The sequence below is a fragment of the Caretta caretta genome, chromosome 8 (genome assembly GCF_965140235.1).
Source record: "Caretta caretta isolate rCarCar2 chromosome 8, rCarCar1.hap1, whole genome shotgun sequence".
NCBI classification, from domain to species: domain Eukaryota; kingdom Metazoa; phylum Chordata; order Testudines; family Cheloniidae; genus Caretta; species Caretta caretta.
The window spans coordinates 40781182-40853270 of record NC_134213.1 but is presented as its reverse complement, the minus strand read 5'-3'; the positions used below and the strand labels follow the sequence as shown (position 1 = coordinate 40853270).

At 46.3% G+C, this 72089-nt stretch overlaps 2 long non-coding RNA genes across 2 annotated transcripts in view; both read right to left on the bottom strand.

The window, feature by feature from the left end:
* The window catches only part of LOC142072984 (uncharacterized), a 21914-nt gene extending 1470 nt beyond the window's left edge, over positions 1 to 20444 (bottom strand). The window contains exons 1-2 of the long non-coding RNA XR_012669623.1: positions 18107 to 20444; positions 1 to 1856 (exon numbers count right to left, since the gene is read on the bottom strand). The exon at positions 1 to 1856 is cut by the window's left edge and continues 1470 nt beyond it. This is a non-coding gene — a long non-coding RNA (uncharacterized LOC142072984). The remainder of the gene's footprint in view (positions 1857 to 18106) is intronic.
* Positions 20445 to 23806: 3362 nt separating this feature from the next.
* LOC142072983 (uncharacterized) lies at positions 23807 to 50813 on the bottom strand. The gene is made up of 2 exons (XR_012669622.1): positions 50615 to 50813; positions 23807 to 25844 (listed from the first exon to the last, which is right to left on the bottom strand). It is a non-coding gene; the product is annotated as an uncharacterized LOC142072983 (long non-coding RNA).
* Between the last annotated feature and the right edge of the window lie 21276 nt (positions 50814 to 72089).

Here is a 72089-nt window from a genome sequence, read left to right as displayed (position 1 = left end):
GCCTGAACAACCTGATTGCCTTCTATGATGAGGTAACGGGCTCTGTACATATGGGGAAAGCGGTGGATGTGATATATCTTGACTTTAACAAAGCTTTTGATACGGTCTCCCACAGTAAACTTGCCAGCAAGTTAAAGAAGTATGGATTAGATGAATGGACTATAAGATAGATAGAAAGCTGGCTAGATTGTCAGGCTCAATGGGTAGTGATCAACGGCTCAATATCTAGTTTGCAGCTGGTATCAAGTGGAGTGCCCCAGGGGTCGGTCCTGGGGCCGGTTTAGTTCAACATCTTTATTAATGATCTGTATGATGGGATTAATTGCACCCTCAGCAAGTTCTCAGATGACACTAAGCTGTGGGGAGAGGTAGATATGCTGGAGGGTAGGGACAGGGTCCAAAGTGACCCAGACAGATTGGAGGATTGGGCCAAAAGAAATCTGATGAGGTTCAACAAAGATAAGTGCAGTCCTGCACTTAGGAAGGAAGAATCCCATGCACCGCTACAGGCTGGGGACTGACTGGCTAAGCAGCAGTTCTGCAGAAAAGGACCTGGGGATTACAGTGGATGAGAAGCTGGATATGAGTCAGCAGTGTGCCCTTGTTGCCAAGAAGGCCAAACGGCATATTGGGCTGTATTAGTGGAAGCATTGCCAGCAGATTGAGGGAAGTGATTATTCCCCTCTATTTGACACTGGTGAGGCCACACCTGGAGTATTGTGTCCAGTTTTGGTCCCCCGCTACAGAAGGGATGTGGACAAATTGGAGAGCATCCCACGGAGGGCAACAAAAATGGTTAGGGGACTGGAACACATGACTTATGAGGAGAGACTGGGGGAACTGAGGTTATTTAGTCTTTGAAGAGAAGAGTGAGGGGGGATTTTATAGCAGCCTTCAACTACCTGAAGGGGGGGGTTCCAAAGAGGATGGAGCTAGGCTGTTCTCAGTGGTGGTAGATGACAGAACAAGAAGCAATGGCCTCAAGAAATCTCCTTCCTTAGAGGTTTTTAAGATCAGGCTTGACAAAGCCCTGGCTGGGATGATTTAGTTGGGGATTGGTCCTGCTTTGAGTAGGGGGTTGGATTAGATGACCTTGTGATGGGTCTGGCACCACAGGGCCCCTTTGTGGCAGAGGTGGGTGGGGTGTCGGTACCGCGCCACTCTCAAGTTCCCATGTCTGCCCCTTCAAGGGTTTCCTGATGTGGCCTAATGGCTGGTCTCCCCACACTCATCCCTTGGTTGGGGTAGAGGGCCCTAACAACCCGAGTCCATATAATATGCTCGGGTATCCGAGCAGTGTGGCCCAATGGTCAGAGACCATATAACTCGCCCCGAGTCTCAGAGTAGTGTGGCCCAATGGCCAGATTCCATGCAGCTTGCTCCAGGTCTCAGGGCAGTGTGCCCCAACGGCCAGAGTCCATATAACTCACTCCACGTGTCAGGGGGGCTAGTAAGGGGACCCGGGCCCACCCTCTCCACCAGGTCCTGCTAGTAGCAGGATTTCCCTTGCCCCAGCTCGGTGGGGATCTGCCCGCAACACACCGAGCATCCTTGCAGCTTCAACACTGTTTGTCTCTAGAGTTCTCCTGGGGCACTTCTTACCAGAACCGCTGGCTTCTCCACTTCAGGGGGTCCTCTGGCCTGCTCTCCTCCCATGGCGTCCTCCGTCTGGGCTTCAGGGTGCATCCTGGCTTGGCTGGCCACTGGATCTGGGAGTACAGGCAGTCTCTTCTCAGGAGCTGGTGGCTCACCTCCGTCCCCTCCGGTGATCAGCCCCGACTGAGCAGCTCTGCAGGCTTTTATACCTGTTCTCCAGTTGGAGTATGCCCAGCAGAGCTTTCAGGGCATGGCTTCCTCTGCAAGGAGGGAAGGGTTAACCGCTGCGGTACCAGTGCAGGGCCACTCTGCCCTATCACACACCCTCTCCCTTAAAACAACTGCTGGGGCCGGCTGCCCTCGGTACGTTTCCTTCCCCGACCCAGGAAAAGAAGTCTGCATTCCCATGGGCCTTCCCCAGCCGGTGTGACACATGGAGGGAATAGGGTTGGAGGGACAGATACCACAGTATAATCCGGGTGTTCATTTCCTTCATGCTATTGATCCATCTGAGGGGTGCATGATCTGTCACCAAGGAGCTCCCAGCCTTACCTCTGAGGCATCGGTCTGGAGAACAAAGGGCTTGAGAAGTCGGGCTGTATCAGTATTGGCTCCCGGGTCAGCCGTTCCCACAGGGCACCAAAGGACTTCTCACAGTCCTCTGACCACTGGACCTTCCTTGGCTGGGAGCTTCTCGTCAAGTCTGTGAGGGGGGCATTGAGCGTGGCAAAGTTAGGTACAAACTGTCGGTAGTATCCGGCCAGCCCTAAGAACTGCCATACTTGTCTTTTTGTCATAGGCATAGGGTAGTTCCTCAAGGCTTCCACCTTATGTACCAAAGGGCGGAGTCTCCCTTGGCCCACCGTATAGCGTAGGTAGGTTACTTCTCGTTGGCTCAAGTGGCATTTGGCCGGATTCATGGTGAGACCTGCCTTGCCCAGGGCTCATAGCACATCCACGAGGTGTTGGAGGTGTTCCTCCCAGCTAGCACTGTAAATGATGATGTCGTCGATGTATGTTGTGGCGTAGGAACTGTGGGGGCTCAGCACTTGATTCATGAGCAGCTGGAAAGTGGCCAAGGCCCTGTGTAACCCAAAAGGCATCGTTGTGAATTGGTAGAGGCAGAATGATGTGGGAAAAGCTGTCTTTTCACTGGAGGTGGGGGTCAGAGGGATCTGCCAATATCCCTTGGTCAGGTCTAGGGTGGAGATGAATTCTGCCTTACCTAATCATTCCAGCAGCTCATCCAGCCGGGGCATGGAATAGGTATCAAAATGAGAGATTGTGTTTACCTTGCAGAATTCAATGGAGAACCTGACTGTCCCGTCCAGCTTGGGGACTAGTACTATTGGGCTCCGCCATTCACTTCTTGACTCTTCGACCACTCCTAGGGCCAACATCATCTTGAGCTCCTTCCACACGGTCTCCCACATCTTCTTGGGGAGCGGGCGCAGGTTCTCCCTCACTTTGTCGAGGGGGATGGTGGCGATATGATGGCTGGTCAATGTGGTCTTCCCTGGCTGGGTTGACAGGACTGTGGGGAAGGCCGATATCAACTGTTGTACCTGTTCCTGTTGTAGTGGGTCGAGCTCTGGGACTATGGCTGCTGCCCTTAGTTCCATGGGTTCCCCGGCCAATGGTCCCAATTCAGGTTCTTCGCGGTCTCTCCAGGCCTTGAGGAGGTTCACATGGTAGATCTGCGTGTTCCTCCTTCGTCCCGACAGCCAAACTTCATAGTCGATAGACCCTATTCATCTGGTCACCTCGAAGGGGCCCTGCCACTTTGCCAACAGCTTGGATTCAGAGGAAGGTAGCAACGAGAGGATGCAGACCCCCTGCTCAAAACTTCTCATCTTGGCTCCTTTATTATACTGAGCATCCTGGCTACATTGGGCCTTCACCAGGTTCTCTCGTGCCAAGGCTCCCAATGTGTGTAGCCATTCCCGTAGTTGGAGGATATATTGAACGAATCCCCTGACCCAGGTCTCCTGCTCTTTCAGGAGATCTAGGGTCTCCCCAGGGTCTTCTCCCATAGAGGAGTTCGAAAGGGGAGAATCCTGTGGATGCCTATGGTACCTCTCTCACAGCAAAGAGGAGAGCTGGGCGCAGCTTATCTCAGTGCCGAGGGTTGTCGTCCAGAAACTTTCTTAGCATAGCTTTCAGAGTGCCATTAAATCTCTCTACCAACCCATCTGTCTGAGGGTGGTAGACGGAGGTCTTAAGCGCATGGATATTCAGCAGACGGCATAATTCCACCATCAACCTAGTGGTTACGTTAGTGCCTTGGTCTGTCAGTATCTCCTGAGGCAGGCCAACCTGAGCAAGGATCTGTAGGAGCTCGTTGGCAATGATCGGGGCCGTGGTGGTCCGTAATGGTACCACCTCTGGGTACCATGTTGCATAGTCAACCACGACCAGGATGTACTTGTGGCGTGAGCTGCTCTTTTCCAAGGGCCCCAGCAAGTCCAGGCCAATCCGCTCAAAAGGCGTTCCCATCACAGGCAGGGGCACAAGGGGGGCTTTCAGTACCCCCTTCGGGCTGGCCTTCTGGCACTTGGGACAAGAGCTGCAGTACTCCCGCACCTCCTGGTGAATGCCCGGCCAGAAGAACCTCTGGGCCACCTATTGTAGCGTTTTCTCCCTCCCCAGATGCCCAGCCCAAGGTACGGAGTGGGCCAAGTGGAGCAAGTTCTGCCGGAACCACCTTGGGACCAACAGTTGGCACAGTTTTTCCTTCGTCTGGGGTTCCTGGACCACCTGATAGAGTAGGTCGGTATGGATCTCAAAGCGGGGGCCTTGCTGCCGGTGTCTGGGTGGGTCTTCCTCCTCCAGGACACCCTTTGCTTGCTCCCAGGCCCGGCTGAAGGTGGTGTCCCCCCTTTGTGCTTCTAGGAAATCAGCACTGATATCCAGCCATCCCTGGCTCTCCCCCCACCCAGGTCTCAGCCAGGGCCCAGCCTCCTTCGTGCAGCTCAGAATTCTCCGAGGGCCCCTCCAGAGGGGTGCCTGGCATGGCTTGGCCTAGTAATCCTGGCCTTTTTCATTAGGAGGGTGGTGAAGCACTGGAATTGTTTACCTAGGGAGGTGGTGGAATCTCCATCCTTAGAGGTTTTTGAGGCCTGGCTTGAGAAAGCCCTGGCTGGGATGATTTAGTTGGTGTTGGTCCTGCTTTAAGGAGGGGATTGGAATAGATGACCTCCAGAGGTCTCTTCCAACCCTAATATTTTATTATTCTATTCTAGGATTCTACTGAAACATGTTGTGAGGTTGAAAACACCCACAAGTAGCCTTTCAGGTACAACAGTAAAAAGGCCAAACAATGTTAATGGCTTACTGAGGAAATGCACACAAGCACAAGGATCACTCCAGGAACATGTGCAATAGAAACCTCTCAGAGATAGCAGTATACAATAGGAACTGTTTGACACAGGTCACAGAAAAAGAGCTTTCCAACAAATGGGAAGAAGATATAAAAGAGGGAAATGACATCATGATGGTCCCTCACTTGCCCTACAACAAAACACCTGGAAATACCTGAGGAACAAAGACTGAACTGGGGGAAGTGCTGGACCCAGGCTAAAGACATTTTTTAGCCTGTGAATGGAACACCTGGGGATTCCAAGCTGTAAGAATCTGCAACCTGCTCATATCATCTCTTAGGGTGAGAATCTGCTATTCATATCCAATCTATGTAGTATATTAAGCTTAGTTTGCATTTTGTGTTTATTTGCTAGGTATCTGCTTTGATCTGTTAGCTATCAGTTATAATCACTTAAAACCTATCTTTTGTAGTTAATAAACTTATTTTTGCTTTATCTAAACTAGTGTGTGGGAATCATAATTCAGAGGCAAAGACCGTTGCATATTCCTTGCTACATTGAGGGAGAGGGCGAATTTTATGAGCTTATGCTGTACAGTTCCCTGTGTAGCACAAGATGGTATAATTTCGGGTTTATTCTCCAGATGGTGTGCATGCCTGAGGAGTTGGTTGCTGCCCTAGCTGTAGCCTTCCCATGCAGGGGTGGGTCAGAGTGCCTGCATGTAACTGCAGCCGGGTGTTTCCCTACCTGTATATATGCTGGTGAAAGCGCAGGCTGGAGCCTGGAGGGCTTTGCAATTTGTCACAGCAGTACAGTGTAAGAGGGAACCCAGGCTGGTGGATCAGGGATCTCAGTGGTACCCCAATTCCAAATTGTACCCTGGGGTGAACCTGTCACAGCTATCACCCTGAATGTTGTATTAGGGACACAGTATAACAGTCCCACCCCTGGCCTGACAACCTCTGGACTGTTGAGGAGGATGAAAGTCTCAGGGAAGAACATCAAGCTCGAGTGGAGGGAAACAATCCCATAATTGGGACCATCCTTCCAGACGAGGTAGTGGTAGCCTCTCACACTGAGGATACCCCTCTGGGGGAGGAAACCCCAGTTACTAAAAAGAGACAGGTGATAGTAATGTGGGATTCAATTATTAGAAATAGAGACAGCTGGGTTTGTGATGACTGGGAGAATTGCATGAAGAATTGCTTATGGGTGCAAAGGTTGCAGATCTCATGACACAGCTAAACGGACTTATATGTGCAGTGCTGTGGAGGAGCCAGTGGTCGTGGTACATGTAGGAATCAAGGACAGAGGGAAAGGTGCTGAAGGCCAAATTTAGGCTGCTAATCAGAGTTTAAAGTTCAGGACCTCCTTGGTAGCATTCTCTGAAATACTTCTAGTTCCACGCACAGGGCTAGTTAGACAGGCAGAACTGCAGGGTCCCAGTGAATGGAAGAGATGATGGTGTTCAGAGGAGGGTTTTAGTTTATTAGGAACCTTTTGCGAAAGGAAGAGGCTATTCAGGAAAGATGGGTTCCACCTAAACTGAAATGGCACCAAATTGTTGGCATGTAAAATTTAAAAAGTCACAGAGGAGTTTTTAAACTAAAGGCTGGAGGAAAGCCGACAGGTGTGGAGGAGCACATGATTCAGGTGCAGACATTCATTAGGGATGAATTTATTAAAGGGAGAACTCTATATCCTAATAAAGAGGATAGGAAAGAAGTTGGTAAAGTCCAGGTTGGTAAAGTCTAGTGAGAACAGCAATACAGAAAAGAGTCCTATTTAAATATAACACATGAAGGCAATCAACTGAATACTGACAAAATGTACAAGAGCGTATATACAAATGCTAGAAGTATAAATAGTAAAATGTGTGAATTAGAGTGCCTAGCATTGTGAACATATTGACATAATAAGCACCACAGAAACTTGGTGGAATGTGGATAATCAATGGGACACAGTACTACCAAGGTGAACAATATATCAGTGACACAGTGGGTTGTGCTGGTGGGGAGTGGCACTATGTATGGAAGAAAACATTGAGTTAAATAAAAGTAAAAATCTTAAATGAATCAAATGGTACCATAGAATCTCTATGGATAGAAAATCCATTCTTGAATGATAAGAATAGAACAGTAGGAATATACTACCAATCACCTGACCAGGATGATGCTAGTGATCCTGAAATGCTCAGAGAGATTACAGAGGCCACAAAGGCAGAAAACTCAGTAAAAAGCTATGTCATAAATATAAAAGGAAGAGTAAACACCTTAAAATCCCTCCTGGCCAGAGGAAAAACCCTTTCACCTGTAAAGGGTTAAGAAGCTAGGATAACCTCGCTGGCACCTGACCAAAATGACCAGTGAGGAGACAAGATACTTTCAAAAGTTGTGGGAAGGGAGAAACAAAGCTTCTCTCTCAGTCTGTGTGATGCTTTTGCCGGGGACAGAACAGGAATGGAGTCTTAGAACTTAGTAAGTAATCTAGCTAGATATGCGTTAGATTCTGATTTCTTTAAATGGCTGAGAGAATAAGCTGTGCTGAATGGAATGGATATTCCTGTTTTTGTGTCTTTTTGTAATTTAAGGTTTTGCCTAGAGGGATTCTCTATGGTTTGAATCTAATTACCCTGTAAGGTATTTACCATCCTGATTTTACAGAGGTGATTCTTTTTACTTTTTCTTCTATTAAAATTCTTCTTTTAAGAAACTGAATGCTTTTTCATTGTTCTTAAGATCCAAGGGTTTGGGTCCGTGGTCACCTATGCAAATTGGTGAGGATTTTTAATCAAACCTTCCCCAGAAAGGGGGGGGGTAATGTTTGGGAGGATTTTTGGGGGGAAAGACGTTTCCAAACGGACTCTTTCCTAATAATAATAATACCGGTTAGACGTTTGGTGGTGGGAGTGAAAGTCCAAGGGCAAAAGGTAAAACAGTTTGTACCTTGGGGAAGTTTTAACCTAAGCTGGTAAAAGTAAGCTTAGGAGGTGTTCATGCAGGTCCCCACATCTGTACCCTAGAGTTCAGAGTGGGGAAGGAACCTTGACAAGCTATCTTCATATTGACTGGGAACATGTCACCTCAGGAAGGGGTGCAGAGATAAAAATTCAAGCCACTATTAATGACTGTTTCTTGGAGCACCTTGTCCTGGAACCCCCAAGGCGAGAAACAATTCTTGATTTGGTCCTAAGTGGAGCAAAAGATCTGGTCCAGGAGGTAAATATAGCTGAACTACTCAGTTATAGTGAGCATAATGTAATTGAATTTATATCTTTGTAGAGGGGGAAACGCCAAAGAAACCCACCACCCTAGCATTTAACTTCAAAAAGGCAAATTACACAAAAACGAGGAAGCTAATAAAACAGAAATTAAAAGCATCAGTCACAAGGGTGATATGCCTGTAAACTGCTTGGAGACTATTCAAAAATACCAGAATAGAAGCTCAAACTAAATATATACCCCAAATAAAAAAAAAAGTAAGAGGACAAAAAAATCTGCCATGGCTAAAAAGCAGAGTAAAAGTGGTTATTAGAAGCAAAAACACATCCTTTAAAAATTGGAAGTCAAATCATACTGAGGAATATAGAAAGGAGCATAATTCTGGCAAGTGTAAAAGTATAAGACGTCATGCCAAGAAAAAAATTGAAGAGCAGCTAGCTAAAGACACAAAAACTAACAGCAATTTTTTTTGAAGTACATCAGAACCTGGAAGCCTGCCAAACAGTCAGTGGGGCCACCAGACAATCAAGGTGCTAAGTACTCAAGGAAGACAGGGCCAATGCAGAGAAGCTAAATGAATTCTTTGCATTGGTCTTCACAGCAGAGACTGTGGGGAGATCTCACCTAAGCCATTCTTTTTAGGTGACAAATCTGAGGAACTGTCTCAGACTGAGGTGTCAATAGAGGAGGTTTTGGAACAAATTGATAAATTAAACAATAATAAGTCACCAGGCCCAGATGGTATTCACCCAAGAGTGTCAAAAGGACTCAGATATGAAATTGCAGAACTTCTAACTGTAATATGTAACTTGTGGTCTAAACCAGCCTCTGTACCAGATGACTGAGGATAGCAAATGTAAAACGCATTTTTTTAAAAAGGCTCCAGAGGCGATCCTGGCAATTACAGGCCGGTAAGCCTAACTTTAGTACCGAGCAAACTGGTAGAAACTACAGTAAAGAACAAAATCAGCAGAACACAATTTGTTGGGGATTATCAGAACACAACACTGGGGATTGGTCCTGGGGATTCTGGGGATTGGTCCTGCTTTGAGCAGGGGGTTGGACTAGATGACCTCCTGAGGTCCCTTCCAACCCTGATATTCTATGATTCTATGAACACAGCTTTTGTAAAGGGAAATCATGTCTCACCAATCTATTAGAATTCTTTGAGGGGATCAACAAACATGTGGACAAGGGTGATCCAGTGGATATAGTTTTGTACTTGGACTTTCAGAAAGCCTTTGCAAAATCCCTCTCCAAAGGCTCTTAAGCAAAGTAAGCAGTCACGGGATAAGAGGGAAGGTCCTTTCATGGATCAGTAATTGGTTAAAAGACAGGAAACAAAGGAATAAATGGTCAGTTTTCACAGTGGTGAAAGGTGGATAGTGGCGTCCCGCAAGGATCTGTATTGGGATCTGTGCTATTCAATGTATTCATAAATTATCTGGAAAAGGGGGTAAACAGTGAGGTGGCAAAATTTGTGGGTGACACAACATTACTGAAGATAGTTAAGTACAAAGCAGACTATGAAGAGATACAAAAGGATCTCCCAAAACTGGGTGATGGGGGAAAAATGGCAGATGAAATTCAATGTTGAGAAATACAAAGTAATGCACATTGGAAAACATAATCCCAACTTTACCTCCAAAATGATGGGGTCTGAATTAGCTGTCACCACTCAAGAAAGAGATCTTGGAGTCTTTGTGGATAGTTCTCTGAAAACATCCACTCAATGTGCAGTGGCAGTCAAAAAAACTAACAGAAAATTAGGAACCATTAGGAAAGGGATAGATAATCAGACAGTAAATCTCATAATGCTGCTATATAAATCCATGATATGTTCACATCTTGAATACTGTGTGCAGTTCTGGTCATCCCACCTCAAAAAAGATGCATTAGAATTGGAAAAGGTGCAGAGAAGGGCAACAAAAATGATTAGGGGGATGGAAGAACTTCCATATGAGGAACTATTAAAAAGACTGGGACTGTTTAGCTTAGAAAAGAGACGACTAAGGGGCTATAGAATAGAGTTCAATAAAATCATCAGTTATGTGGAGAAAGTGTATAAGGAAGTGTTATTCATCTCTTCACATAACAAGAACTCAGGGTTACCTCCTGAAATGAATAGGCAGCAGGTTTAAAACATACATAAGGAAGTACTGCTTCACACAGCACACAGTCAAGCTGGAACTCCTTGCCAGGTGATGTTGTGAAGGGCAAAAGTAAAACCGGGTTCACAAAAAAATTAGATAAGCTCCTGGAGGATAGGTCCATCAATGCGTATTAGCCAAGATGCTCAGGGATGCAACCCCATGCTCTGGGTGTCCCTAATCCTCCAACTTCTAGAAGTTGGGACTGGACAACAGAGGATGAATCATTTGATGACTGCCCTGTTCTGAAGCCCCTGGCATTGGCCAGAATCGTAAGACAGGATACTGGGATAAAAGGACCATTACTCTGGCCCAGTATGCCCATTTTTATGTTCTTCCCAGTTCCTCAGTGGAGGATGATATCCCCAGAGGAGTGTGGTACTCTCCAGCATATCACATTTATCATCCTCAGAGAACACAGGTGAAGCAAAGATCCCCGATAACTTTGAGCACATCAGTTTCCTTGCTCCAGGCTCCAGTTGGCCCATTGGAAGGTCTTGATGAGCCAGTTCCACTTCTCTCAAGGACCTTGTTACCACAGGATGCAAACGGGAGAGAAAGGACGCTCCCGATAGTGGCGAATTGACCCTGTTCCGATTCAATGGGGACAGTGCAAGCTTATGGGACCTGGGGCATCAAGACAAAGGGGTGTGTGTAGTCTGAGGAGAGGCGGATTTTCAGTTTATGCTACAGCAGGCTAAATGAATGAGGAGAGGTGTGCTGCCTGCAAGCTTATTACAGCCAGAAGCACCCATCTGTTTCAGGAGCTCCCAGCTTGCTCTTTTCCTCCTGTAATTGTGAAATCTGTTTCTTTCACCTGCAGTCCCTTTGGGATGGAGCAGTGAGGATAGTGAGAGCTTATCATAGAGCAATGTGTTCATTGCAGTCAGACCACCTACAAGCGCCTGCACTGCTCCACAGAAGCCTGCCCTGATCCAGGACTCTGCTCCACGGCAGTTCAGAACACTAATAGCTCAGGGACCTGCTACCAAAAATAAATGGGATCCCATTGGGCATTTCAAGACAGACCTTGCAGGTCACGAGCTGCCCAAAGGGACCTTGGAATGAAAGCAGGGAGTGAGGCTTCTGTAGATGAGAGAGCTCTGGCCCTCGGTCTCTCACAGGAAGCAAGAAGTACTGTGCAGTGCACGAGCAGGAGAGAAGCACACCGTGAGAGCAGCAGATAAACACTGTATCAGCCCCATGGAAACCAGCTAAACCAGCTGTAGACAGAGAGGGTCAGATATATTTAGCCAGAGAGATTACAAGATTGCTGAGAAAAGGGGCTAACAGAGTGAGGAGGGGATTAGTGAAGATAAGAACCCAGCGAGAAAGCGAGAGGCATGCACGTGTGCGCACACACACACACACACGGCCTGCCACATCACACTCCCTCTCCCCTTGTCGTGGAGGTCCGGGAAGATGTGCACTCTGCTCTGCTGTTGGCAGCAGCTGATTAAAGCTCCCACAATGCCCAGTCTTGCTCAGCTTCATGTAGTTCTTAGTTCATCTCCTACACTGCTGCATACTCTCTGGGAAGGGAATGTTTACAATAACACATCCACGCTAGATACAGAGACTTCCTTAGGTGAGGCATGGGTTTCACTTTGTGGTCAGAACCCCTGAACAGCAGCTTCCAGCCTTTTCCAGACCTGGAGGCATTATAGTGACAGATATGTGGCAGGAGGGGTGGCCCCCTGCCCAGTGCAGGGAGCCCAGCTACTCTGCAGTGAGCACATTCACTCCTGAGTGTTGTTAGATGTCCAGCTGCATGTGTGTGTTCTCCCTGTGTGCTGCCCCAGCTCTGCGCAGAGAGCTGGCACAGCAGACCTTGAGTGAACCACCCAATGACCACAAGATCCATTAAGGTACAAAGGCACCAGGCCAGGTTTATTGTCGATGGAGCATGGTACTAGTATCCCGCAGACTCTACCAGACCACTAATACATGTGTGCCCATAACAATGGACACAGCTTAGTGAATGGCTGGACTTTCCATTCCCCCCTCAGCTGGACCACTCTCTCAGAGATACCTCTTTATACCCTGATACAAACAAGTTACGTACTGCCCCTCTGACATAGTTAGCCACTGCCCCCTGATGCGGCTAGTTATCACCCCTCGCCTTGTACATGTTGGTTCGATCAAAACATCTCAATTCATCACACTGTCATCCCGACCTTATCTTTTAGGAGGGGTCAGTGTGTTCCTGTTATCTGTGGGGAATGTTTTTGTACCATCCTTGATATCGGGGTGTTCTGGTACCACTCTTCTGGAATGTGTTGGCGTGAGTGCTCTGTGCCTAGTGCTTCGTAGGAATGTGTGTGTCTGCAATACCCACCCCACTCTTGCTGGGTTCTGTGAGCCTGCAAGCAGGCAGAGCCTGGTGTTTGCTCACCGCCTGACTTTTGCTAACTTTGCTTTATATCAGCAAAGCCTGCCCACTGCTTTAGCTCAGGCCTCATGCCCAGCCGCTGATACAAGGGCTTATATCTCAGGCTCTCTTTCTACTACACTCAGGTGCTGCTGCCATCTCTGCCAAGCACTTGGGTTGGCAGCTAGTCAGCACTAGGAAGGCTCCTGCACCCCTTTAGCCAAGCCCCGGGCTGGAGTTCATTTTCTTACCTGCCATGACCCTTGTTCTGGTCCTTTGGGGTCCCACATAAAGTTTTGTGAATTTGGAGAGAGATTCTGCCCAACATAGAGCCTGAACTGGCCTGGGGCCTGTCTCATGAAGTCTATCCCTTGGGCCACATACACTGAGCAGCTGGACAGATTTGGCCTTTCATGAGCACATATATGAGCCCTGTTGGAACACAGTGACTGAAAGGAAGCAGAACTTTAGTCGGTGCACCCCCTGCACTCCATATAGATGGATTACACGAGCTATGCACCAGGCCATGGTGGAACACGCAGTCATTACACAAGCTGAAAAGGAGTATTTGTGGCACCTTAGAGACTAACCAATTTATTTGAGCAGACGCTTTCGTGAGCTACAACTCACTTCATCGGATGTATACTGTGGAAAGTGTAGAAGATCTTTTTATACACACACAGCATGAAAAAATACCTCCCCCCACCCCACTCTCCTGCTGGCAATAGCTTATCTAAAGTGATCACTCTCCTTACAATGTGTATGATAATCAAGGTGGGCCATTTCCAGCACAAATCCAGGGTTTAACAAGAACGTCTCCAGTGAGAAACTGTTGAATTGGAATTCATTTGCAAATTGGGTACAATTAACTTAGGCTTGAATAGAGACTGGGAGTGGCTAAGTTAATTGTATCCAATTTGCAAATGAATTCCAATTCAACAGTTTCTCACTGGAGTCTGGATTTGAAGTTTTTTTGTTGTAATATCGCAACTTTCATGTCTGTAATCACGTGACCAGAGAGATTGAAGTGTTCTCCGACTGGTTTATGAATGTTATAATTCTTGACATCTGATTTGTGTCCATTTATTCTTTTACGTAAAGACTGTCCAGTTTGACCAATGTACATGGCAGAGGGGCATTGCTGGCACATGATGGCATATATCACATTGGTGGATGTGCAGGTGAACAAGCCTCTGATAGTGTGGCTGATGTTATTAGGCCCTGTGATGGTGTCCCCTGAATAGATATGTGGGCACAGTTGGCAACGGGCTTTGTTGCAAAGATAGGTTCCTGGGTTAGTGGTTCTGTTGTGTGGTGTGTGGTTGCTGGTGAGTATTTGCTTCAGGTTGGGGGGCTGTCTGTAGGCAAGGACTGGCCTGCCTCCCAAAATTTGTGAGAGTGTTGGGTCATCCTTCAGGATAGGTTGTAGATCCCTAATAATGCGTTGGAGGGGTTTTAGTTGGGGGCTGAAGGTGACGGTTAGTGGCGTTCTTTTATTTTCTTTGTTAGGCCTGTCCTGTAGTAGGTGACTTCTGGGAACTCTTCTGGCTCTATCAATCTGTTTCTTCACTTCCGCAGGTGGGTATTGTAGTTGTAAGAAAGCTTGATAGAGATCTTGTAGGTGTTTATCTCTGTCTGAGGGGTTGGAGGAAATGCGGTTGTATCGCAGAGTTTGGCTGTAGACAATGGATCGTGTGGTGTGGTCAGGGTGAAAGCTGGAGGCATGTAGGTAGGAATAGTGGTCAGTAGGTTTCCAGTATATGGTGGTGTTTATGTGACCATCGTTTATTAGCACTGTAGTGTCCAGGAAGTGGATTTCTTGTGTGGACTGGACCAGGCTGAGGTTGATGGTGGGATGGAAATTGTTGATGGTGGGATGGAAATAATAACATCAGCCACAATATCAGAGGCTCATTCACCTGCACATCCACCAATGTGATATCATGTGACATCATGTGCCAGCAATGCCCCTCTGCCATGTACATTGGTCAAACTGGACAGTCTCTACGTAAAAGAATAAATGGGCACAAATCAGATGTCAAGAATTATAACATTCATAAACCAGTCGGAGAACACTTCAATCTCTCTGGTCACACGATTACAGACATGAAAAGTTGCGATATTACAACAAAAAAACTTCAAATCCAGACTCCAGTGAGAAACTGTTGAATTGGAATTCATTTGCAAATTGGATACAATTAACTTAGGCTTGAATAGAGACTGGGAGTGGCTAAATCATTATGCAAGGTAACCTATTTCCCTTGTTTTTCCTACCCCCCCGCCCCAGACGTTCTTGTTAAACCCTGGATTTGTGCTGGAAATGGCCCACCTTGATTATCATACACATTGTAAGGAGAGTGATCACTTTAGATAAGCTATTACCAGCAGGAGAGTGGGGTGGGGGGAGGTATTTTTTCATGCTTTGTGTGTATAAAAATATCTTCTACACTTTCCACAGTATGCATCCGATGAAGTGAGCTGTAGCTCACGAAAGCTTATGCTCAAATAAATTGGTTAGTCTCTAAGGTGCCACAAGTACTCCTTTTCTTTTTGCGAATACAGACTAACACGGCTGTTACTCTGAAACCTGTCATTACACAAGCTGTGCACCAGGCCATAGGGGAACAATGCACATTTACATCAACTGGTCTTTGAAGATGTATTTTCTCTTTATTTTTCCCCTTGCTGGATGTTTTCTGTGGGCAGAATGACACACTGGGAGCCTGCTAAATGACTAGCCTATCTCTCAGGGGAAGAAGCCTCTGTCTTCATTTAATTTTATGGCAAACATCACTAACAGCCTCATCAAGACCTAAGAGGACTTTGTTCATTTGCAGCCCACAGTAGCACTGAACTAGCCTTGAAGCGATTACCCTGTGCGTATGGCTAGGGAACCCTGATATAATTGCTAAACCAGCTAGATCCTAGTGGGCAGTCAGTGTCCTGCATCAGTGTAAGTTCACTGCTTTCCAGATCACAGCAGAAAGCAGTTCCTGGAGGTCAAACCTTCCCTGGGCAAAAGATGAAGTGCTACATCCTGATGATGAGGAATGAAATTGCCAGGTACCATCTCTGTCAAGATCCCTCTGAAATGAATTCTTGAGAAGGAATCAGCCAGATATACAAAGAGGATTTACTGTACACCTAGGATTTGCCTTTCAGAGCCATGTGCTGGGGCAATGCAGGCCAACCTTAATGAAAGGTCAAACCAAATCCTGGTGGTTTCAGCAGTTCGTACCTGAGCCCAGCCAGGCACTCTCTGCCCTGTTTACACTGGACCAGATGGACTGGGAACAATGGACCAAATTAATTCCTGGTGTAACTCCACTGGCTTCACTAGCGCTACAGCAGGTCTGCTCCACTCACTGCAATGGAACTCCAGCCTGCAGAAGAGACAGCTTGCTCCCACTAGACCTGCCCAGGGCACAGACAGCAGCTCCTGGGCGTGGAAGGGCTCTTGGTCATGCTGGGGACAGGGGCAGGCAGCTGCTTGCCTACAGCAATAGGATTGGTTATGAGCCCTGGTTCAGTTAGCCTGGAATAGGCTAAAATGTGATTGGGCTCAGGGACCAACATCTCTCCCCCATGCCCCAGAGAGAGCATTTACTGCGGGGCCCCCTTCTGACCACCCAGAGTTGGGCTCTGAACCAAGGATTTCGTCCTCTCATCCTGTTGAGTCTGATCCAGGCTCTGAGCTCTCTTCCTTCCCACACTCCAGGGTCCCCTTTGTACAGTGAGCATGGAGTTGGGGGGCCTGGATGGGTGTACAGCACAGTCTTGGAAACAAGGAAGGGAACAGCCCTTTAATGAGTAGCTGCCTGTATTAAGTGTAGGCATCAGCAGAGGGCGCCAGAGAGTTTCCTCTCAATTGTATTGCAAATTGGCTTTTCCATTTGTCACTGAAATTAACAGGGTCCTGCCCATTGACACAAAGAACAGTTATCTGACAGACAGCTGGACAATCAGACAGACACAGAGAAATGCCAGAGTTGAGTGTTGGCCTCATTTTGCTTAACCAGTTATAGAACAGCCATCTTCCTCTCCTTGGTCCCGAGAGCCCCAAATACCTCCAAGTGATTCCCACTATGCGTGAGCACTCCTCGCCTGCCAGCTGCCCCTTGACTGCCCTCCACACGGCCTCTGAGTGGCCCCCTTGCCCTATCGCAGTGGGTCCTCTCCCCTATAATAGATGGGTGGCGCATACGGGTGCTGACGTTTATTTCCTGCTCTGTGACGGAATGCCATCATGGGCACCTGGGCCCAGACAGGGGCTGGGATCCAGGGGGCCAGGGCTGCAAGGTGATACAGACATCCTGCTCTCTCCCGGTGGTCTGGCTCTCAGCAAGTGCTGGCTGTCTCCTGCTCTGTGCCAGGCTTCATTGTGGGTTGGGCTGGCTCCATTCAGCCAAGGAGCATGAGAGGCCTGGCAAGAAGCTGGCCTTCATGGGATGCAAGCGCTGCCCAGTGGGAAGGGTAGAGCAAAGGGCAGAGCACCAGGGTTTACTGAACCATAAGTGAGGTTCTTGCTTCATACACTTGGGCCTTCGGAAACAAAGAGATTCCCAGGAAAATCCCTCAAGTGACTTAGCTCTGCCCCACAGCAATGCTACTGCCCCATCTCCTGCTGAAATATGCTCCCCAGGAGCTTTGTTACATGATGGGGCTGGCACCTACTTATTGCTCTGTGGTGCTGATGCCTCATCACCGTATTAACCTTTAATGTGAGTGCTCGAATCACACTGTCTGGGCCTGGGCGGTTGGTAGACAAGAGGCCAGAACTGTACCTTATGCCCCAGGGTAATGCCTGGCCATGGACTCCCAGATTTGACACTGTGTGGTGCTGAGTGCCTCTTAAGAGGAGTGGGAGCAATGGTTGCTCTCTTCAGATCTCCATGCACACACCCAGTGGGTAGGGCAGGACTCTGCCAGGCCTTGCATAACACAGCTATAGGGCAAGGAAGGAGGGGCTCACCAACCCTGCCCAGCAGCTCACATAAAGGCCAGGCAGAACTGCAGTCTCTGCCCTGCTAATTCCTCCCCGAAAGGTGCAAGGTACCCCACAGGGGGCAGAGAAGCACCAAGAGCAGGGGGGTGCCCTGACTGCACCCCTTGAAAGATGTAGCAGTGCACGCCATCTCCTAGGCAGAAAGTCTCCGGTGGCCCCCTCCTCACCACACCTCCTGCACTCCCTTCACATAGTGCTCTCCCATATACACCCACCCTCAGCATCACTCCCACCATTCAATCCATCCCCCACATGATGTCCCTCCCAAGACACTCCCATACACCCAGCACACACAATCAGAGCCCTCTCTACCCCTGTGCCCACCACTCACTGAACAAACAGACCCCCCCACACACATTCCGTGTACCCATTGCACATACACAGCTGGGAACAGTCAATCGCTTCTCCCCCGCCGTCATACTGCGCACAGCATCTGAGCTTACCGAGTCACTGCCATGTGCTCCCTATCAGCCCTTCAGTTCCTGTCTCTTGGAGCCCTTGATTCACAGCCTCGCTCCATTCAGAAGGCACTGGGTTGGCTTTAAACAATCTTGGAATCACTTCTTCTGGAACATCCAGTTTTGCCTGAGTCCCCTTAAGCAAAGCTGCAGGTCTGACCCCAGAGACAGACCTAGTACACTTCAACCGGGGGCAGTAATCACTCTAACCCTTGAGTAGGCTGCATTAACTTTCTCTCTTAAAAGCAGGAGCTTTTCATGCAGTAGATGCGAGAGGGATCATCCAATCCCACCATTTCACACCTGTCATTGCCAGCTGTTCTTCATCTGGCTCCAGCTCACATGCTCCAAATGTACGGTTGTGCAGCGTACCCGAAATGACAGGCCCGCAGCCCTGGTGAGTCTGGACATTTCAGCCTCTCTGCCACCCCACTACATCATGGGCCAGTAGGGCTATGCATATACTGGGCCACTGCAGGAAGCCCGCTCGCTTTCTCAATACCTGTTTGAGGGCTGGGAGGATGGGGACCACTGCATAGTCTCCAGTATTGCTGCTGCTAGTGATGCTAGCAAGTCAGAGCCACTGAGGCAGGGTGCCTGGGGAAGAAGCAGCCTAGTCACCAGATGGGTCCCCCTGGTACTGGGACTTCATCAACCTGCATGTCTGCAGTGAAAGCCTGATCTCCCAGCAGGATCAAACTGTGGATCTGTCTACTGATGAGGCTGGCTGGCTATTCCAAGGCATGTGACAACTTGAAACAGGCTGCTTGCTGGTACTATAGGTCTGTGGCAGCAGAGGAGACTTTGCATGCCTTTACCCTCCTTTCAGGATGGATCCCAAAGCCCAGGGCTCTCACCCAGGACCATTGTTCACTGGGGGCTGCACTCACTAACTTGACACACAGCTCCCTGCTTGCTGCAGTGCACTGATTCTCCATGTGGCCCCACGCTGACATGTGAAAGCCCCACCTTTGGAGTGGCTATCCCTTCAGAGAGCTTGTTCCTGCACATTGGCTGCACTCTCACAAACCTCAGCAGAAAAGACCTTTTTCTTAGGAGAATATAAGTCTCTTTATGTTTTAGTGAGAACATTAAACTCTGTTTCACCTGTTTTGACGGGGGCCATAAGGTCTCTTAACAGAGCAAATATGTACGGTTCAATTACTGTGAGACAAGCAGCTCTTTCCCTGCCTGATTCTGCATTAGCCTGGTCTTGAGATTCCCTTAACTGTTCCTCATAAAATCTGAAATTGTCTGTAGCTTCATCAGCGGGTGAGCCACATAATCCAGCTGCACTGCAGGGACAGCTGCTGTCGCTCTTTTCCTTTTGCTGTGCACAGACATGCTGCATTCAATGATCTTTCCTAAAATTCTCTGGGTCTCAACATTGTTACCTGACCATCATGTTTGGAGTAAGTGTTAAGGTTCTGTCTATACTATACTTCTCCTTCTCTTAGGAGGAGATGGATTGTTTCCTCTAACTCACCCTCAGCCCAAACATAAAACTCCCTCAACGGTCGGTGTGTCGCTCACTGCAGAAGTCAGGGTCAGTTCCCCGGGCAGCATCCTAGGATAGCTCTCCAGCTATGCTGACTCGACTGTTGCTAGCTCCAGTATGACTAGTGGGCAGCACTGTGATGTAACAGTCAATGCAAGCTAGACCTCCAGTGTTTTCCCACAAGCCCCCAGCAAACTCCCCGGGTGGTCAAGCCTGCAGCCTACTTAGTCTTCATTTGTAAGCAGTGTCACCTATCAGGTCACATCAGCCTACGCAGTATGCAGGTCCCCAGTCACCAGCTGCTTCCCATTTCCACAGCACTCTCAGTATCTAATCCAGGGCCCCACTGTCTGATAATGGCCTCTGAGTGGCAAATTGCTGTCTACTGACTGCAAATCCACTGGGTTCAAAGGGAAAGTATACCCAGCACAGCACTTTCAAGAGAATTCACCTGCAGAAGCAAGAAAGTTTATTCCAGGCCAGGGAACCCAGTTCAGAGCCACTCCCCAGAAACTCCATTCACACCAATTTCAACAAGTATACTGGGGCAGAGTCTCTGCCCTACTCTGCTCCCTTTGATCCCCACAGGTGGCACAGAGGGCCTGGAGACAGACCCTGTCATAAATATAAAGAAAAGGGTATTAGGTTATCTTTTGTTTTAGCTTCTGTACCCCTTACAGGTAAAACAATTCAGTACAGCTGCCAAGGAGGGATTTTATGCTACCCTTCTCCTTATATTTATGACAGACTTTAAACCCCTACCTGGGATTCCTCCTTGGGGAAAACCTTTTGGAGCTGGGCCTGCCCTGCCCCACACCTGCAAAGTCATTTCACATGTGCGGTTTGAGTGAAAAGCAGGAGTTACACTGTCCCAAGCCAGAATGGGACCCAGTGTAAGTGACTCACAACTAATGAGGCAGTGGCAGGGTAGATCCGGGCCCTGGCTCTGGCATGCTTGCTTATGCAGCTGACCTGGCATCTCACACAACTGCTGTTACATTTATAATTCAACTCTAGATTCTCAAATGCGATTCCAGATTAACCCACTGTGAAGTGATGGCAGAGGGCTAGATCCACAACTGGGCTCTGCTGAGTCACCATGGGAGTCTAGATCCATTCATGAACCTAATGGCTCCCAAGTGCCAAGTGAGTCATGTGTGAGAGTCTCTTGGGAGTTTTCACTGTGTGTGGCCCTGGGGGACAGCAGGAAAGTTAGTACAAACAGCAAAGAAGTGGAGCAAAGAAAGGCCTTGGTAGATTCAAGAAGTCCCTCAGAGCTCTTAGAACGGCACAGTGCCCTCCCATGCTGGGTTAGAATCACCATCCCAGAGACTCATGGACAGAAGGACAAAATCCTAGTGTGCAACATCTCACAGTGCTCCCATGATGACACATGCACCTCTCCTAGTCACTGACCATGAACACCACCAGGGAGCACAGGCAGGAGCCAGGTGCTCATCCCTTAAAGGCTTGTTGGGATGAGGAGAAGAGGAGCATTGTCACTGGCTCTAGTGCCAGTGGATTTGGACCCATTTCTGCCTAGGCTCCCCGCTAGGCCTCACCTGGATCAGCAAACACATTAAATGCAGCCTGCTGAGGTGTTAAAACATGTTAGCTGAGCAAGCCTCTGCCCTGAAAACGGGTCTGAGAGCAAGTGACCATGTGACCAGGAAGCCATTGAGGTCTAGACATTACTGACATGCTCTCAGGGTTGTTCCGATCCCCAACCCTCAGCCCATCTGGATACTTTTATTTGTGTGGTTTATTCACAGGGGCTGCAGATTTTGGTGATGGCCATGAGGGTGAGTGGATCCTAACTGTCATGTGACCAAGATGTTAGCCATTTGAAGCTTTGGCCAAAGTCACATGATTGGGTGCAGAAAATGAAATTAATTCTCTCCCCAGGCTCCTGTGGGCAAGCCCTGCTCACAGCAGGATAAGCAGCCAAGGAAGCTGCGGGACTCGGCTGCACCTAGCACTTGTTGTTAAGGATGAATTCTTTTAAAAGAAGTTTATGCAGCAGGGGGAAGTTGTAAGGACATGGGAGAGGTTTCTTCACCGCTGCCAAAGGTTGCTCAGGAACTTCCTCAGCAGCAGCAGCAGAGACAGAGACAACCAAGAATAGGGATGATATTGTTTCCGTTATTATGGAGACACCAGGCGTGGCTCCAAACATTACATCAGTTAGGGCCGAGCTGATTTTTGCACATAACATAACACAGCAATTCAGCCTCTGGGGGAATGTCTACAGCAGAAACTACAGCAGCACAGTTGCAGTGTAGACACTACAGTGACGGAAGGAGTCTGAGAGGTGGTAGTGAGGTCAAGAGAAGAATTCTTCCATCGACCTAGCGGTGTCTGCACCAGGGCTTAGGTCCATTAATGACATCCTACAGGGTGTAAAATTTTTCACAGCCTGTCAAGGTTCCTTCCCCACTCTGAACTCTAGGGTACAGATGTGGGGACCTGCATGAAAAACTCCTAAGCTTATTTTTACCAGCTTAGGTTAAAACTTCCCCAAGGTACAAACTATTTTCCTTTTTCCCTTGGACTTTATTGCTGCCACCACCAAGCATCTAACAGATATATAACTGGGAAAGAGCCCGCTTGGAAACATCTTTCCCCCCAAAATCCTCCTCAAACCCTACACCCCCTTTCCTGGGGAAGGCTTGATAAAAATCCTCACCAATTTGCATAGGTGAACACAGACCCAAACCCTTGGATCTTAAGACCAATGAAAAAGCAATCAGGTTCTTAAAAGAAGAATTTTAATAGAAGTAAAAGAATCACCTCTGTAAAATCAGGATGGTAAACACCTTACAGGGTAATTAGATTCAAAACATAGAGAATCCCTCTAGGCAAAACCTTAAGTTACAAAAAGATACAAAAACAGGAATATCCATTCCATTCAGCACAGCTTATTCTCCCAGCCATTTAAACAAAGAATCTAATGCATATCTAGCTAGATTACTTACTAAGTTCTAAGACTCCATTCCTTTCTGTTCCCGGCAAAATGCATCACACACACAGACAGAGAGAGAGATATTTTGTTTCTCCCTCCCTCCCACTTTTGAAAGTATCTTGTCTCCTCATTGGTCATTTTGGTCAGGTGCCAGCGAGGTTATCCTAGCTTCTTAACCCTTTACAGGTGACAGGGTTTTTCCTCTGGCCAGGAGGGATTTTAAAGGCGTTTACCCTTCCCTTTATATTTACGACACAGCCCCAAGCAGTGTAGTTAAGCCGACCTCACTTTGTAGTGTAAAGAAGCCCTGTATTGTGTATGAAGAATATGGCATGTCCTCCTCACACTTATAGCACTTACTCTTTGAGTAGAGAGGGCATTTTCTGAGAATGTACAAGTAGACCCACCTGAATCCATAGCTCCAAATAATTTGCATGTAGGAGTTTTAATAGAATTGGCTGAGGAGTTCTGCTAACTAGTGATATTAGGTTTTAATAAGACTAGGAGAAGTGGGGCTGTTCCAGAGGACGGGAAGAAAGGCAGTGTTGTGTTGACATTATTGATGGTGGGGTTGTACCTATGATGTGCTAGGCACCTCCCAAACCCAACTACAGGCAGAGACCCTGCCCCAAGAGATAGGTAGTGGACGATTATTCTGTTTTAGGGTCAGTTGATTACAGTTCTGTAAGCAGGCAGGCAGGCCCACTGAGATGTCAAGCAGCTCCACCAGGGACATGCTTGTAGGCCGCAATGGCTGGTGCTGAACACTGAGTGCCAAGCTGTCTGCATGAGCATGTGTTGGTGCTTACAGCGGAGCGGAAAGCTGTGAGCAGCACTGCTGACTGGAAAAGGAATGAAAGGACATGCCAGAGAAAGCCACTCTCCAAGGCATGCTCCCTCTCCCACACTGAGACAGTGCTCAAGGTGGATGCTGCAGCTCTTTGCTGTCACTGCCTGATTGTGGCCTGAGAATGATCCTGGCATTGTGCTCATGTTCTCGGGTCAGCTCCCATTACAAGCACCAAGTGTTCCTCTTCAGACAGAGAAACAGCCAGTGTTTCTCAAGGCTCAGCCTGCCTCCTGGGAGCACCCAGGATGCAGCACCAAACTTGCAGCACCAGGGCCCTAGAGGCAACAGGGTGCGCTCTGTGTGTGCCAGAGCTCATTGTTGTATCTTGGGGGCAGCAGTTTTAAGAAGAAATCACTTGAGACACAGAGAGCTGTAAACCTTGAAAAGCAGCCATTTATTGCCACACACTGAACTAACCAGCAACCAGCCAAAACTGGCTGGACTATCCCCTAATAATCTAACTCAGTTGCCATAGCAACAAGATTTTATTACTATAACAACCAAATACACAACATATTCCTCCCCCCTTAATGAGAACATCCCCTAAATAAAACAAACACTAAACTAGAGAAGGAGGGTAGACTGCCTCCGTTCCCGGCTAAACCCTGGGGATTATTTTGCCCCATAACCCTGGGCTCGCCCTAGCTAAAGATCCCACCTTTGAGGAGGCCTTCTGTCTCTAGGTGGATTACAGCAGACTTCTGGTGTTGGTGCACCTGAAAGTACCTTGGGCACAGGCCTGACAGTGGGCTCAGGGTTTGTAGTGCGAACGGGTGAGGATGTGGTATCAGCTTGTTCAGGGAAAGGGTGTATCTCCACTGCAGGCAGTTATGGAGGCAGAAAGTCAGGAACAGGTGACTCTTGATTCGGTGTCTCACTGGAAGTGGTGAAGTCAGGAAACTCAACTGAAGATGTGTCCTGGGGGACTGGTATGACCTGGCAACAGCTGATCTACATGTTGCCGCCAAGTGAGATCCTCGGCAGTCCAGACAATGTAAGAAACAGGTCTGGTCTGAGCGATGACAGTGGTGAGAACCCGTTTAGCTCCAGAAGCATAATGCTGAGCCAAAATTGGCTGTCCTGGGCAAAAGGTTTGGACTTTTGCTCTGGGTGCATGCCTGATGACTTGATCTTGCTGCTGACTTTGCACAATTTGTCGGGGTTCAGAAGATTTCAGCAGTTCAAAGCAAGTGTGCCGCTGTCGTTCCATCATTAGAAAGACTGGGAATGCCTTGGTCGTAGCATGAGATGTGTTTCTGTAGGATAGTAAGAAGGTGTCCAGACGCTTTGGAATGATAGCCATTTGAAGCTTTGGCCAAAGTCACATGATTGGGTGCAGAAAATGAAATTCACTCTCTCCCCAAGGCCTTTCAAAGCTTGTTTCATTGTCTGCACAAATCTTTCAGCTAATCCATTTGTGGATGGATGATATGGTACTGAACTGATGTGGTGTATCCCATTAGCCTTCATAAAATTTCCAAACTCCTGAGAGATGAACTGTGGTTCTTTGTCACTCACAAGTTGCTCTGGCAGACTGAAACTACTAAAGAGTCCATGAAGTTTTTGGATTGTACTCGGTTTTTCCAGCCATTCCCCTGGGTGTAGGTGTGCCCACTGGGGTGCATTCCTCACACCCTGACATGACATACAAGCTCTTGCCTTCTCTTCAATAGCACTGTCCAATCCCAGCCACCAAAAATAGCTTAGTGCAATTTCCTTCATGTGCAGTATTCCACAGTGACCGGAATGTAGCTGTTCTAACAGTGATCTCAGTGGTGGTGGGATAATGTCACATCTTCCCCATAACAACCAACCAGAATGGACCAATAACTCCGTTCTCCTGGACATGTAGGTAACAAGGTTGGGTGAGACCGAGAGGTTCATCGAAATGTTCCATGCATCACCAGGTCCATAACTTGGGACAATACTGGGTCAACGTGAGTTGCCTTCTTTACCTGAGTGGTGGTGATGGGTGTGTTCTCTACCTGTTCAAAGTAAAAAATGTCCTTCTGGGCAATATCTTGACATTTGACTGGCAAAGGCAGCCTTGAGAGACCATCTGCATTGCTGTGCAGAGTGGATTTCCGATACTGGGTTTCATGTGTGTGTGTGGAAAGCAACAATACCCATCATTGCATATGACTAGCAGCTAATGGGGGAATGCCTGTGTCTGGTCCAAAAATTGAAGTCAGAGGTTGATGGTCTGTGAGAAGTGTAAACTTTTGTCCGGACAGATACTGATGAAACTTTGAAGTCCGAAAAGGATTCCCAATGCCTCACGTTCGATTTGGGCATAGTTAGTTTCTGCTTTGCTTAGGGTGCATGAAGCAAAAGCAATAAGTATCTCTTCTCCTGAAGGCATAAAGTATGACACAACTGCTCCCACTCCATAAAGGGAGGCATCACAGGCCAACTGTAGAGGTAAAGATGGATCAAAGTGCGTCAGAACTCCTGAATTTAGCAATGCACCTTTAGCTTTGTTAAATGCAACATCACAGGCTTCAGTACACTTCCAGACCTTGTTCTGCCCCAGGAGTTCGTGAAGTGGTTTTAACAGTGTGGCTAACTACGAGATGAACTTTCCTTAATAGTTCAATAATCCTAGAAATGAGTGAAGCTGGCTAACATTTTGAAGAGGTGGAGCCTCCACAATAGCCTTAACTTTTGCAAGGGCCTCACGAAGACCTGTAGAATCAATGATGTTGTGACGTTGCATCCCATAATGCTTTATGGAAATATGCTTATGAATGTAAATATTACATAACTGGAATATGTTTTATGCTAAATATGTTATGAAACATCTCTGTAAAGGTATGATCTAATGAATATATTCATCCTATGCATGTGTCATTTTTGTATTCAAAGTTATGAATATTGGCTGTGTACTTGTTTGATTTTAAGTAGCCTTAGTAAGGCATTTGGTCAGCTTCTTTAGAAAGGAATTTGCAAGTTAAGTGCCCAATCAAGAAACACTTAAGCTAACAATGAACGTTGAGACGCCAATCCACATCTGAACTTTCCTGGGAATGTGGCCTGGCTTGTAAGGACTGAGGCATGCATGGACATGTGACTTGCCCATGTGACTCCAAAACTCCATCTTGTAGAGGGGATTCTGCACAGGGGGAGGGAGGGGTCTCCACCCACAAGAGAAAGTCTATTTAAGCCCTGGGAGACCCCTCCATTTTGTCTTCAGCTGGCTCAAGAGGTAGCCTCTCCACCCCAAACGATACCTGAAAGAAACTGGAACAAAAGGACAGTAACCATGGGGGCAGGGCCGGTCCACAACATTTTGGCACCTGAGGTGGGGAGCTCAAATAACGCCTCCATGCCCCCTCGCTTGGGCCAAAACTTTGAAAGGTCTCAGTTCTGCCTTCTTCCTGATCTACTCCTCTCATGGTACTGCTCTGCTACCTACCCAAATAAAGGAGAACCAACAACTTAAAATGCCTTGTTCAAAAATTTTAAGTAACACTTAACTTTCAAACTCCTGACCAGCAAATGTAACTTTTCTTGTCTGCATAGTAAACACTGGCATTTGTATCTGTTTGAATAATCAAAGTGGTGCTTTCTGTGCCCTCTTGGTTGCAAAGATTTGAACTGCTTCCTGCTGAAGGTCCACAGTCTGAGCAAGCTCATGCTCCATTGAGAGGTTGCAAGGCCGACCAGCCTCTCCTGTGTCATTGTGGATCATACATGTGTTTATTAGCTTCAGCTTGGACAAGCTGCGTTCTCCACTGGCAACTGTTAAAGGAAGTGTTAGAAGTATGTGCAGAACAACGAAAGCATTTGGAAAGAGGGTGGTCATCTTATTCGTGCACATATATTCCAGAACAGCCTTTGGAATTGATCCTGCTGAAATGTATCTTGAAAAGGCTTTCAGTTCATCACCTAGAATCATAGAATATCAGGGTTGGAAGGGACCCCTGAAGGTCATCTAGTCCAACCCCCTGCTTGAAGCAGGACCAATTCCCAGTTAAATCATCCCAGCCAGGGCTTTGTCAAGCCTGACCTTAAAAACCTTTAAGGAAGGAGATTCTACCACCTCCCTAGGTAACGCATTCCAGTGTTTCACCACCCTCTTAGTGAAAAAGTTTTTCCTAATATCCAATCTAAACCTCCCCCACTGCAACTTGAGACCATTACTCCTTGTTCTGTCATCTGCTACCATTGAGAACAGTCTAGAGCCATCCTCTTTGAAACCCCCTTTCAGGTAGTTGAAAGCAGCTATCAAATCCCCCCTCATTCTTCTCTTCTGCAGGCTAAACCATCCCAGTTCCCTCAGCCTCTCCTCATAAGTCATGTGTTCTAGACCCCTAATCATTTTTGTTGCCCTTCGCTGGACTCTCTCCAATTTATCCACATCCTTCTTGTAGTGTGGGGCCCAAAACTGGACACAGTACTCCAGATGAGGCCTCACCAATGTCGAATAGAGGGGAACGATCACGTCCCTCGATCTGCTCGCTATGCCCCTACTTATACATCCCAAAATGCCATTGGCCTTCTTGGCAACAAGGGCACACTGCTGACTCATATCCAGCTTCTCGTCCACTGTCACCCCTAAGTCCTTTTCCGCAGAACTGCTGCCTAGCCATTCGGTCCCGAGTCTGTAGCGGTGCATTGGGTTCTTCCGTCCTAAGTGCAGGACCCTGCACTTATCCTTATTGAACCTCATCAGATTTCTTTTGGCCCAATCCTCCAATTTGTCTAGGTCCTTCTGTATCCTATCCCTCCCCTCCAGCATATCTACCACTCCTCCCAGTTTAGTATCATCCGCAAATTTGCTGAGAGTGCAATCCACACCATCCTCCAGATCATTTATGAAGATATTGAACAAAACCGGCCCCAGGACCGACCCTTGGGGCACTCCACTTGATACCGGCTGCCAACTAGACATGGAGCCATTGATCACTACCCGTTGAGCCCGACAATCTAGCCAGCTTTCTACCCACCTTATAGTGCATTCTTCCAGCCCATACTTCCTTAACTTGCTGACAAGAATACTGTGGGAGACCGTGTCAAAAGCTTTGCTAAAGTCAAGAAACAATACATCCACTGCTTTCCCTTTATCCACAGAACCAGTAATCTCATCATAAAAGGCGATTAGATTAGTCAGGCATGACCCTCCCTTGGTGAATCCATGCTGGCTGTTCCTGATCACTTTCCTCTCATGCAAGTGCTTCAGGATTGATTCTTTGAGGACCTGCTCCATGATTTTTCCAGGGACTGAGGTGAGGCTGACTGGCCTGTGGTTCCCAGGATCCTCCTTCTTCCCTTTTTTAAAGATTGGCACTACATTAGCCTTTTTCCAGTCATCCGGGACTTCCCCGGTTCGCCACGAGTTTTCAAAGATAATGGCCAATGGCTCTGCAATCACAGCCGCCAATTCCTTCAGCACTCTCGGATACAACTCGTCCGGCCCCATGGACTTGTGCACGTCCAGCTTTTCTAAATAGTCCCTAACCACCTCTATCTCCACAGAGGGCTGGCCATCTCTTCCCCATTTTGTGAGGCCCAGCGCAGCAGTCTGGGAGCTGACCTTGTTAGTGAAGACAGAGGCAAAAAAAGCATTGAGTACATTAGCTTTTTCCACATCCTCTGTCACTAGGTTGCCTCCCTCATTCAGTAAGGGGCCCACACTTTCCTTGGCTTTCTTCTTGTTGCCAACATACCTGACGAAACCCTTCTTGTTACTCTTAACATCTCTCGCTAGCTGCATCTCCAGGTGCTATTTGGCCCTCCTGATATCATTCCTACATGCCCAAGCAATATTTTTATACTCTTCCCTGGTCATATGTCCAACCTTCCACTTCTTGTAAGCTTCTTTTTTATGTTTAAGATCCGCTAGGATTTCACCATTAAGCCAAGCTGGTCGCCTGCCATATTTACTATTCTTTTGACTCATTGGGATGGTTTGTCCCTGTAACCTCAACAGGGATTCCTTGAAATACAGCCAGCTCTCCTGGACTCCTTTCCCCTTCAAGTTAGTCCCCCAGGGGATCCTGGCCATCTGTTCCCTGAGGGAGTCGAAGTCTGCTTTCCTGAAGTCCAGGGTCCGTATCCTGCTGCTTACCTTTCTTCCCTGCGTCAGGATCCTGAACTCAACCAACTCATGGTCACTGCCTCCCAGATTCCCATCCACTTTTGCTTCCCCCACTAATTCTACCCGGTTTGTGAGCAGCAGGTCAAGAAAAGCACCCTCCCTAGTTGGCTCCTCTAGCACTTGCACCAGGAAATTGTCCCCTACGCTTTCCAAAAACTTCCTGGATTGTCTATGCACCGCTGTATTGCTCTCCCAGCAGATATCAGGAAAATTAAAGTCACCCATGAGAATCAGGGCATGCGATCTAGTAGCTTCCGTGAGCTGCCGGAAGAAAGCCTCATCTACCTCATCCCCCGGTCCGGTGATCTATAGCAGACTCCCACCACTACATCACTCTTGTTGCACACACTTCTGAACTTAATCCAGAGACACTCAGGTTTTTCTACAGTTTCGTACCGGAGCTCTGAGCAGTCATACTGCTCCCTTACATACAGTGCTACTCCCCCACCTTTTCTGCCCTGCCTGTCCTTCCTGAACAGTTTATAACCATCCATGACAGTACTCCAGTCATGTGAGTTATCCCACCAAGTCTGTTATTCCGATCACGTCATAGTTCCTTGACATCACCAGGACCTCCAGTTCTCCCTGCTTGTTTCCAAGGCTTTGTGCCTTTGTATATAAGCACTTGAGATAACCTGTTGATCGCCCCTCATTCCCAGTATGAGGCAGGAGCCCTCCCCTCACAGACATTCCTGCCTGTGCTTCCTCCCTAAATCACTCACATCAATATCGCGCATGTCATCATACCAGTCCCACAGGACACTGTCTCTAGTGCCCTGCATTGCTGGTGTAGGTCTTCTTCAGGTATAGTGAAGAGTTTTGGAATATCCTACAACATCCCAAATATACTGCTGTGTTCCTTGAGCTGCATAAAACGTTCAACTGAATGTATTGCACAATCTAGCACCTGGTTAAAGAATTCATCTTTGAATTGTTGTTTGGGGTCTCTTATGGGATTATCCTGTGCCTCGTAATCAAAATGTCTTCTTCGGTGACTCTTGTATTCTTAAATGGGTGGGAAAAGAGCTTCAGTGTGAAGTTCCTCTGCCAACTTCTGTGCACTATTCAGAAAGTTTTGAAATCCCTCATCTAACCAGTAAGACTGTAGGTATGACTTTGCTTTGTCCAGTTGTTCCATTGCTCCAGAAATATCAAGGTCAACACCTTAGAGTCTCTTGCTTACAACATTACAAACAGTATGTCATGCCAAAACTTCAAATTTCTGTGTGGCTTAGTGTTATGTATGTTTCTGGTGATTCCATTTCCCTCTGCCACTGTTCTCCCACAAACAGTTTCTGTCATAGCATTACCCTCCATAATGGAAACTATGGCATCATCCATCTTCCCAATTTGGTGTTTGATAGGCTTTATCACCTCCACTTGACTTTCCCATCATGTGGCACTCGGTGGTTTCAGTGGCAGAGAGGATGTTCCCAGATGTTGCTTCAAAATTTGCCATTGATGGGTTGATGCACAGAAAAGTACATAGATGCTTTGAAATACATTAAAAAATTCAGCAGCCTCACTAGAAGCTGATGCTGCATCACTGACCACCAAGTTCAATGAATGAGAACTGCATGGGACAAAAAAAAGCTGGAGGGTTGAACTCTCAGATCCGTGTCTGCACTCATCTGTTCTTTCCTCTCATGTTGGCACCATTATTGTAGCCCTGACCTCTCATGTCAGCTATCGCAATTCCCGTATCTTCCAGCTTTTTGAGAAGTACATTTCTCATACCAGCTCCTGTAGTATCATCAATGTCAATAAATTCTAGAAAATGCTCTATGACAGTCACCACTACAGGGACTTTTACTAGGTTCTGTTTTTGTTACAAAATGCACCATTAAAGTCATTTGTTCTGTATGGCTGATGTCAGGTGTGCAGTCCAGAATAACATCTTGCTGACTTCAGATCTGCCACAATCTTCTGTTTGACTTTGTTGCCAGTAACTGTGATCTCATTTTGAATTGTTTTTCCAAGGTAGTGGTGTGTGTACATTTCTTGGGTGGTGATTCTTCTTAGATGCTCCTGGAGTACAGCATCAAACTCAGCCATCAGCTCCACAATTTTAAGGAAGTTTCCATTGTTTGGCACATACTGCTGATCTGAAGTGCCATGCCATGCTAGGTTTTGGGTAGCAAGCATTCTCACAATAGCAATGAGCCTTTTCAGAACATTTTGCCAGTAAAGTGACTCTAATGCAATCTTCTCTTGATGCTGATCTATGGTGGCCTTTAACCTTAGTCTCATCTCAAGCTCTTTCCACCTATGGAATGCTCTGATGATTTGCTGTCTTCTCATGGCATGCCAGATTTCTAGCCATATTTTTCCAGTCCTTTGTTTCTGTAGAACCCAATGTGTCTGGAACATTAGACTGGAGGAGTTTCCAACAAAAACAGTATGCAGCATTCTGGGTTTTTGAGTACATAAGCCATGGCCTCTCCACTTTGTCACCATTGGGGATTTCACACCAGTAATGTGTTGGATGGAACCTTCTATTTTCATGGTCTTTGGGGAACATGAAGTTTTTCACTTGCTGTGGCCCATGCAGTACAAGGAAGTCCCTCCTGCTCAAGTGGGTCCGCAGTCCTGGATCATCTAGAGGAACTAAACTCAGCAGCAGCTGTTTCTTGCGCCTCCACCTCACTCTTCTCTGATCTACACTTTTCTTCAGGAATGTGCATGGTTACATCCATTTGAGATGAAGATATGGATGCTGCAGTAGCTGCCAGGTCACCTGCACTCTGACTAATTGGAAGATCAGGCATCTCCTCACTGGGGCTGGAAGGCTCACTGTGAACATTTGTCTCTGTGTATCTCAGGAGAGCTCCTTCCTGCATAGATAGAAAGCAAAGGAAGCTTTTTTCTTTTTCTGAATGCTGGCCCAGAGAGGTGTTTTCTTCTTTCACTCATGACTGCTGTTCTGTGCCAGCTATAGTGGCTCTCACTCAGTTGAAGGGGACAAATAAGCAGGCTGGTAGAAGGGCCTGAGTGAGGGAAGATATCAGCGTCTTAAGGGCCTAACTGGCTCAAACTACTTCAGTTGACTGCCCGTTCTCCTCGAGTGGGTTCAGGGAAGCAGCAGGAAACAGGAAGCTCCCTGAGAAGCTGGTGTTAATCAGTCCAGGCTCCTGGTGGCGCTAGAGAGGTCCATAAGAGGTTCATCCTCCTCTCTCTCCCTGCAGCTCCTGCTGCTTTCTGTTATTTTCTCTCACCTTTTCACCTGTCTGCCTGTTATGTCTCTTGTGCCCTCCTTCCTCCAGCACAGCACTCCACCATCTCTGCGCATCTGGAGCAGAGAGAATACATATGCACCAGCAGCAAACAATTTTCTACACTCCGAGTCCTAGTGGCGCCCCCCCATCCACAATCTGGCACCTGAGGTGGCCGCCTCAGTTTGCCTCATGGTAAGGCCAGCCTTGCACAGGGGATGTGAGTGATTCCTGGACCCAGATTAGAAGGAGGCTAGTCTGTAAAAGTAGTTTACTGGAACATCTCTGAGAGTGATATTTCATCTGTAATCACTTTCTTACTGTATTAGGTTTAGACTTGGGTGTTTTATTTTATTTGGTAATTTACTTTGTTCTGTCTGTTATTACTTAAAATCACTTAAATCCTACTTTTTGTAGTTAATAAAATAACTTTTTACTTATTAATTAACCCAGAGTATGTATTAATACCTGTGGGGGCAAACAGCTGTGCATATCTCTATCAGTGTTATAGAGGGCGAACAATTTATGAATTGTAAAACAGCTTTATTTGGGGTTTGGACCCCATTGGGAGCTGGGCATCTGAGTGTTAGAGACAGGGACACTTCTTAAGCTGTTTTCAGTTAAGCCTGCAGCTGTTGGGGGATGTGGTTCATACCTGGGTCTGGGTTTGTAACAGGCTAGCGTGTCTGGCTCAAACTGGCAAGGTTCTGGAGTCTCAAGTTGGCAGGGAAAACGGGTGAGAAGTAGTCTCAGCACATCAGCTGGCATTTCCCAAGGGGTTTTCTGTGATCCAAACCCATTACAGATGTATTCCAAATATTCAACAGAGGGCTGAAAGAATTCACACTTGTCTTTGCGGACTTGTAGGCCATACTGTTCCAGTCTTTGTAGGGTAGCCTCTAAATTCTTTAGGTGATCCTCCTCATTCCTTCCAGTGACCAGGATATCATCCAGAGAGCACTGGACTCCTGACAATCCACACAAAATCTGGTTCATAGCCCTCTGGAACAAGGCAGGAGCAGACATTATTCCAAAGGGTAGGCAACAGTATCAATAAAGCCTTCATGCGTCACAATAGTCAACAGCTCTTGGGACTTTTCATCAACGTGCACCTGCAAATACGCGCTTGACTCAGATCAATCTTATTGAACTTTTGTCCCCCAGCCAGGCCTGTGAAGAGGTCATTGATGCGGGGAAGTGGGTATTGCTCTGCACACAACACCAGGTTGACAGTGGGTTTAAAATCTCTGCAAATCCAGAGGGGGCCATCTTTCTTCACTATGGGAATGATTGGAGTTGCCCATGGGCTATGGGTAACTGGTATTAGGACTCCATTTGTGACCAGGCACTCCAGGTCTGCTCAACCTTTGGCCTGAGGGCATATGGCACAGTTCTAGCTTTCAGATATTTTGGTTGACTGCCAGGTTTAATGTTCAATGTCATCGTGATTCCCTTCATACTTCCCAGATCCTCTCCAAAAACAGCAGCATGTTTCCTTAGTACAGCAGTCAGACCAGTTTCATCTTTTAGTCATTTGGTGCACTTCTGCAGAGTTCAGCTGAATCTTCCTCAGCCAAGACCTACCCATTAAGGCTGGATAATTGCCTTTCACCACAAACAGTGGCAATTTAGCAGCCTGTCCATTGAGCTCCACTTTAGCATCAGTAGTGCCCAACATGGGCACAGCTTCTTCTGTGTACATCTTCAGAACAGTTTTTGTTGCCTTAAGCAGAAGATGCTGTAGCTTTTCTTTATACACAGTCTCTGAGACCAGCGAGATGGCTGCACCGATGTCCAGCTCCATGCGTACAGGTTTGCCTTCCAACAACGGGGTTACCCAGTATTCATGTGAGCCCACTGCCAAAGACAAAACGTGGAGTGGCACTTCTTCTGACAAGGTGTCACCTTGACCATCCTGGGTCTGCTCTAGGATATGCAGATTTTCCTTTTTGGTCCACCAGACCCGCAGGCCTCTTTCTTTTGTTTACAGGCACACTCAATGTGTGCTTTTTCGCCAGTGTCGACACACCAGGTCCTTACACCAGAATTCTGATACTTGGTGACCCGGCTTACCACATTGGTAATATTCCTGACTCCCCACAGTTTTGTGACACCTTATGCATGGGGATGCACTGATGGATTGTGCCTCCTTTGTAGCCAGTTCCCTGGAGACCACAATATCAACAGCCTTCTGTAAGGTAAGCTGAGCCTCTGTCAATAGGCTCTTCCGTATAGCTTCACTGTGCGAGCCACACAGTAACCTGTCACATAGGGCATCATTTAACATCTCCTTAAATTCAGTGTTCTGCAAGCTTTTTCAAAGTTGCTACAAATTGTACAACTGTTTTGTCTTTTTGGTCTCTTTTGTGGAACCTATATCTTTCAGCAATTACCAGTGGTTTTGGAGAAAAATGGGACCCCAGGATTTCCACAATGCCACTGTAAGATTTGGTTTCTGGCTTAACAGGGTGTAGTAAGCTGCATAGCAGGTAGTAGGTCTTAGCCCCTACAACACTTAAGAATATTGGCACCTTCTGTTCTTCTGCTATGTCATTTGCAATAACAAAAAGCTCAAAACGCTCAGTATATACATGCCATTGCACTGTAGACTCCTCAAAAGGTTCCAGTGGCCCTGTAAGTGTAGCCATGGTTCTAGTTTCAATTTGCACCGTCAGTGCAAACAAGCCAGTTCTCACTCTCTTCCAACAGCAAAAAGGTTTTATTTATTTATTTTTTTAACCTTGACTTCTACCTTCTTCTGTTGCTGGGGAAGCACAGGTATCCCACTCTCCTCACCACATTGTTGTATCCTTGGGGGCAACAGTTTTAGGAAGAAATCACTTGAGACACAGAGAGTTGTAAACCTTGTAAAGCAGCCATTTATTGCCACACACTGTACTAACCAGCAACCAGCCAAAACTGGCTGGGCTATCCCCTAATAATCTAACTCAGTTGCCATAGCAACAAGATTATATTACTACGACAACCAAATACACAACACTCATCAGCTTGGGTTTCCATTTCCACACTCCAGGAACAAGCAGGAGGATCAGGCCAGGATCCTGTGTGAGCCATTTCCAAGGAGAGGGAAACTGTCAGTAGATGAAAGAAGGAACTGCTTGGAATTCTCTGTGGAATGTACCTCACTCAGGAGAGCGATTCTGCCTGTGATGCTGCTCCCCAGGTGCTGCTTCCATGTTGGCTGTCTGCCTGGAGCGCTGCTTCTTGGTACTACCTGCTAGATCAGTGATTCTCAACCTGTGGGCTGCACGTGACATCCTCAGGGCCGTCCAGATATTATTGGATATGGCCCACAATAGTAAATAGGTTGAGAATCACTGCGCTAGATACTCTTTTTTCTCTCCATCTGCTTCTGGAACTCAGGGCAAGTGCCGGCCAGAAAATGCTATTTTACACTGAAAAATGCAAAAGAATTCTGCATTTCTTCGTGGGGGAGGGGGTGGGGGGGGCAAAGGGTTAGGGAGAGGTTCAATTTTTTGTGTGTGGAAATTTTTTTATTTTAACCAAAAAGAAAACTGATTTTTTTTATTTTCTAGGTATTTTTTATTTTTTATAAAAAACTGAAACATTTTAAAAGGAACAAAAATGTCCACAGAAAAGTTTTATTTCCAAAATAAGGGAATTTCAGTGCAGTCCCCTCTTCCTATTTTGGAACATCAAATTTTGAGCAGCAATTCCCAGGACTCACATTGAACTATCACAGATTCCAGTCATGATCCCAACACATTTGCCCAAGGGATGCATGGAACCACTACAAATTCTTGCCATGACCCAAACTTTCCTTCCCAGGGTATACATGGAACTGCCATCACCCCAACACAACTTCCTAGAGCATGTGTGGAACTCCCATGGATTCCAGCCACGACCCAACATGTCTTCCCAGGGTACACATGGAACTGCCACATTCTCACCATGACCCCAACATGTTTTCAGCCTGTAACTGACTCCTCTGAGGACCTGATATGGCCTGGTCTTTGCTGGGAAGGTCTGGTCTTGTCTGGTTCCTGTTCTCTGGGAGGATGTCGTCTCACATGCATGCATGCACGCACTCACACCCCCTCCCCCTATCTCTCACTTGGCCTGTGCACTCTGCATATTAGTTGTCTCATGTCCCATTGTATTACCTAGCTAGCACTTCATCTCTGGGTCACTTGGTAAGCTGGGCTCATTCAAACATCATGCATTTTTTTAATACAGTCAAATGCCAAGTCCTACCTGTAGAAACAAATAATTTAGATCACTTTTACAAGTTAGGGGCTGGTATCAGGGGAAGCCGTGACTCTGAAAAGGACTTAGGGGTCATGGTGAAACCAACTGGAAAGAGCTTCCAGTGCGATGCAGTAGCTAAAAGGGTGAACGTGATCCTTGGATGTATGAGCAGGAGAATATATGGTTGAATTAGAGGTATGGTGTTTGGTCTGTGTATGGCATTCATGACATCATTACTGGTTAGTGTGTACACTTCTGGTCTCCACACTCCAAAAAGGATACTGTAAAATTGGAAAAAATTCAGAAAAGAGCTATGAAAATTATCTGAGGTCTAGCAAACCTGCCTTAAGAACATAAGAATGGCCATACTGGCTCAGACCAAAGGTCCATCCAACCCAGTAGCCTGTCTACAGACAGTGGCCAATGCCAAGTGCCCCAGAGGGAGTGAACCTAACAGGTAATGATCAAGTGACCTCTCTCCTGCCATCCGTCTCCACCCTCTGACAAACAGAGGCTAGGGACACCATTCCTTACTCATCCTGGCTAATAGCCATTAATGAACTTAACCTCCATGAATTTATCCAGTTCTCTTTTAAACCCTGTTATAGTCCTAGCCTTCACAACCTCCTCAGGCAAGGAGTTCCACAGGTTGACTGTGCACTGAGTGAAGAAGAACTTCCTTTTATTTGTTTTAAACCTGCTGCCCATTAATTTCATTTGGTGGCCCCTAGTTCTTATATTATGGAAAGAAGTAAATAACTTTTCCTTATTCACTTTCTCCACACCATTCATGATTTTATATACCTCTATCATATCCCCCTTTAGTCTCCTCTTTTCCAAGCTGAAAAGTCCTAGCCTCTTTAATCTCTCCTTATATGGGACCCATTCCAAATCCCGAATCATTTTAGTTGCCCTTTTCTGAACCTTTTCTAATACCAATATATCTTTAAGATGAGGGGACCACATCTGTATACAGTATTCAAGAAGAAGTATGGGCTGGATGAATGCACTATAAGGTGGGTAGAAAGTTGGCTAGATTGTCGGGCTCAACGGGTAGTGATCAATGGCTCCATGTCTAGTTGGCAGCCAGTGTCAAGTGGAGTGCCCCAGGGGTCGGTCCTGGGGCCAGTTTTGGTCAATATCTTCATAAATGATCTGGAGGATGGTGTGGATTGCACTCTCAGCAAATTTGCGGATGATACTAAACTGGGAGGAGTGGTAGATACGCTGGAGGGCAGGGATAGGATACAGAGGGACCTAGACAAATTGGAGGATTGGGCCAAAAGAAATCTGATGAGGTTCAATAAGGATAAGTGCAGGGTCCTGCACTTAGGACGGAAACCCCCAATGCACAGCTACAGACTCGGGACTGAATGGCTAGGCAGCAGTTCTGTGGAAAAGGACCTAGGGGTGACAGTGGACGAGAAGCTGGATATGAGTCAGCAGTGTGCCCTTGTTGCCAAGAAGGCCAATGGCATTTTGGGATGTATAAATAGGGGTATAGAGAGCAGATCAGATCGAGGGACATGATCATTCCCCTCTATTCGACATTGGTGAGGCCTCATCTGGAGTACTGTGTCCAGTTTTGGGCCCCACACTACAATAAGGATGTGGATAAATTGGAGAGAGTCCAGTGAAGGGCAACAAAAAATGATTAGGGTCTAGAACACATGACTTATGAGGAGAGGCTGAGGGAACTGGGATTGTTTAGCCTGCAGAAGAGAAGAATGAGGGGGGATTTGATAGCTGCTTTTAACTACCTAAAAGGTGGATCCAAAGAGGATGGATCTAGTCTATTCTCAGTGATAGCAGATGACAGGACAAGGAGTAATGGTCTCAAGTTGCAGTGGGGGAGGTTTAGGTTGGATATTAGGAAAACCTTTTTCACTAGGAGGGTGGTGAAACACTGGAATGCGTTACCTAGGGAGGTGGTAGAATCTCCTTCCTTAGAAGTTTTTAAGGCCAGGCTTGACAAAACCCTGGCTGGGATGATTTAGTTGGGATTGGTCCTGCTTTGAGCAGGGGGTTGGACTAGATGACCTCCTGAGGTCCCTTCCAACCCTGATATTCTATGATTCTATGTGGGCGTACCATGGATTTATATAAGGGCAATAAGATATTCTCCATCTTATTCTCTATCCTTTAATTATTCCTAACATCCCGTTTGCTTTTTTTGACCACTGCTGCACACTGCATGGACGTCTTCAGAGAACTATCCACAATGACTCCAAGATCTTTCTCCTGATTAGTTGTAGCTGAATTAGCCCCCATCATATTGTATGTATAGTTGGGGTTATTTTTTCCAATGTGCATTACTTTACATTTATCCACATTAAATTTAATTTGCCATTTTGTTGACCAATCACTTAGTTTTGTGAGATCTTTTTGAAGTTCTTCACAGCCTGCTTTGGTCTTAACTATCTTGAGCAGTTTAGTATCATCTACAAACTTTGCCTCCTCATTGTTTACCCCTTTCTCCAGATCATTTATGAATAAGTTGAATAGGATTGGTCCTAGGACTGACCCTTGGGGAACACCACTAGTTACCCCTCTCCATTCTGAAAATTTACCATTTATTCCTACCATTTGTTCTGTGTCTTTTAACTAGTTCTCAATCCATGAAAGGATCTTCCCTCTTATCCCATGACAACTTAATTTACATAAGAGCCTTTGGTGGGTGACCTTGTCAAAGGCTTTCTGGAAATCTAAGTACACTATGTCCACTGGATCCCCCTTGTCCACATGTTTGTTGTCCCACTCAAAGAACTCTAATAGATTAATAAGACATGATCTCCCTTTACAGAAACCATGTTGACTTTTGGGCAACAATTGATGTTCTATGTGTCTGACAATTTTATTCTTTACTAATGTTTCAACTAATTTGCCCGGTACTGACGTTAGACTTACCGGTCTGCAATTGCCAGGATCACTTCTAGAGCCCTTCTTAAATATTGGCATTACATTAGCTGTCTTCCAGTCATTGGGTACAGTAGCTGATTTAAGGGACAGGTTACAAACCATAGTTAATAGTTCTGCAATTTCACATTTGAGTTCTTTCAGAACTCTTGGTGAATGCCATCTGGTCCCGGTAACTTGTTACTGTTAAGTTTCTCAATTAATTCCAAAACCTCCTCTAGCGACACTTCAATCTGTGACAATTCCTTAGATTTGTCACCTACAAAAGATGGCTCAGGTTTGGGAATCTCCCTAGCATCCTCAGCCCTGAAGGCTGAAGCAAAGAATTCATTTAGTTTCTCTGCCATGACTTTATCGTCTTTAAGTGCTCCTTTTGTATCTCGATTGTCCAGGGGCCCCACTGGTTGTTTAGCAGGCTTTCTGCTTCTGACATACTTAAAAAACATTGTTATTACCTTTTGAGTTTTTGGCTAGCTGTTCTTCAAACTCCTTTTTGGCTTTTCTTATTACATTTTTACATTTAATTTGGCAGTGTTTATGCTCCTTTCTATTTACCTCACTAGGATCTGACTTCCACTTTGTAAAAGATGCCTTTTTATCTCTCACTGCTTCTTTTACATGGTTGTTAAGCCACTGTGGCTCTTTTTTAGTTCTTTTACTGTGTTTTTTAATTTGGGGTATACCTTTAAGTTGAGCCTCTATTATGGTGTCTTTGAAAAGTTTACATGCAGCTTGCAGGGATTTCACTCTAGTCACTGTACCTTTTAATTTCTGTTTAACTAACCTCCTCATTTTTGCATAGTTCCCCTTTCTGAAATTAAATTCCACAGTGTTGGGCTGTTGAGGTGTTCTTCCCACCACAGGAATGTTAAATGTTATTATATTATGTGTTAAATGTGTGAGAGACTGCAGAAGCTCAATCTATTTAATTTATTGACAAGAAGGTTAATAGGTGACTGCACAGTCCATATGGCCCTACATGGGGAGAAGACTTCTGAGAGCAGCAGATAAAGGTATAGTGAAATCTACTGGCTTGGAAATGAAGCGAGCCAAATTCAGACTGGAAATAATAAGGCACACATTTTGTACAGTGTGGAGAGTTAACCATTTAGACAACTGCCCTAAGGACATGGTAAATTGTCTCTCTCTTGGAGTCTTTACATTTACCCCAGGTGCTTTGCTAAAAGATCTGCCTTTGCTCAGCCAAATCCCCTTGGAGCAGCAGGGGTTAATCCCAGGACCAGACACTGCTCTTAACAATAAAGCAAACTTTTCTATCAGCAGGGCAAGCCCTCAGTTGGTATCGGGGGTGGTGGTAGGGGAGAGTTCCAAGAGCAGACACCTCTGGAGAGTCACACATCTACATCCCCAGCAAAAATACAATATACCCAGCCAAAAGCACCTACCTTTTCAGATCTATGCTCTCTGACCAGACTAAGAGTGTGAGCAGCCCAGCCCGCTCTGTCCCCTTGAGGGACTTTGCTGCAGTCACAGATGTTAGGGAATGTTGGGTGCTGAGCCCTGCTCCCAGATCCCTGGAGGCCCCAGCTGGGTCCTGCTGCCCCTGGCCAGACCTCTCCACAGCAGCTTTCTCAGCTGCCCCTTCTTCTGCTTTATACTTTCCCAGCCCAACACAACTGCCACTGCTGTACCAGCACCTTTCCCATCCCTGCCCTGTGCCAGCTGATTGGCCTAGTGCCCACAGGTGACCTATTGCCAATTCTCTGTCTCTGCTTTGGAATGACACTCCCCCCCTCCTAGGGGGCCAGACCAATCTCCTGATGCCACCCCACCCCCAAAGTAGGAAGTGGGACACAGTGAGAAACCAGGGGCCGTGTCTGCCCATAACCAATCAGGGCACCTCTGCAGAGGAAAGGCTCTGCACAGCCTCTGTAAAACTTCCCTATCTTAGCCCTTTCCAACATAGGCTAGATTAAAAATCCATTTCTCTTGCTGCATTCTGTGCCCACCATACTGGTCAGTGCGCCTCCTCTCTTCTCCCCTGTTCTGTGGTCCGGTTACACATCAGAGCTCACTTAGTTCTCACTAGGCTCTAGTCCTTGGGGTGGATCCCAGTAAGCATATGTAAGGAGGGTCTGAATGAATGCTTCCCTGACAGCTAGCTGGGAGGGGGAGAGACTTTGGGTGTGTTTATGTAAATACAGTTTGCTCCTGCTCTGCTTACATAGTCAGCAGATAGAGCAGTGTTAAAGTGATCAACTTTAGCTGGTGTTGGGGCAAGGGCAGTGAAATATGGTTACCAATGTTGTAATTATTGTAAGAATACAGGAAAGCAGGACTGTGCTTAACCTGTCCCAAATAAAGGGGTTGCCCTCAGTTGAAAGAGCCTCTAAGCCAGGAGCTCGAATGCCAGAGCCCTGGGAAAATAAGAAGGGTAGAAATAGATATTCTAGTCAGGAGGCTGCAAAACCTCATCAAGGGTTCTTCCCTAGATTGGTTTGAACTGTTCCTCCCCACTGTTCAAAGAATAGACCTAAAGAGGTTTCATTAGGAGCCTTTGTTATTTTAATCGCTCTATCAGAGCTGAAACCACTTGTGGTAAAATTGTGTTTCTGTGTGGTCTGTGATAGACCTAAAAATCACTGAGAGCTGAAATCAGTTGAGATGGGGCTGTGTTACTACCCAGCCTGCAAGGAGCTGCAAATTACTAAGAGGCTGACATGTGGAGGTCACAACAGAGAAGCAGGTGGCTGGTGAGGCAGAGAGGCGCAGTGTGCAGGCAGCTGGCAGAAAGGGCCAGCGTGAGTAAGGAGCCTCTTTACCCTCCTCCACCCAGGGTGGGAGATGAACTCTGGTTCTGCACTGACCAAGGACAGCAACTGTGAGTGGGGTCCAGAGAAGGGATGGGCACATTAAAGGGACTTTTGGGTTGCTGGACTTAAGATTCTGAGGGGAAAAGGACACTGCCTAACTTACTTGGGATTGGGTCTTTTGCTCATGGTTTATGTTTATGAACCCTGTTCATGGTGTTTTTTTCAAATTAATGCAAAGTTACTTCTCTCCTTTTATTAAAATGTTTCTTTTCTATATGCGGACTCCATGGTTGCAAGTGGGGAAGTATTGCCTCTAGAGGCACCTGGGGTGGTGTGTAATTTTCCCAGGTTACCGGGTGGGGGCTTGAGCCGGTTCTCTGTTGTATTGATGGAAAGGAACCCCTAGATACTGAATGCAGCCCTGATTGCTGCTGGCTCCACCTGGCAGAAGGGTTACACATTGTGGCAAGGCACCCCTTCTGCCTCGCCAGACTTAGTGCTCCCTCCTCTGGCAGGGACAGGGCCTGGGGTAAATCAGCCCCCCCACACACACACACTTTGGAGTGTGTCTGTCTTCCCTCTTCAGGGTTCGTTTCTCAGAGCATTCCCCTTGGGGCAGGCCTGAGGAGTGCTCCTCTGCCAAACAAAGTGAAAAAGTCTATAAGACACCAAAACAAAAGGGGTATACCTTTCCCTGGCCCCCTCACTAGGCCAGGTGTTGTCCTGTTGCTGACCCCAGGGTGTCAGTTCTTCCCCTAAACAGGCACTGGGTTTAGGGTGTCTCCCCTATGGGGAGGAGCACAGCCTCTCACACTAGAGAAGCCTATCTCCCTGCTGCCTCCAGCCTTGTAGCAGTTTGTCTCCCCCCAAGGAGAGAGATTTTAACAGGTTTCAGGCAGCCCTTAATTTGACTCAGGTGTCCCTAATTGACCTGAAGTAACCCCTTCCCAGCTTGTAAGAAAAAGGACCTTTAGCATTCTAGGGCTAACATATCTATTTTCCCAGACCCTCCTACAGCCGTCCGGCCTGACTTTGTCACAACATGTACCTGAAATTCTTTCCTGTGCAGAGAGCTAATGCATGAGCGAGGCACCCCTTAAATCTCCCACAAGCCCTGCTTGGACACCACGTGCTGGCCCTCTGCAGAGATGAGTGCTACTCCAATGAAAGGAGGCGCTATCACCAAGCTAGCAATCCAGGTATTTACAGAGGGTCAGATCAGACAATATCCTCCTTCAGCCCCTTCAACAGTTTAGAAGGGGAGTACATGGGTATTGCAGTCTCTGAACCCTCAGTCCCAGGTTAAACCAGTGCCTGCCTCTGAAGCAGACAGATCAGACTTATGCCTGGTCTGGGGACGTCCTGAACATTGGCAAATGCAGGGGTGGAAACCAGTCTGGCTCACTTGCATGTTACTATTACAATAGACATTAGTGTTCTAAGAATGTGCTTAGTGTTCAGACTTTATGGAATTCTTGTAGGATGCTGCAAGAATTAATCTTACTTATAATGTCTGTATTCTGTTACATTGACTGTTTGCACTGTAAACTCTGCAATTGTTCAACTCACCAAACAGGAGAAGAAGCATTAATTAAGGTAAAGTGCAAATCCTCCACACAAGATGGCCCACTGAAGGCAAATCACACATCATGGAGCATCAAAGGACAGAGACCTTGTTGACTGAATTCTTCATTGCCTCCAGGAAGGGGAGGCCTGTGCATGAACTCATCCGATCAGCTTGGATTCTAGGTTGTGGGGGGATAAAAATCCCTGATAGAAGAAACTGGGTCTCTTTATGCTGTTTTGACTCTGAGGGTCAAAGATTCCTAAACTTATGAACAAGAGATCCCCATGCTGCTTGGCATGGGTCAGCCCAAAAAGATGCCTAGAGCCATTTATTATAGAAGCTTCTATTACCATTTTGAATCTAAGATTGTAACTCATTTGTGTGTAGGTTACCTGTTTTAACGTTCTAAATGACTCATTTCTTTTCTTGGTTAATAAATCTAAGGATGGAGATTCCACCACCTCCATAGGTAACCCTCCTAGTGAAATAGTGTTTCCTAATATCCAACCTAGACCTCCCGCACTGCAACTTGAGAGCATTACTCCTTGTTCTGTCATCTGCCACCACTGAGAACAGCTGAGCTCCATCCTCTTTGGAACCCCCCTTCAGGTAGTTGAAGGCTGCTATCAAATCCCCCCTCACTCTTCTCTTCTGCAGACTAAATAAGCCCAGTTCCCTCAGCCTCTCCTCGTAAGTCATGTGCCCCAGCCCCCTAATAATTTGTTGCCCTCCACTGGACTCTCCAATTTGTCTACATCCCTTCTGTAGCGGGGGACTAAAACTGGACACAATACTCCAGGTGTGGCCTCACCAGTGCTGAATAGAGGGGAATAATCACTGCCCTCAATCTGCTGGCAATGCTTCTACTAATACAGACCAATATGCCATTGCCCTTCTTGGCAAAAAGGGCACAATGCTGGCTCATATCCAGCTTCTCGTCCACTGTAATCCCCAGGTTCTTTTCTGCAGAACTGCTGCTTAGACAGTTGGTCCCCAGCCTGTAGCAGTGCATGGGATTCTTCCATCCTAAGTGCAGGACCTCTGCACTTGTCCTTGTTGAACCTCATCAGATTTCTTTTGGCCCAATCCTCCAATTTGTCTACATCACTCTGGACCCTATCACTACCCTCCAGAGTATCTACCTCTCCCCCCAGCTTCATGTCACCTGTGAACTTGCTGAAGGTGTAATCCATCAGCACCCAGATTATGAATGAAAATGTTGAACAAACCCAGCCCCAGTACCCAAACCCTGGGGCACTCTGCTTGATACTGGCTGCCGACTAGACATTGAGCTGTTGATCACTACCTATTGAGCCCGACAATCTAGCCAGCTTTCTATCCACCTTATAGTCTATTCATCCAATCCATACTTTAACTTGCTGGCAAGAATACTGTGGGAGACCATATGAAAAGCTTTGCTGAAGTCAAGATATATCACATCCACCACTTTCCCCATATGCGTAGAGCCAGTTATCTCATCATAGAAGGCAATCAGGTTGGTCAGGCATAACTTGCCCTTGGTGAATCCATGTTGACTGTTCTTGATCACCTTCCTCTCCTCCAAGTGCCTCAAAATGGATTCCTTGAGGACCTGCTCCATGATTTTGCCGGGGACTGAAGAGATGTAGTTCCCCAGATTCTCTTTCTTACCTTTTTAAAACATGGGCACTATATTTGCCTTTTCCCAATTAGCCGGGACGTCCCCCAATTGCCATGAATTTTCAAAGATAATGGCCAGTGGCTCTGCAATCACAACAGCCAACTCCCTCAGCACCCTTGGATGCATTAGATCTGGCTCCTTGGATTCATGCCCGTCCAGCTTTTCTAAATAGTCCTTAACCTGTTCTTTCACCACTGAGGGCTGCTCACCTCCTCCCCATAATGGGTTGGCCAGTGCAGCTGTCTGGGAGCTGAACTTGTCTGTGAAGACTGAGGCAAAAAAAAACATTGAGTACTTCAGCTTTTTCCACATCTGTCACTATGTTGCCTCCCCCATTCAGTAAGGGTCCCACACTTTCCCTGACCTTCTTCTTGTTGCTAACATACCTGTAGAAACCCTTCCTTGTTACCCTCCACATCCCTTGCTAGCTGAAACTCCAAGGTGCAACAAGGTCTTGGTCTTCTTGATTACACCCCTGCATGCTCTAATATTTGTATACTCCTTCCTAGTCATTTGTCCAACTTTCCACTTCTTGTAAGCTTCCTTTTTGAGTTTAGGTCCACCAAAGATTTCACTTAAGCCAAGCTGATCGCCTGCCATATTTCCTATTCTTTCTGCACATAGGCAGGATTTGTTCCTGTGCCTTCAATAAGGCTTCTTTAAAATAAAGCCAGCTCTCCTTGATTCCTTTCCCCTTCATATTAGCCTTCCAGGGGATCCTGTCCATCAGTTCCCTAAGGGAGTCTAAGTCTGCTTTTCTGAAGTCCAGGTTCCATATTTTGCTACTCTCCTTTCTTCCTTTTGTCAGGATCCTGAACTCAATCATCTCATGGTAACTGCTGCCTAGGTTGCCACCCACTTCTACCTCCCCTACCAATTCTTTCCTGTTTGTAAGCAGCAGGTCAAGAGGAGCACAGCCCCTAGTTGGTTCCTCCAGCACTAATGTGGACACTACAGGACATGCCAATATCATCAATGTATCAAGACTACCCTTAACCAGAGCTGAATTATCTGTACTCTCCAAGGGACTAAATTTCTGCCCCATCACAGAACCTACCAAAGTAATGTGTGGAGAAACTAGAAGAATTCTTCGGCTGACTCTGCCTCAAAGAATTATTTCACAAGTGACTAAACCACCCACAATTACCACATCCCCACCAACAGGCATAAGATAAAAGAATTATCTGACTGGACCCTGAACAGCATATGAAACCACATTCTTGATCATTCCATTGATTACTTCAGGAAAAAAAATGACTGTGAAATCATAGAATAATAAAAGTGTAGGATTGAAGGAACATCAATAGGTCATCTAGTCCAGTCTCCTGCATTCAAGGCAGGACTAAGTAATAATTGGACCATTCCTGACAGGTGTTTATCTAACCTGCTCTTAAAAACCTCCAATGACAAAGATTCCACAACCTCCCTAGGCAATTTGTTCCAGTGCTTAACTACCCTGACAGGTAGTTTTTCCTAATGTCCAACATAAACCATCCTTACTACAATTTAAGCCCATTGCTTCTTTTCCTATCCTCAGAGGTTAAAGAGAACATTTTTTCTCCCTCCTCCTTGTAACAACCTTTTATGTACTTGAAAACTGTTATAATGTGCCCTCTCAGTCTTCTCTTCTCCAGACTAAACCAACCCAATTTTTTTCAATCTTCCCCCATAGATCATGTTTTCTAGACCTTTAATAATTTGTTGTTCTTCTATGGACTTTCACAAATTTGTCCACATCTTTCCTGAAACTTGGCACCCAAAATTGGACACAAAACTCCCACTGAGGCCTTAATCTTAACAAACATCACATCCATGACAATATCTCCACTGATGAGAGGAGAGTTTATACAGTCCTGAAATCCTACTACCAGATAGTGATCAAACCAGTAAACAAAGAGGACACCTTCCTAGTCCTCAGCAGTGATGACTATGTTAACAAGACCAACTGACAACTCTGACACTACTTACAATAAAGAACTCAAAAAGACCCCACTTGACAATTTACACAGGAATTTAAGGATATCATCAAATCCTTCCCAACTCCAAAAGAAACTTTACAAGCTTGTTCCATGTGCACCCACAACAGGGACCATCTACATGCTTCCCAAGATACACAAACAAGGGAACGCAGGAAGACCCATTATATCTGGCCATGGCACACATACTGAAGGAATATCAGGACTCATAGAAACAATCCTCAAACCACTCACCACACTGAGGGCCAGCTTTTTTCAAGACACTACTGAGTTCCTCTAAAAATTCCACAACTTTAACAATCTCTCTCAGAACACCATCCTTGCCACCATGGATGTCACCTCATTATACACCAACATCCCTCACAATGGCGGCATCACTGCCTGCCTCAAATATTTCAAGATAATGGACATTCTTCCAGAGTCCTGCACTTAGGACGGAAGAATCCAATGCACCACTACAGACTAGGGACTGAATGGCTAGGCAGCAGTTCTGCAGAGAAGGACCTAGGGGTGACAGTGAACGAGAAGCTGGATATGAGTCAACAGTGTGCCCTTGTTGCCAAGAAGGCCAATGGCATTTTGGAGTGTATAAATAGGGGCATTGCCAGCAGATCGAGGGACGTGATCGTTCCCCTCTATTCAACATTGGTGAGGCCTCATCTGGAGTACTGTGTCCAGTTTTGGGCCCCACACTACAAGAAGGATGTGGATAAATTGGAGGGAGCCCAGCGAAGGGCAACAAAAATGATTAGGGGTCTGGAACACATGAGTTATGAGGAGAGGCTGAGGGAACTGGGATTGTTTAGTCTATGGAAGAGAAGAATGAGGGGGGTTTTGATAGCTGCTTTCAACTACCTGAAAGGTGGATCCAAAGAGGATGGATCTAGTCTATTCTCAGTGATAGCAGATGACAGGACAAGGAGTAATGGTCTCAAGTTGCAGTGGGGGAGATTTAGGTTGGATATTAGGAAAAACTTTTTCACTAAGGGGGTGGTGAAACACTGGAATGCGTTACCTAGGGAGGTGGTAGAATCTCCTTCCTTAGAGGTTTTTAAGGTCAGGCTCGAAAAAGCCCTGGCTGGGATGATTTATTTGGGATTGGTCCTGCTCTGGGCAAGGGGTTGGACTAGATGGCCTCCAGAGGTCCCTTCCAACTCTGTTATTCTATGATTCTATGACATGTGATGGGTTCGGTCACAGAGATCCGCTTGGAACTGTCACCTGACATGCTGGAATTACCTCTCAGCCCATTTTCCCTGTCACCTTGGGACTCCAGAACCCTGCCTTGTTGAGCCAGACATGCTAGCCTGCTGCAACACAGACCCAGGTCTGCTCCACGCCCCCAAAGCTGCAGAAACAACTTAACTGAAAACAGCTCAGCCAGTTCCCTCCCCAGCCTCCAGACACCCAGATCCCAATGGGATCCAAACCCCAAATAAATCCATTTTACTGTGTGTAAAACGGACAAGGTAAACTCATAAATTGTCTGCCCTCTGTAACACTGAGAGAGATATGCACTGCTGTAAGATTAATCACTTACACTAGGTTCATTAATAACAAAAATGATTATTAAGTATAAAAAGTAGGATTTAAGTAGTTTCAAGTAATAAGAGACAGAAAAAAGTAAGTCACCAAGCAAAATAAAGCAAAAACACGGAAGTCTAAGCCTAATACATTAAGAAACTGATTACAGATAATATCTTGCCCTCAAAGATTTTCCAATAAGCTTCTTTCACAGACTAGACTTCTTCCTAGTCTGAGCCCAATCCTTTCCCCTGGTACAGTCCTTGTTAGTTCCAGCAGACATCTTAGGTGTTAACTAGGGGTTTTCACATGACTGGAAGCCTCTTTTGTCCTGTTCCACCCCCCTTTATAGCTTTGGCACAAGGCGGGGAATCTTTTGTCTCTCTGGGTCCCCACCCCTCCTTCTAAATGGAAGAGTACCAGATTTATGATGGATTCCAGTATCTTGTGACATGGTCATATGTCCTGTGAGACCCCAGCCTCCATTCTTCCTGGGCTGGCCCACACGTACACAGGAAAGTTTGCAAGTAAACAGAGCCATTTACAGTTCATTGATTCTAAAGCACCCTTAATGGCTTCCACTTAATAAGTTTATATTTTATTCGCCTAACTCCAGACATAGAAATAACACATGCAAACAAATAGGATGAACACACTCAGTAGAGTATTACAAAGCTGAGTATGAGAACACACTCAGCTTTGTAATGATATCTTACAAGAGACTTTTTTCCATAAAGCATATTCCAGTTACATCATATTCAACTTTATAAGCATATTTTCATAAAGCATATGGAGTGTAACGTCACAGGACAATCCTCAGATATCCACCCCAAACACATTGCCAAACTCGACCATGTCATCTGTCACCCAGAACGATTTTACATGAATAACAAACACTTTGTTCAAACCATGTGAGAAGCCATGAGTACTAGGATGGCTTCCCAATATGCCAACCTCTTCATAGGCCACCTTGAAGAAGAATTTCTGGACAAATGGACCACTAAACCAATGATATGCCTGAAGTAAATCGATGATATCTTCTGGACAGATGACTTAGACTCCCCCATAGATTTCCATCACAACTTCAACAACCACCACCCCTCCATTAAACCCTCTCTAGAACATCCCCTGACTAGCATCAACTTCCTGGACACAATGATCAGCTTCAACAATGGAACCCCATAGACAATGATACACAAGAAACATATGCATTGCCATACATACCTTCACATATCCAGTAACCACGCCAAACTGAGAAATTTGTTATCTACAGCTAGGCACTCAGACATCACAGAATATGCTCTGGGGAGAGAATCTGGGATATGCACCTTGTAGTGGAAAAATTAACTAAGCGTTGTGTTTCGATCAGAACCAAGCCTGAGGCCCTCTTTATTTAAGCATGTGCATACAGGGAGAGTTAGCCAGAGCTGCTCTGCCATGAACAGAAAATACAGGAGCTTAAATAGCTGAAAACCACAAACAGCATTTTCCTTATTTGGCATATAGTGCAAGTAGCTTTCCTTATTTGGAATATAGCAAAACAAGTTTTTACCTGTTATTGACAGGTGCTTCCTTTGTGGTTAATGGTCTTTTCTAACTTCTAGCAGTTGTGGTTACATTTTTAAGCTGAGCTGTTGCTATCTGCCTCTTAATGGAATTTTCCTCACCCTCTTCTTATGCTTCTTTACACACAGTTAGCTTGACCAAAGTTTTAGGCCTATTAGTTTAGGCCCACTAGATTTTTCTTCCACAACCTTAACACGTTTAAAACCACCTTCACCAAACAAGGATACTCCACCACAGAAGTAGATTGCATTATGGAATGGGCCACCCAAATACCCTAAAGAGAACCTGCTTCAATATGGAATAAACCCACCTCCGGCCGCACATCCCTAATTGTCACCTATCATCCCACCCTGGAAACCCTACAGGTTATCATCGAATAATTACAAACCATACTTATTGGGAAACACATCCTGAAAGAAATCTTTCCTAAACTCCCTCTTCTGGCCTTCAAACAACCCCCCCTCCCCAACCTCATCATCAGACGCAAGCTCCAAACAGAGCAGGACACACCAACTCAAAGAGGCACCAGACCCTTCCAGAACAACAGATGCAAAACCTGTAGACATACCTCCACTGCAATGATGATCAACATCATCCACAACACACGTTTCAAGATCCATGGGTCCAACACGTGCCTATCACAACATGTGGTGTACCTCATCCAGTGCACTAAATGTCCCAGTAACAACTATGTGGTTGAAACAAAGCAAAAACTATGCAGTCAAAGGAACTCTCACAGAAAAATGATAAGACAAAAACACTGTATCACCGATGGGTGTACACTTTTTACAGGCAATCACTCTATAGCTGACCTCTTCGTCCTCATCCTCAAAGGAAACCAACACAACACCTTCAAAAGACAAACCTGGCAGTTTAAATTCATAACTTTGCTAGACACTGAAAATCATGGTCTGAATAGAGACACTGGATTTATGGGTTATTAAAACACCACATAACCCACCAATGCGCCCCCCCACCTTTGCAATTTCATCCACCCCACATGACTGGAGAGGTGTTAATGGGCCACTTCACCTTGAATGGTCCCTTGAAATGTGTTAATCGCTTATGTTAAACAATCTGTTCCACCTTGTATTTAGCTGTGACAATCGGGGTACCTTTCCCAGATCTGAAGAAGAGCTCTGTGTGGCTCAAAAGCTTGTTTCTCACACCAACAGAAGTTGCTCTGTAGTGAAGCCAAAGACTTACCGGTGTGGTACCTCCTGCTGGTCATCCTGAGAATTAGCTCTTCACCAACTCCAGAGTACCCTCTGCTGGCCGGTGCCTCCCCTGCCTCAGGCCCTGTGTCCCTCCTGGACCCCAGTGCCCCTTTACCTCAAGGTTCTGCCCCAGCAGTACCCCCACACTTTGGGTCTCCCCTTCCAGGGGAACCCCCAACCCTCTAAACCCCTCTCACCTCAGTGGCTACTGCCAGTCATCATCTAGCCCCCTTTCACTGGGGTAGACTGCAGTCTGTAATGGCCCCTCATCACTGGCAAGGGGGTAGGACCTGCTGCCTTTGCCTATCCCTGGGCTAAACTTCTGCAGCCCCAGTACCTCTTTGGGCCTTTAACAAGGCCTGCAGCCTGGGGGTTTACCCTTTGCCCTTCCCCAGCACTGCTCCACTTCAGGTACCTTGCTCTCAGACAGCTAGCCCTTCCCACTCCAGGGCTAGAGTGAGACTCCCCCAGCTCCTGGTCCACAGCCCTCTTATCAGGGCCAGCTGGTTCCTACTTGAGCTGGCAACATTTGTGGTCAGTCACTCCCTCAGCTGCTCTCAATCCCTTTTTCCCAGCCACAGCACTCTCCAGGGCTGCTTTTATCCCCTGTTCTGAGGGAGTGGGGCAGCTGCCCCACTACATGGTCCAATAAAAGACCTTGTCTCTCCCCTACCTTGTCTCTCTAATATCCTGGGACCAACACAGCTACAACAACACTGCATGTGACAGATATTGGAATTTCATGACAGATCCTTGAAAAACCTTATTGAATTAAGGGATCTTTTGTACTAAATGCACATGTTATGTATTATTGTGGGCCAGGTTTGTATGTAAGCTCTCTAGGAGGTTGTGAGGTAAGTACTGGAGGATCAAAGGACTGTATTGAACAATGTGCCAGACAAGCATGGACTTTTGTGAGAATATGTGTGAAGTGGATATCCTGGGAAATACCTAAAGAAAGGTTAAATGGAAATTCCTCACCTCTGGCTATGCAAAAGCCCACCTTATGAAGCTACTCCCTGAGGAGATGGTCATTGTCTACTGATGACCTGTTACATGAGGCCAAGATAAACAGCCCACGCTGTATAAAGGAAAGACTGAACTATTCATGGTTGTTCTGGTTCTGAATCTGAGACAGTTATGAACCTGTAACCATAAAGGAAACCCAGTTGTAGGTTTTGAAGGACTAACACTAATCTAATCGCCTTTTATGATGAGATTACTGGTTCTGTGGATGAAGGGAAAGCAGTGGATGTATTGTTTCTTGACTTTAGCAAAGCTTTTGACACGGTCTCCCACAGTATTCTTGTCAGCAAGTTAAGGAAGTATGGGCTGGAAGAATGCACTATAAGGTGGGTAGAAAGCTGGCTAGATTGTTGGGCTCAACGGGTAGTGATCAATGGCTCCATGTCTAGTTGGCAGCCGGTATCAAGCGGAGTGCCCCAAGGGTCGGTCCTGGGGCCGGTTTTGTTCAATATCTTCATAAATGATCTGGAGGATGGTGTGGATTGCACTCTCAGCAAATTTTCGGATGACACTAAACTGGGAGGAGTAGTAGATATGCTGGAGGGAAGGGATAGGATACAGAAGGACCTAGACAAATTGGAGGATTGGGCCAAAAGAAATCTGATGAGGTTCAATAAGGATAAGTGCAGGGTCCTGCACTTAGGACGGAAGAACCCAATGCACAGCTACAGACTAGGGACCGAATGGCTAGGCAGCAGTTCTGCGGAAAAGGACCTAGGGGTGACAGTGGACGAGAAGCTGGATATGAGTCAGCAGTGTGCCCTTGTTGCCAAGAAGGCCAGTGGCATTTTGGGATGTATAAGTAGGGGCATAGCGAGCAGATCGAGGGACGTGATCGTTCCCCTCTATTCGACATTGGTGAGGCCTCATCTGGAGTACTGTGTCCAGTTTTGGGCCCCACACTTCAAGAAGTATGTGGATAAATTGGAGAGAGTCCAGCGAAGGGCAACAAAAATGATTAGGGGTCTGGAACACATGAGTTATGAGGAGAGGCTGAGGGAACTGGGATTGTTTAGCCTGCAGAAGAGAAGAATGAGGGGGGATTTGATAGCTGCTTTCAACTACCTGAAAGGGGGTTCCAAAGAGGATGGCTCTAGACTGTTCTCAATGGTAGCAGATGACAGAACGAGGAGTAATGGTCTCAAGTTGCAGTGGGGGAGGTTTAGATTGGATATTCGGAAAAACTTTTTCACTAAGAGGGTGGTGAAACACTGGAATGCGTTACCTAGGGAGGTGGTAGAATCTCCTTCCTTAGAGGTTTTTAAGGTCAGGCTTGACAAAGCCCTGGCTGGGATGATTTAACTGGGAATTGGTCCTGCTTTGAGCAGGGGGTTGGACTAGATGACCTTCTGGGGTCCCTTCCAACCCTGATATTCTATGATTCTATGATTCTAACACCTCCCTGAGGCTGAGGCTGGAGTTGAGATGCCCACTGGGAAGCCTTTCCGCATGTCTGTAGAGTTTTTTTTTTATGGTTTTTAATATGTTTTCTCTGAAGTGTTTTCACTTAAAGAATAAATGTGTGATAACTTGTGACTGCTGGCAATTACAACTGGTAATAGCCTTCAGAGAGAAAGCATAGGGCATATACTGACTTGTTTAGGCAGTCTGGCTTGCTTGAGATATCTCAGTGTAGGCAGAGAACTGTGCAGCCTGAAAAATCCCCGGTCAGGAGTGAGAGAGAGAGGGGTCTCAGCCCAAGAGAGGTGATGGCTGAGGAGCTAGGAGCCTAGAGTTGGTGCCCTCGAAGGACCATGAGGGGGGAAATCTGGTATAGTTGCCCTGGCCTGGGACAAACATGTCCTCAAAAATGCATGTAGTGTTCTCAGGGTTTTTAGCCAATAAATATCTGTTAAGCATAGTATTTATATAAGTGTTGGGAAGTTATGTTAACTAAATTTATTGTACTCTGCCCACAGTTCTGTTCACCCATGTCCAGTATCCTATAATACCTTGCATTAGCTGAAGTAAACTTTGGCTTAAGCAGATTGGAACACTATCAGATTCAGGACATATGAGTGTTTTACCAGAAACATGTAAGGAGTTATTCACACAGGCTAGTATTGGAATGTCCCAAAGGAAGAGGTCAAGATATGTGAATGGTCTCCCATGGTACAAACCCTAGGAGGTGGCTTCACACCCCTTGGTACCTGGAATGCATGTGTTCAGAACAAAGAGACAAGGGGTACTGTATGGTTCCAGAAAAACAATGGAGAAAGCCAATCGGCTAAATCTAATTTCTAATGATGCACACAGAACCTTTTTACTTGTGAACAGGATGGGTATAAAAAGGATAGCTTCAGGGGTGTAACTCGGAAACACATCTTCTGTGTAAAGTGAATTTAACAACATAACATGAGAAGGCTTCCTGAACACTGCTATAATTTCTTCCTTTACTATATTATCATTGACTTTTAGCAATAAACCTGACAGACATTGATTATCTGGTCTCTTGAATATATTTCATAATGCCCCAAAGTGTGGTCAAGCAATGAACTAAAAAAATGTATCAACAGGATGATCTCAGCAGATCCTATAGAGACAGACATGCAGCTCCATGCCCAGACAGATGTGCACTCCATGCCCAGACAGATGTGCACCAAATCCAAATGTGGCCATTTCCTTTCACCCTGTTTGGAGCTGATAGGAAGCCACTGGGATGTGGAACTTTCATCTTGGAAGTGAATTTTTTGCACAGCTCTGGGAGCCAACACAGAAGGGTATGCAGGAGGGAGGATGCTGCAGAATGAAACCCTGCAGTCAGGAGTTGCTGGCTCCTCTTCCCTACACAGGAGGAGAAAGTGGCTAGTTCTTCCCTCATTTCCAATGCAGGAAAAGCTGCTCTGATATTAATAAGAATCTAATTACACATTTATTATTCCATGAATTAATTACCTGGCAAGTAGAATTACCTTTTACACAGCTCTTGAACTTCGGAAGGGCCTCCTTACACCAATCCCTAGGTAATTTAATTAGCATATTCATGTTTTATTAGCTCTAAACCAAAAGTTGGTTTGGAATCATTTGAATTAAAATTCCAAAGTCTGCCAGCAGCCCAACCCCAAGTGCTAAGTTACAAATGGGAGAGAGCAGAGCCCTGTGCATCCCACTCACTGACGCTCCAAGCCTGCACTGTGTCCAGCCAGCTTCTCTGACTGCACTTTATTTCAGGCAGTGCCTGGCTGTTCTGTCTGCCACTGCCTTCTCTGCCAGTCACAGAGCTGGGACGTGGGGTTGAGACAAATGTTCCATTCCTCCATCATCCACGTATTCTCTCCTATTCGCCATTCAGAGTATTTACAGTAATTGTGTTAGCCCATAACAGCCTTAGTGATACATTATAGTCATGCCAATAGAAGACCATTGAAACCTGGGGATGGAGCAACGGAGAGGGTGATGGAGAGACAGGGAGAGGCTATGTTCATTGTTCTGGCTTTGGGGTTGTGCCTCAGCTGGGAGCTCACTGGGGTGGTACAGATGAAACCAAGAGGGTGAAGGGCTGAGGATGCAGGGAATGGGCCTTCACCTGCCAGGGCCTGCAGCAGAGGTGGTCTCATTTCTCATAGCTCAGGCACTGGCATAGAGCACAGAAAGAACCTGTGGGACCAGCAGGACCAGGCTCGCTCCCCACACTGAACATCCACCTCTTCTCAGAGGCACCCCGTGGCAGTGAGTGAATGACTGCAGAAGGGAGTCTGTTTTCCTTATTCCCAAATAGCAACAGCAGGGTTCTCTTCTTTTACATCCTCTAACTCCTCCTCAGCCTTTCTCCCCATCCAACTCTCGCAAAACCTTCCATCTGCCTCTTCCCCACTGCAGTTTGGAATTCACTATGGAGGCACCTTTGTGACTTTGTTGTTGAGATTTGCATGTAGGGCAGGGATTACAGTTCTTTATTTTTTTCACACAAAACAGGCTGTATCAACCCCAGCCATACAGCACTACTCCCTGAGTCAAGACTGGGTTTTCTGTGATTTGATAAGTTGTTCGGTTTATGAGATAAAGTATTTTAAAATGACCCATTTTGCCATTCGATTCATGAGTCTAACTTTTTCAGATCTTCTTAGCTAATAAATAGCTTAATTTGGAAATTTGAAAAGGAACTCAGTGGCAGATTTTTAACTAAATCAAAAACAAAGGCCACTGTTTAAATTTAATAATTGATATATTTGCATGATTCTTCTTAACTGCTTCAATTTACAGGCTAGAAGCCACTGTCATCAATAGATGATGAATAAGACGAAATGTTTGAAATCTCAATAATGCCTGGAATGGAATTTAGAAGATTCAGACTTTCAAAAAACATGGAATTTCAGAATATGTGCAATATGTACCACATGATCAAACCCCAATTCTGTGTCTGTCACATTGTGAGGGAAGTGTCCATCATCAGGAGAATAATGCCATAATTTAATTAACTTGTTAATAATGAGTTGAGCTATTAAGTAACAGTGACCACAATATAATTAATCTGAATATCCTTGGGAACCAAAAAGTAGAACAATGATGCTAAACATTAGACTGAGAGATTTAAATAAAATAAGGAGGCAAGTCAAAAAGGTCCGGAGTCAAAAGTAAAGAAATAAAAATCCTTGGGTTTGTCCTGGTCGCTACTTAAGGAACCAAGTAGGCAAACCACCACTGTTCAGCAAACCACTTAAGCACATGCTTAACATTAACCAAATACTTACATCCCATTGATTTTAATGGGATCTACATGTATGCTTAACTGAATTGGCACCTAAGGAAACAATATTCTCAGAAGGTGTGTGTGCCTCTGAACAAAGTGGGAAGCAGGACGGCAAGGAGTGAACCAGTCTGGCTAACTGGCAACATCAGGAGGTTCTTCAAAAGATCCTTGTGGAAATGGAAATCCAGCCCTGATGAAGCCAATAAACTACAACAGAGAAGAAGGAAAACAGGAGGCTAAAATGGAATATCAAGGGCAAATAGCTACAGGCATAAAACCAAACAGCAACATATTAATGCAAATATATCAGAAGCAGGAAGCCTGTGGAAGCAGCAGCAAAGGGATCACCAGGGCTAAAGGGAGTAATTCAGGAAGATAAGGACATTGCTGAAATTTGGAATGATTTCTTGGCATCAGGCTTCACTGCAGAGGCTGTTGGAAAGATTCCCACCCAGGATGTGCTATTTTCTGATAAAAATGATGAGGTGCTACCAAGGACTGAGGGGTCAGAAGAAGAGGAGCTAGAACAAACTGATACATTAAAAAGCAGTAAGTCACCAGGCCAGACAGCACAGCCAAGACTTCTGAATGAGCTCAAGAATGAAGTGGCTAGGCTGCGAGCAATAATCAGCTACGGTGACAGAGGGCTGCAAATGTGCCTCTATAGAACAAGGGGGAGCCAGGGAATTACTGACCAGTGAGCCTTACACCTGTACCAAGTAACCTAGATGAAATGGTAATTTAAAACACAATTATAAAACATCCAGGAGATGATGCCTTGGCTTGTGTCCAGGTTACAATGCATCACAATACAATTGAGCTCAAGGTGCTCCTCAGTGGTAGCAGATGACAGAATGAGGAGTAATGGTCTCAAGTTGCAGTGGGGGAGGTTTAGGTTGGATATTAGGAAAAACTTTTTCACGAGGAGGGTGGTGAAGCACTGGAATGCGTTACCTAGGGAGGTGGTGGAATATCCTTCCTTAAAGGATTTTAAGGTCAGGCTTGAAAAAGCCCTGGCTGGGATGATTTAGTTGGGGATTGGTCCTGCTTTGAGTAGGGGGTTGGACTAGATGACCTCCTGAGGTCCCTTCCGACCCTGATATTCTATGATTCTATGAAAACATAAGTTGAGCTAGTTGCATTGCTCAGGGCTGTGAAAAAATTGGGCCCTGTGCAATGTAGATAGGTCAACTTAATCCCCATTGTAGGTACGGCCATGTTGATGGAAGAAATATTTTGTCATCCAAGCTACTTCCTCTCAGAGAGGTGGATTAAGTACATGAACAGAAACACCTTCCATTGACGTGGGAACCATCTACATGACTAGTGTACTTGCAGTACCATAGCTGTGCTGCTGTAGTGTAGACATACTCTAAGGCAAGGAAAGAGGCTGTGTTTGGGAGACTGGCACCACACAAACTTCCTGAGTCCTAATGTCTCTTGCACTGTACGGGTTCCCTCTCCACTCCTGCCTCAGCTCCTGGCAGGTTCTCTACCTGGGGACAGGAGTCAGCTGGTTGTGCCAGCTGCCCCAGCTTCTTTTATGCACTGGAGTCATGAGGCACGTAAAGACTACAGCATATTAAAAAATCAAGAGGCTAAGAAAACAAATAGTCACTATGTTCAAGGTCAATAGCAGTAAAAACTGGCCTTAGGATAAATAGTGCAGAGATGGCTCCAAGACATTTTGAAGCATGGAGGTGCCTCAAGGTATTATTTGCTGCTCCTGGTTTTTTCTGTTAACAACCACATACCACACAACAGAACCACTAACCCAGGAACTTATCCTTGCAACAAAGCCCGTTGCCAATTGTGCCCACATATCTATTCAGGGGACACCATCACAGGGCCTAAAAACATCAGCCACACTATCAGAGGCTCGTTCACCTGCACATCCACCAATGTGATATATGCCATCATGTGCCAGCAATGCCCCTCTGCCATTTACATTGGTCAAACTGGACAGTCTCTACGTAAAAGAATAAATGGACACAAATCAGATGTCAAGAATTATAACATTCATAAACCAGTCGGAGAACACTTCAATCTCTCTGGTCACGCAATCACAGACATGAAGGTCGCTATCTTAAAACAAAAAAACTTCAAATCCAGACTCCAGCGAGAAACTGCTGAATTGGAATTCATTTGCAAATTGGATACTATTAATTTACGCTTAAATAGAGACTGGGAGTGGCTAAGTCATTATGCAAGGTAGCCTATTTCCCCTTGTTTTTTCCTACCCCCCCCCCAGATGTTCTGGTTTAACTTGGATTTAAACTTGGAGAGTAGTCAGTTTGGATGAGCTATTACCAGCAGGAGAGTGAGTTTGTGTGTGTGGTTTTTGGGAGGGGGGTGAGGGGGTGAGAGAACCTGGATTTGTGCAGGAAATGGCCCAACTTGATTATCATGCACATTGTGTAAAGAGTTGTCACTTTGGATGGGCTATCACCAGCAGGAGAGTGAATTTGTGTGTGTGGGGGGGGTGGAGGGTGAGAAAACCTGGATTTGTGCTGGAAATGGCCCAACCTGATGATCACTTTAGATAAGCTATTACCAGCAGGACAGTGGGGTGGGAGGAGGTATTGTTTCATATTCTCTGTGTGTATATAAAGTCTGCTGCAGTTTCCACAGTATGCATCCGATGAAGTGAGCTGTAGCTCACGAAAGCTCATGCTCAAATAAATTGGTTAGTCTCTAAGGTGCCACAAGTACTCCTTTTCTTTTTGCGAATACAGACTAACACGGCTGTTACTCTGAAATCTGTTAAATGTGTAGTTTAATATATTTCTATTTAGCTTCTTTCATGTGTGCCATAAATACCCTGGGGAGGGGTGCCATAGAAATAACTAAAGCATTTAGAGAGGCAGGGGGAGATAATATACCCTAGGTGTGTAGCATCACTACATTAACATTCCTTAGGAACCCTAACATCTGCATTCTTACTCCTTTCAATTTTAACTGTGAAAGCACAAAATGGCATTAACATAGATGTTTGCATTTAATTTCCTTTCCTTTTTTTTAAGAAAAAGGAAAATTTCTGGTGGTTTTATTCCAATAGACCTTTATAATCCCCACTCACGAGACTTTTCTAACAGCAAACTGAGAGCAGCAACCATGGTTGCTGTCTGTCTAGGTAGAAGAAGTGTGCAGTGATATCACACTGAAGGGCAGAATTTCCTCATACTAAGCTAAAAATGATGGTTCATCCTAGGTAGAAGGCATCTGACTCTGATCACCAATAAAACACATGTTCTCACTGAACTCAGCACTGCCCCTGAATAGCCAGAGAGAAACAGCATCTAGAAACACCTGCTCCTATCTCCCGGAGCAGGAAGACTCCACTTTTCCCTCTTAGGAAGTGGCTTAGCCATCATGAGCCACCCCCTCCAGATAAGATACAGTTAGTGGGAAGCTATCCCATGTGGAGGAGGCTGCCTGGCAGAAGGCACAAAGTTACCCATAGGAAGAAAAGGCAATGACAGCAAAGACAACGGAGAGAGAATTGGGACTGGGAGGAGACAAGGGAGAAAGTAGCATAAAATAAGAACAGAGATGTAGACAGGTGAAATTATTCTGTTCTGTGTGATGCCAACACAGAGGATCAGGGAATTACTGAGCAGTCAACTTAACTTTGATACCTGGAAAGATAGTGAAACAAATTATTAAACAATCAGTCTGGAAGCACCTAGAGGATAACAGGGTTATAAGGAATAGCCAGCACGGATTTATCAAAAACAAATCAGAGCAAACCAACCTATTTTCCTTCTTTGACAGGGTTACTGGCCTAGTGGATGGGGGAAGCATTAGAGGTGATATGTCTTGATTTTAGTAATGTCCCATATGACATTATCATAAGAAAACTAGGGAAATGTGATCTAGATGAATTTACTATAAGGCAGGGTGCACAACTGGTTGAAAGATCGTACTCAAAGAGCTATCAATGGTTTTCTGTCAAACTGAGGGCACATCTAGTGGGGTCTGTCATAAATATAAAGGGTAACCACCTTTCTGTATACAGTGCTATAAAATTCCTCCTGGCCAGAGGCAAAACCCTTTCACCTGTAAAGGGTTAAGAAGCTAAGATAACCTCACTGGCACCTGACCCAAAATGACCAATGAGGATACAAGATACTTTCAAATCTGGAGAGGGGGGAACAAAGGGTTTGTCTGTCTGTGTGATGCTTTTGCCAGGAACAGATCAGGAAAGCAGCCTTATAACTCCTGTTAAATTAATAAGTAATCTAGCTAGAAATGCGTTAGATTTCCTTTTGTTTAATGGCTGGTAAAATAAGCTGTGCTGGATGGAATGTATATTCCTGGTTTTGTGTCTTTTTGTAACTTAAGGTTTTGCCTAAAGGGATTCTCTATGTTTTGAATCTGATTTCCCTGTAAGGTATTTACCATCCTGATTTTACAGAGGTGATTGTTAGAGAGCTTATTCCTTCACTCTCCCACTTCCCTGATCCTTCTCGCATGAACAGAGAGCAACAATACCTGAAGTCTGAAGGTGCAAACAATTCAATGTTTATTGGGGTGAACTTCCAGCAAGTTTAAATACAAGTTCCTTTTTCCTTATTTTCGAATCCCAACTTACTTCCTGTTTGCCCCTAATTTATATAGTAATATTCTTAGCTATACCTTAACCAATCATTCTACTGAAATTTAACTAACCAATCCTAACATATTGTAACATGATTAGCTAACAAATTATATCCCACCACCTTAATTAGTTTACACCCAGAAAAATTAATTATACAGCAGACAGAAACAATCACAGAACCAGACAGTTCTAAGACTCCATTCCTGTTCTGTCTCCAGCAAAAGCATCACACAGACAGACACAGACCCTTTGTTTTTCTCCCTCCTCCCAGCTTTTGAAAGTATCTTGTCTCCTCATTGGTCATTTTGGTCAGATGCCAGCAAGGTTACCTTTAGCTTCTTAACCCTTTACAGGTGAGAGGATTTTTTCCTCTGGCCAGGAGGGATTTTAAAGGGGTTTACCCTTCCCTTCATATTTATGACAGTCTAAAATCACCAAGATGAAATTTAATAAAGACAAGTGCAAAGTACTTCACTTAGGCAGGAAAAATCAAATGCACAACTACAAAATGGGCAATAACTGGCTAGGTGGTAGGACTTCTGAAAAGGATCTGGGTGTTAGAGTGGATCACACTGAATATAAGTCAGCAGTGTGATGTAGTTGTGAAAAACACTAATATTCTGAGGGGTATTAACAGTTTCGTATGTAAGACACAGGAGGTAATTGTCCCTCTCTACTAGGCACTGGAGAGGCCTCAGCTGGAGTACTGTGTCCAATCCTGGGCACCACCCTCTAGGGAAAATGTGAATAAATTGTAGAGAGTCCAGAAGAAAGAAACAAAAATGATCTGACCTGTGAGGAAAGGTTAAAAAACTGGGCATGTTTAGTCTGGAGAAAAGGAGACGGTGGTGGGGGGGAGAGGGGATGCTTATAAGTCTTCTAATATTTTAAGGGCTGTTATAAAGAGGATGGGCATCAACTGATCTCTTTGTCCACCAAAGGTAGGAGAAGCAATGGGTTTAGTCTGCAGCAAAGGCGACTTATGTTAGATGTAAGGAAAAACTTTCTAACTCCAAGGAGAGTTAAGTTCTGGAACAGGCTTCCAAAGGAGGTTGTGGAATCCCCATCTCTGGAGGTTTTTAAAAGCAGATTGGACAAATGCTTGTCAGGAATCGTCTAAGTTTACTTGGGCCTCAGTGCAAGGGGCTGGACTTGATGACATCTTAAGGTCTCTTCCAGCCTGACATTTCTATGATTTTACCCAGTGCCCAAATAGTCTGAGCAAAACTGTACAGTCAGAGTTTATAAAGAGCTAGATATATCTCTGTAGATATAGGTAATATAGACCAGAGGCGCTGACTCCATGGGTGCTCTGGGGCTGGAGCATCCATGGGGAAAAATTGGTGGGTGCTGTGCACCCACTGGAAGCTCTCTGCCCTGCCCCCCCCCTGCCCCAGCTCACCTCCACCTCCGCCTCCTCCCCTGAGCATGCCGTGTTCCCCACTCCCTCCCAACACTTGCCACTGTGAAACAGCTGTTTTGGTGGCAAGCTCTGGGAAGGAGGTGGGAGGAGGGGGAACACGGCGCGCTCGGGGAAGAGGCGGGGCTGGGGCAGAGATTTGGGGAAGGAGTCCAATAGGGGCAGGGAGGGGGCAGAGCTGGAGCAGGGACTTTAGGGAAAGGGCTGGCATGGGGGTGGGGCAGGGTGGAGTCAGGGTGGGGCCAGGGTTGGGGGGGATGGAGCATCCACCGGCACCGGAAAAAGTTGGCACCTATGATATAGACCAGGGGTGGGCAAACTCTTTGGCCCGAGGGCCACATCGGGGTTGCAAAACGGTATGGAGGGCTGGATAGGGAAGGCTGTGCCTCCACAAACAGCCTGGCCCCTGCCCCCATCCGCCCCCTCCCACTTCCTTCCCCCTGACTGACCCCCCTCAGAACATCCGACCCATCCAACCCCCCCTGCTCCTTTCTCCCATGACCGCCCCCTCCCAGGACCTGCCACCCCTAATCGCCCCCCTGGGATCCTTGCCCCCTATCGAAACCCCCTGCTCCCTGTCCCCTGACTGCCTCGACCCCTATCCACACCCCTGACACCTGACAGTCCCCCAGGATCCCCAACCCATCCAATCCCACCCCCACACTCCTTGTCCCCTGACCGCCCCCTCCTGGGACCCATGCCTAACTGGCCCCCAGGACCCCACCCCCTACCCAACCCCCCCCCCACTCCCTGTCCCCCCCATCCTGGGACTCCCCGACCCCCACACCTCATCCACACCCCACAACCCCCCCTGCTGCCTGTCTCCTGACCACCCCCCCCAAACCTCTGCCACATCCAACCGCCCTCTGTTCCCTGACTGTCCCCCGGGACCTCTTGCCTGTCTCCTGACCAGCTCCCCCAAACCTCTGCCACATCCAACCGCCCTCTGTTCCCTGACTGTCCCCCAGGACCTCTTGCCCCTTATCCAACCCTCCCCTCCCCCTGCCCCCTTACCATGCCGCTCAGAGCGGCAGGACTGGCTTATTGGAAAGCCTGGGAGGTGGGTGGGCACAAGCCGCGCTGCCTGCGCAGCAGCATGACTGAGGGGGAAGGGCTGGGGGGCTAGCATCCCTGGCCGGGAGATTGAACTTGGTGGAAAACAATGACAAATTGTTACGCTCCCCCCTCCCTTCTTTTGGTATGATTGCCAAGTCCTCAGAATTCTGTTTTCAAAATTTCCCATTTGTCTTCACAGAACAGTTTGTGAAATTCACTTTGAGCTCAAAATGTCACAATTTCATAACTACAGCCACTGTAATGCTTATTCCATTGTACCATCTTTGCGAATCTTGTCTTGAGTGGTGAAGACAGAGTGGAAAAAAACAATGGACAGAAAGTCATACCCAGTGACGGATTAGCCACTGTGCCAATGGGATCCGTGCCCAGGAGCCCTGGCCAATTAGATCACCCCAGCATCTTGACCTGCTCCGCCTTGCGCTTCTGCAGGGGAGCGGGGCCCCACTACACCTTCCCACAAGGTGCTCCAGCCAGGGAGTGGGGTCAGGGCGCAGGGGCTTGCCCCACTCTGCCTGCCCACCTGGTGTTCCTGATGGGGAGGGGGGTCAGGGCAAGGGGGCATGGGGACATGGGGAGCATCAAGAGCACCGGGCGAGCAGAGCGGGGCAAGCCCCCATGCCCCAACCCCATTTCCCCAGCAGGAGCACTGGGGAGGGTGGGGGAGGCACTACAGGTAGAAGAGGTGGGGAAGGGCCCCCACTTGCTCTGGCCCAGGGCCCCACAAAACCCTAATTTGCCTCTGGTCACACCCATATAACAGATTATTACCACACAGAAAATGTAATTAATTGATATTTAGGGTTATTCCAGTGACTGCTTTAACTCTTGTACACTCTATATAATAAGAACATTACAATTAAAGGGTGGAAATGACCAGGTAGTGTAATGTATCAAAAGGTCTCATAATCCTTCCAGTTTGTACATTCAGCTAACAAAATACTGATATATAAAAATTCACCTTACCTATTTCACAAAGCTCCTTAACTCTGCCCCACAGAGTGCACTGATGACCTGATGAGGAGGGAGGTACACAGCTCTTGTGAGATAGCTTCTGAAATAGGATGATCGCTTCTGAGCACCTCAGACTGGAGCTGTAGCTCACGAAAGCTCATGCTCAAATAAATTGGTTAGTCTCTAAGGTGCCACAAGTACTCCTTTTCTTCAGACTGGAAAGATATTTGACAACATGCAGGAAGTTTAGAGACGAGCAAGAGGAATGTGCAGGGGCCGGAGGGACTGATTTGAGAAGCAAGATTAGAGGAGTTAAATAAGTCAACTTCGGCTAAAGTAGAAGTGGGGACAGAATATCTGTTTCCAAGGATCTGAGGGCTGTAAGCATCAAGGAGGGAAAATAATTCTTTAGGATGGCATCAGGGGATTGAAGACAGACATAATGGGATGAACCTGAGAAAAGGAAAAACTCTAGAGATCTGCTCTAGGAATTATCTGGGGGCAGTTCCCTGGCCTGTGTTATACAGGGGGTCAGACTGGAGAATCACAGTGGATTCTCCTGGCCTTGGACACTATGAATCTGTGCACATGTTGGTGACTAGCATCATTGAAGCCATTGATTTATATGGGGCCTTGGATCCAAAGTGCTGGGTGAATGTAGCTGCCATGTGCTTTCCGCCCAGTCACGTGGTGTTTCTGCTTCTTAATTGGTTGACTGGTAGTTTGGTACCAATTAATTCTTAAACCTTTTAAATTTTTAAATAGGAGAATAACAAGAATAGCAAATTACAAGTAATGAGCAGTGAATAGTGAGACATGAAGGGCCTATAGCGAATAGGGCACATTTCCAAGCAAACAATCCTTGATGCTAGAATCCATGAAGATTTGAGATTTGTGAAGATTTCTATGAATACTTATAGATAATGAGTAATGGGAGCCCATGAGTCCCAGAAAACTGACCAGGCAGCTCAGACTCAAATGTATTCATGAACCAGATTTCTCACTGTGACACTGCACCCCATATTCTTCATAGTGATATTATGATATGGTTGTAGCATAATTATGATATATTTTATGCAAGATGGGTTATGTGAGATGTCACTGAAAAGATTATGATTTGATTAATATGATTATCCTATTTGTATGTATGTATAATTTTTGTATCTGAAGTTTCATAGATTCATAGATACTAAGGTCAGAAGGGACCATTATGATCATCTAGTCTGACCTCCTGCACAACGCAGGCCACAGAATTTCACCCATCCACTCCTGCGAGAAACCTCTCATCTATGTCTGAGCTATTGAAGTTAAAAATACTGACTATGTATCTATACTTCAAATGTAGTTACACCTGGGTAACGCCCACTAGACAAGATGCTTTCAGTCTAAATAGCTGGTTGTAAAAGGATCTATTCAGGGTAATGGGCCATTAAAAATAATAGGTCTTAGGAGAGGCTTATCTCCCATCTGATGAGCCTTCCTGAGAATGCTACAGACAGCCTGTGAGTGATGGCTGCTATGACTACAAGGACATGTGACCAGGCCACATGATGCTGGACTCCATCTTGGGATGTCAGTATTTTTCCACAAACTGCTCTGGGAACCAAGCTTTGGGAACAAGAGGTTCCCACCATATTCAAAAGCTACACAAGTCAGGTAGTAACATCAGCTGGGGTTCTTCACTCCCCAAACAAGAAGACTCCTGGAAACACGTGAGGAACAAAGACTGAACTGGGGGAAGGGCTGGGCCCAGGCTAAAGGGATTTCTAGCCTGTGTATGAAACACCTGGGGATGCCAAGCTGTAAAGCAAGTGCAGCTTGTCCCTTAAGAATCTGAAGCCTGCTTGTATCATCTCTTAGGGTGAGAATCTGCTAATTCATATCCAATATATCTAGTATATTAAACTTAGTTTGAGGTTTTTGTTTATTTGCTAGGCAATCTGCTATGATCTGTTTGCTATCCCTTATAATCACTTAAAATCTATCTTTTGTAGTTAATAAACTTGTCTTTTGTTTAATCTAAACCAGTGAGCTTTGACTGGAGTGCTTCGGGAAAATCTCTGCTTGATTACCACAAGTGTGCATGGTCCTCTTCACATTGTGGGAGATGCAGACTGGGTATTATATATACTGGCCAGATTTGACCAGGGTAGGATGGTACTGCTGTGGGGTCCCAGGCTGGGAAGCTGGTAGTTAGGGAGCCTGCTTGTAACTGCAGCTGGGTGTGGGACCTGTATGAATGCTGGTGAAAGTGCAGGCTGGAGGGCTTTGCAGCTTGTCACAGAAGTACAGTGTGAGAGGGAGCCCAGGCTGGTGCGTCAGGGTGCTCAGTGGTACCTCATTTCCAAGTGGTACCCCGGGGGGAACTCATCACACTCACCATTCAGCAAAGTCTATACTCAGAGGGGAGTAGCAAGTGGCCCATACAAAGGCCAAGCTAACCTGTGCTAGGCCCTGTGGGGTTGCAGGGCCTGTGTGTTGGGGAGGGGCTGAACACACCAGAGTAAAATATAGAGGGTTGGGATGGGTGATGGATGTGTGGGGGTAGGGGCTCTCCCTTGTGTGACAACTGGGGGTTAGGGATGGGGCTGTAGCTTCTGGACATACAATTTAAAGCTGTCAGTGGAATTTGTTTTCATTTTCCATTCTGCCTGTAGATTCAAAAATTTGCAATAAATCACAGAAATTAAATTTTAAGATCACTATGGAAGGATAATGAATCTGAAATGTATGATTTTTTTTAATTTTTATTGTAAAATTACATTCTTTTGAATGCTTAGATTCGAGGAACACTATCTCATAAGTGAAGTACACAAAAAAACACAATCAAAATGACCTATACAAAACATAAAGACGAGTTAATAGGATTGCTGTGAATTCTAAAGGGAGTGGGTGTCAAACAGCACAAGTGGGCTTGAAATGGGCCATTTATAATCTCCAATTCCATTAACAAATTTTAATATAGTCTTTGAGGGTAGGAAGCAGTCATTAATAAAACTTTATATTAAAGTGTGCTAACTGTCAGATTAGATCATTAAAATTGCAGGGTATTGGCGACTAACTGGCTCTGCGGCAGAGACAGCATCTCTAAACCGACAGTTTTGCACCAATGAAATAATTCCAAAGCAAATAGAAGAGGGAATAAAACAATTTTATATGTGTGAATTGTGATTCTATATCCTGTGTAATGAAGAGAGAAATGTAATCATATTTCATCAGCCCTGGGTTCAATCAGTGTGTTTGCAGGGCCATGAGACAAAACGCGGAGGCAGGAGGACACCTAGGGTGGGTAGGCAGCAGGCCATGCAGACTGACTGACAGGCACAATGCTTTGCATAATGACAGGTTTCAGAGTAACAGCCGTGTTAGTCTGTATTCGCGGTCTCTGTGTGTATATAATGTCTTCTGCAGTTTCCACGGTATGCATCCGATGAAGTGAGCTGTAGCTCACGAAAGCTCATGCTCAAATAAATTGGTTAGTCTCTAAGGTGCCACAAGTACTCCTTTTCTTTTTGCATAATGCTTGTACTCTGGGGCAGGAGATCTGCCAGAGGCCCCAAATGATTCTAAGCTGGGGATGCAGTTTCCTGCCTTGGCCTGGAGAGCAGACCTGGGGTTTGGAGTGCTCAGGGAAAGGCGGTCACCCAGAGCCAGGAACACAACCTGCCCTGCCTGAGCCCACTCCAGTGCTCTATCCACTAGGCCACAAATGTGCTGAGCTGAGCTGTGGCCACTGCAAGCTGCACCGCTAGTGCAAATGAGCTCTGGGGTCACAATCACCATCCCAAGGAGGAACACTTGTGCAGTGCATCTTTGCTGGGTGGTTTAGAGCTACTGCATTAGCTTGTACATCAGTCCCCTGCTGCTGGCACAGGGGCATAGCCATGGCTAGCAGTGAATGTAGTGGGGCTGGAAGGGGACTGTAATGTGAGGCTGGGGGCTCTGGACAAGGCACCCATGACAGACCTATACAATCAACTAACAGAAACGTTAGACACCCAAGAAGACCCCAGCCCCCCAAGCTGTGTCCTAGGGGGTTTCCTGAAAAATGCGTTGGTCACACCACTGAGGGTGGGTTGGCACAGCAGTCAGGAGGTGAAATTGCAACATGTGCAGACAGACCTGCACTAGCTTAGATCAAAGGTCAGCTGTGGTAGTACAGGCTGTGGGCACTGGACAACATACCCAAGGTCCTGATTCACTGCTCTAGTGTCTCAAGCTAGCTTTGATCTAAGCTTGCTCAGGTAAAATCAACATGTGCTGCAATCATGCCTCTCAACTGGAACACAGACAGATCCAGAGTGTCACAACCTGGGTAGTAGTGGAGCAGGGCCAAAGGGTGAGGAGGAGAGCAGTGCCCCACTTACTGCCTCTCAAAAAACAAGAGCTTTTTCATTATCATAATAGCCCTACAGAATGGGAGGTTTTCAATCAAGTTAGCTTAACTGGATGGAAACTCCACATTGCCACTTGTGAACACCAATAATACCTTTACGTTCATCTGAGCTGGTCAAGTTGTAGCCTAGGCGATCTGAACTTGTCCAATTTGCTGAGAGTGTGATAATCAGACATGTTGACACGAGAATGGTTTGATAACTGGGGATTGGCTTCTAATAATGACTGCTGGAAGTCCTGTTACATTGGCAAGAAGCAATTCACAGCCTGGGACTTGAAGAAGATGCTCACTGATTTCTTCCTTTACTCACAATATTCCACCATCCTCTTTGTTATCCCATCGTACCTCCTTGGCTTTGTAAATACTTCTGACGCAAAATGTCACCTCCTCACCTCTGCCTCTCATTTGGTACACAGGAAGGTCAGGCCATATCACATGAGTTGAGCAACAGGCAGGGGCGGCCCGTCCATACAGGCGAAGTAGGTGGTCGCCTAGGGTGCCAAGTTAAAGGGGGCACCAAATTCGAGGAAAAAATCAAATAAAAAAATGAAAAAAAAATGAAAAAGATGAAAAAAATACAAATAAAATAATGAAGATGTCATTATTTCAATTCCCATGCGCTGTGACAGGGTCGGGCAGGATGGCTATAGGAGAGTAATTTTTTTTTTTGAAGCAGAAAATAATTTTATTTGCATAACATTTACAAAGGATCACCAAAAAGGAAAAAACAAAACTATGCAACAAAACAAAAGCAAACGCAAGGTATAACACAGCAACCTTCAGGAGGGAGAAGTGTTCAGGCTAGCCTGGGCCCAGAGTGGGGGGGCTCCCTCGACACTCATAGTCTTCCACCCTCCTGAGTTACCTGGTGGCCTAGAGCGGGGGGGCTTCCTCGACACTCGTGGTTTTCCACCCCCTCGAGTTACCTAGTGCCACGCCCAGTGTCACCGATTATTCCTCTCCTGAGAGTGCCTGACAAGATGGGCACGGCTGCGGGGTGGACAGTTTGGGGGGGGGAGACGTACACCCACGTGTGATAGGACCCCTCCTAGGTGACGGTGATGATGGTATCCACAGCGGCAATGGCTGGGGCTCGGGTCTCTCTCTCTTCCCCTCAATCAAAGGGTCAGACAGAGGGAACTGGATGGGGTCACCAAGCAGAGAACCTCGGACAGCGCCCACTGCTCCTCGAAGGCGTCAAGGGAGTCGGTGGACGCCGCCCAGAGGAACTCCGCCAGGATACGTGAATGTACTGAGGATCGGAAAACGACCCTACAGTCGCAGGACGCTTCTTTGGCCAACCTCCTCTCTCTGGTTTTATAGATGGCTGTTTTAGCTAGGGCTAGGAGGAGGTTAACCAGGAGATCCTACGACTTTGTGGGGCCACGGATGGGGAGTGTGTAAAGAAAAAGGTGAGGGGAAAAGTGCAGCCAAAAGTGTAATAGAATATTTGTGAGAAGCCGGAAAAGGGGCTGCAGCCTGGCACACTCTAAATATACGTGTGCCAGAGTTTCCCTCATGTTGCAAAAAGGGCAAGTATCTGGGATGAGGGTGAACTGCGTCAAAAACACGCCTGTGCTCACAGCTCCGTGAAGGAGTCGCCAACTAATGTCCCCGACGGGCCTCAGGACCAAGGTGGAATACAGGCTGGCCTACCGGGGCTGCTCACCCTCCAAAGGTGGCAGGAGGTCCCGCCACTTTGTACTGGGGCGGGACACCAGGGTGTGGGCGTGAAGGGTGTGAAGCGTGAGTGTGT